Here is a 63,329-nt window from a genome sequence, read left to right on the forward strand (position 1 = left end):
AAATATGAGAGGAAGCTGGCTAACGTATAACTCATTACTGTATTGATAGAAGAAGATAGTCAAATTACAGTCATACCTTGGGTTACGAACGCTGCGGGTTGCGCGTTTTCGGGTTGCGGGCCGTGCCAAATCCGGAAGTAATGAAATGGGTTACTTCCAGGTTTTGGTCTCACACATGCGCAGAAGCACAAAATGACATCACGCGCATGCGCAGAAGCACCGAATCGCATCACACGATAGAACAAAGGTTCACAAATATGTACTTTTGGGTTGAAGGCCTTGTTCTATATTATTATACTGAGTCCTTTACATAATGTATTGAGAAAGTAATAAAAACTGGTTCCTGTAAAATTCTTCTCAGGTTGCTACCCAAATTCCCACCACCTGCTGACACAGCCTTTTGTGAAGTGGCAGAGCCATCACAACATCCTCAGCTGCTCAGTGGAATTGGGGGTGGGGGTGGGGGCAGGAAAAGCTGGCCTAATGTCACCTGATGCCTGCTGTTAGACCAGCTCATGATTCATTGCATCCCAGGCCAGCTCAGCCCCATTCCCACCCTTGGAAACCCATTTCAAGGCCCTCTGCTGAGTATCCTCTGGGATAATGTCAACGGGACTCCTGCCTGCCCAACTGGTGACTGGCAGGAGGCCAGCTCAGCTGGCAGAAGTAAAAGGAGATGCACCACACTGTGAAGGGTTTGGATGGTTCAGTCTGGCCTAAGTGGGGCTGGATTGTAGTGTAGTGTAGCATAGCGGTACTTACCCCCATAAGGTTCCGCCTTATATTCAGAGGATCTTGATTCAGTGAAGGTCTCCAGTTTATACTAAGAAACAACTTTCAAGAATTAAACATTTCACTGCCAATTAAGAAATAGTCAGCAGATTTTTAAAATTGGCTTAGGCCAAATACGCAGGGAAGCAACACCTTAAAATGTCTCTGGTTAGAGCCAATGCAAAGCAACCATCAGAAAACTACAAAACAGTACAAGTAAAATGCCTCTCTTATGCATTAATTCAAAATGGTTATGTATACTAAAAAAAAACCAGAATGTCCCCACCTACCAAGTGTTCATGCTAATATGAAAGAACAGCAGATACTAAAAAAATAAGTTGCAATGTAATGAAAATAAATCCATAAATGTGTATCAATTTTGAACAGCGCATAGAAATGTTCATGCATAGAAATGTTCATGCTAGCAAAAACATTGCCTTGAGACGGGCAAAATATCCAGCAATGAATGATACCTTTTATTTATTTCTTGTTTGTTTATTCTTTGAAAGGACCTTCCACACTCAAGGCAGCTAACCATTAAGAATATAAACATAGTAATCAAAATAAATAAATGGCAGCGGCAGTGGCTGGTGTGCTGTGGTTGGGAAGAAGCACAGAACTGCCTTCCCAACACCAGCGTCACTGCGGCTTAGCTGGATGGCACTGGGGCAAGGTGGTGGTGTGGTTGGGGCAGGTGTGTCGGACTGGCAATGCCTCTGCCTCCACCATACCAGCTGCGCCTGCATAGCTATACTATTACGTATATATACTGCTTACTCTGTAGGTATTGAATAACTGAAGGTCATTAAACACCATCTCTTTGGCTGGGTCTGTGCTGTAGCAGCACTTGCTGGAAGCGTACTGGATAAAAGCTTCTTTGGCTTCATCTTCTGAAATGGCAGGAACACTGTAGGAAAGGACCAAAAGGAGGGATAAGCAAAATTGACCGCCAACCTTCCCATGGTCCTCTTTGTCTGGGAGGGGCGGGACCTTAGGGTCAAGAACCAAATATGCACGCCATATCCCTTTTTTCGGGCCCTCACAACTCTCCCCAGGCTCGGTTAGAATATGTCTTTGAAGTCTGAAAACACCTCTTGAATTTCTGAATGGAAACTGGGGAGAGATGTGTGAGTGTCTGTGGAAATTAGCCTACTGAACAAAGGTGAAATCTGCATGCCCTGCTTGGCCCATTTTTGCCTCTGGCCCCACCCACACCACTGTCATGTGACCCTGAGAAGGAGGTCCACAACAGAATGCATAACAGTATCCACTTACTTCCACGTTCTCTGGGGCAGCTGTTGCCCATTTCCATGTCTAGGAATCAAGTTAGGTGGAGGTGGGCAATGTTTTCCTCCTGTAAAGAAATGGTGTTCGGGTAAGAACAGCAGGATAAGCAGTTGTGAATGTTCTCAGGTCTCACGAGCAACATGCTAACAGAAAGTTCTCCTTGGATTGAAACATTCATGCAGTGGGCACATGTGGGTAAACTGGTCCCAAATCATAGCTGTCAACTTTTCCCTTTTCTTACGAGGAATCCTATTCGGAATAAAGGAATTTCCCTTAAGAAAAGCGAAATGTTGACAGCTATGTCCCAAATTGTTAAGGGCTTTAGATACTAATAGCAACACATTGAACTTGGCCAGGTAACGAATCAGCAACCAGTGCAGATCTCGGGGCACAAGTGTGAGAAGCTGACAAGGCCTTACTCCTGTTAGCAATCATGCTGCAGTATTCTGGATTAAGCACAAGGGAAGCACCTTAAAAACTAGCACTTGTATTACAGCATACACTTTAGGGAACTAGAGTCCCCACCAACAAGTACACCACTTGTATTTGTACTTGCCTGCAGCGGTTGTGCCTTCATAGCCAGATATGTTGCCTGTGTTATACATAGGAGCAACATACATAGGAGCCATGCCTCTAGGAATGGCGGCACCTACAACAAAGTTAAGGAAAAGGAAGACGTTAAACGTTGTCATCTTTCAAACATATAATGAATCGTACGGAACACTGAAACTTACACATACCATTTCATCTTTATTACGCAAGTGATAGGTTCAGGGGTTTGGCGCCAGTGGGTACCTTTGGGATTTGAGAAAGTGCCATGGGCACCAGTCACCAAATGTAGGTACAACATAGTGATGCTGAGCCAATGCAAACAAGAACTTAGGAAGAAGGGCAAATTTCTCATGCATCATGGATATTTATCAAGACCTTACACAGGCACCAGAGGTGGTACCAATGGGCATGCTAGCACCGGCAGCCACGTTGGCAACCCCTGGTAAACTAGGATTTAGCGTGACATCTGAATGGAGCCAAGGTTAACAAGGATAATTAATGCCTGTGATGACTTGTTTTTCATAACGAAAGTCCACTGAGCAGATGTCTGACCAACAGTTCCATATGTCTGAGTTGGGATTCTAGCAGGAGAAAGTGAAAAAGAGTGTAATGCACGATAACAAATATAAATGAGTGGCTTAGTGTACAAAAAGCAGAAATAGATACAGTCAATTTAAAAACTAGGGACCCTTAGAGAGTGCAGTTGTGGATGTGATTCTATCATTGTCAGATGAATGTCTAAGGCAGTAGATGCCAACAAACTGATTGTTTAAAATAGAAGTATGAAGCTAATTTTCTCAAACCATTTATTTTAGCTTTGGTGGGGTTTGGGGGGGAGTTTGGGGGTTGGGTGGGGGACGATTTCAAGCCCTGCTAGCTGTGGAGAAGGCGAGCCACCTCCACCGAGGAGAGTCCAGAGGAACCGCGACCTTCCGCGGCTGCGTTGCCTTGCGCGCCTTCGCGCGCCCCTCCCGTTCGCCTGCAGCAAAAGCGCCTCTGGAAACAGCTTTTTCCTGCACAAAAAAGCCCCATTTGCAGCTTTCCCCCCTACACGTTGGCAGAAAGCAGCAACACGAGGGCAACGGGGACTCTCTTTCCTGTTTACTTCGTTGCAGAGGAAGAGATGCCGAGGACGGGGAGGACGGGCAGCTTTCAAGGGGAGCTAGAAAGAGGAGCGAAGGGGGATTTTTGCAAAAGGCTCTCACCGGATTCCCTGATGTCCGTCCATCGCTTCTAGAAGACCATCTCGAAAACGCGAGCGAGCAACTTTTGCTCCCGCTCTTCTTTCAGTTTCGGGATCCCTCTGTCGCCAGCCTTGCACAGTTTTCGGATTTATATAAGCTGCTAGAGAGGGAGTGGAAATGTGGGGGGCGGAGGGGCCAGGGCGGTGTCATCACTGAGGGGGGTTGACAAAATATTTGCGTGTGTGTGCAGGTGCAGAGACATCACCTTGCCAACAATGGTCCGTACAGTGGTACCTCGGGTTATATAAGCTTCAGGTTACATACGCTTCAGGTTACAGACTCCGCTAACCCAGAAATAGTGCTTCAGGTTAAGAACTTTGCTTCAGGATGAGAACAGAAATTGTGCTCTGGTGGCGTGGCAGCAGCAGGAGGCCCCATTAGCTAAAGTGGTGCTTCAGGTTAAGAACAGTTTCAGGTTAAGTACGGGCCTCTGGAACGAATTAAGTACTTAACCTGAGGTACCACTGTATAGTTAAAGCTATGGTTTTCCCAGTATGGAAGTGAGAGCTGGACCATAAATAAGGCTGATCACCGAAGAATTGATGCTTTTGAATTATGGTGCTGGAGGAGACTCTTGAGAGTCCCATGGACTGCAAGAAGATCAAACCTATCCATTCTGAAGGAAATCAGCCCTGAGTGCTCACTGGAAGGAGCTGAGGCTCCAATACTTTGGCCACCTCATGAGAAGAGAAGACTTCCTGGAAAAGACCCTGATGTTGGGAAAGATGGAGGGCACAAGGAGAAGGGGACGACAGAGGACGAGATGGTTGGACAGTGTTCTTGAAGCTACCAGCATGAGTTTGACCAAACTGCGGGAGGCAGTGGAAGACAGGAGTGCCTGGTGTGCTCTGGTCCATGGGGTCACGAAGAATCAGACATGAGTAACCGACTAAACAACAAGGAGCACGTGCGTGTTTGTGTGCGAAGTTGCAAAGCCCAAAGGCGTGCGCTCTCTCTCTCACCAGCTGGCTGCTCTGCTGCTCTCTCACCCTCCTTCCACCACTGAGCAAAGCTGGTGAAAGCAAAAGCCAAGGAACTGCCAGGCTGCCCTCCCTCCGCTTCTGAGGGGCGTGCGCACTTAGGCGCAAAAATGCTTTTGATTTTCTCACAGTCCCAGACTTGGAGGACTTTGTGGTGCTGGAGGGAGCGAGCCGTCCGTGCCCCCCCCCCGCGCGCTCCTTCCTGATCTCGCATTCTTCTGTTTCCCAGGGGCACCGTTGACCCCGGTTGAAATTGAGCCAAGCCAAGCCCCTCCAAAAAACAAAACAAAACAAGCAAACAAAACACCCTCACTCTCCTCAGCATCTCTTTTAATTCACTCTGGAAGGAAGTACAGTGGTACCTCGGGTTACATACACTTCAGGTTACATACGCTTCAGGTTACATACGCTTCAGGTTACAGACTGCATTAACCCAGAATTAGTACCTCGGGTTAAGAACTTTGCTTCAGGATGAGAACAGAAATTGTGCTCCAGCAGCGCGGCGTCAGCAGGAGGCCCCATTAGCTAAAGTGATGCTTCAGGTTAAGAACAGTTTCAGGTTAAGAACAGACCTCCGGAACGAATTAAGTACTTAACCCGAGGTACCACTGTAAACAGTAAAGAGTCCCTGTTGCCCTCATGTTGCTGATGATCTTCAGGGTCCCCGCTGGAGACTGAAAGACTGACCCTCAAACCTTTTGCAGCACATATTTTATTCCTTCTTTAACTTTCCTATATTGCTTAATCTGCACAGAATTCTAAAAAAGATTTTATTGAAGTAAATCAAACCAATCAATACAATGAAAATAATGAAAGTTCATAAAGCAGCACAGTATATCTGAAATAGATTTAATATTAGGTTGGCAAAGTACTTAAGACCATTAGGAAACCAAATTTCATGCTGCATTGTGGAGAGGGAGTCCGGTGTGTCTGTGTTTCCTGCTTATAAGATAAAATCCCACCAGAATTTTTCAGGATGCTCCAGGCCTTTGGCAACACATAATTTATGAGCTGCTTTTTCGGCTAATGTTTAACTCCACAGATTATTATACCAAAGCAAAAGTTGCAAATTCTGTAATGTTTTCCATCTGGGGGCAATTGATGTTCTGCCAGCATCCGTGTCAAGAATTCTTGAGAACTGAACCCTTTCAACTGATTGAGCAACAAACTGCAATAAAGCTGGAATGGAGTGTTTAAGTCAGAGCTTTCCAAAAAATACCTACCCAACTGCAGCTGGCACACTAGTGTGTTGCAACACAGAGTTTGGAAAGCTCTGGTTTAAGTATTTTGGTCACTTCTTGACAAACCATTGTCCCATCATAGATGGGAAAAGGTGCCTCATATTCCACTGCACTTTGAACAGTACTGAGAAGATTGTTAATATCATGTAGGCAATTTGCACTGGTATGTGGTGACTGTTTAGAATGCTTTATCACTTTGTGCAGCCCTTTCTCCCATGTAAGTGCTTCCTGAGTTCTGAAAGAAAGACCTGCTCCCTGCTGCAAGGCCCATTTCCACCTGGCCTAGTGGGCCAGGCCAGACTCAACCTGAACAGCTAAAAGGCTCCTGGGAGGCCGGAGGGACGTTGCTGGAACAACTCCTGTGTTGGGGCAACTAGCTAAAATGTTTTAAACGGTTCTAATTTTGGTTCCCCTGTTTTGTTTTTGTTGGGTTGGTGTTGGTTAAATGTTTAGTTGGGGGTCGGTCATCATTTTAATTTTGGTATAACTATAAATTGTTTATTATCGTTATTATTGATATTGTTATTATTATCATCATGATTGGCTTCTATCGATTTATATTTGTTGATTGTATAGGGTATTTTGTTTTTTAATGTTTGATGTTCTGTTGTGTTTTTATATATTCCACAGAGTGGCTGGGGAAAACCAGCCAGATGGGCAGGATATAAATTAAATAACAATAATAAGTTTAAGGCCTAATAATGGACCATTGGAAATATATCATATTACATATGTAGCTGACACTAGGCCTTTCCCTTTTCAACCATGATCTAATAGAAGTGATTCAGGCTTGGTTAACTGATCTGGTGGCTTCGATTTTAAGGGCTGAAACTGCCAGATATTTAAACTGAATATTTTGAAACCAGGTGAGTTGTAAATCATATACAGCAAGTTTAATTTCATCTAAAGAGAAGGGGCTACTATTTTTATAAAAGTCTCTTAACCTAAAATTATTACACCCCCCCCCCATGGCAGGATTCTTTTATGTACTGCTAGATCTGTCACCAATGAGTGTCAACTCAATTGTATCAATAGCAAGCATGGAGGCAACTCTACCATTACTTCCATACTCGTAGTACTTTGGCCACCTCATGAGAAGAGAAGACTCCCTGGAAAACACCCTGATGTTGGGAAAGATGGAGGGCACAAGGAGAAGGGCACAACAGAGGACGAGATGGTTGGACAGTGTTCTCAAAGCTACAAACATGAGTTTGACCAAACTGCGGGAGGCAGTGGAAGACAGGAGTGCCTGGCGTGCTCTGGTCCATGGGGTCATGAAGAGTCGGACACGACTAAACAACTAAACAACAACAACAACAACACCAACACATGGATGGTGTATTAAACACATAATTTCTGTCCATATAACATCTCTTGTTCTGGTAACATCCATTTTTTTGTCAACTTTGTTAATAATAAAGAAGAGCTGCCTTAACAGAATTGCTTCTTCAGATAATATCAAATGCAGATTTGAACCATCCAACACCTTATGTTGTTCAGTGCCAATATTGGTCTCTTCCCTTGAAAACAACATTAGTTATCATTCATGCACAGATTGTGTAACATATATCACAAGTAGTTCCAGTAATCTTTTGAGGAACTTCAGCGAGAACAGAAAGTGAATTTTATAACTTTATTCTTTGAAATAGTTACAGATAGGTAGCCGTGAACTAACTTAGTTGGTCTTTAAGGTGCTACTGGAAGGAAAGGTTTTTTTGGTTTATTCTTTGAGTTCATGAACTGCTGAGGGCACAAAACACTTGTTGTCTCACACTACTCTTTTCAGACTTGGGACTCACACGTTAAGTCCAAAAATATATTTTAAAACAAATATTAATATAGTTCTGCTTTTGTGACTCACCTTTATGGACACAAGTGGAAGAATAGTGGCATAGAGGATTGTCACCTGCGGTGGCATAGAGGATTGTCACATGCCAAAGGGCATGGCAACCACTAGGTAAATGGTTGCCATGCCCTTTGGCAAAAGCTTCAGTGCCTAACTGAATACCTCTGGGAAGCCCAATAGCAGGACATGAGGGCAACTGACCAGGCATTTCTTTGGGACAAAGATGAAATTCCAAGGTGAAGCAGCCTATTGGTCTTTTTTTAGGTATACAGACCACCTCCAAAATATCATGACTCTGGTCCAAAATGGTCTGAACTGAAGTAGCCTGATCTTGAAACTCTGGACCCATCTCAGAGTTTTGCAGGGCTCAGGCAACAATGTCACTTTGATTTCTTGGGTAGGCCTTTTAACCTGCAGATGGTGCATAGTGGGGATGAGCTGCCTGAGGTGAGGGGAGAGAGCATCAGTCTCCTGGATGTGGGAAAGACATCATAGCCGGGTCTGATTTTGCAGCTCCTAGTATAGGAAGAGTGCCCATTTGCAAAATGAAACTGACAATTAAAAGCACATTGCTAATTCTTATTAAAATATGTGTTGGCATGTGTTTGGCAGATGCTTGCTTTGAGAAATAATCAGCATACAGTTCCCACATTCGGCCTAGACAACAGCAACAACAAATTGATAACAGCAATGAAGTAAAATGATTCAAAATGCTGTTTTAAGAGTTGTGTATGGCAAGATTGTTGCTGAGACTGGTCAGGTCTCTCACCCCACTCCTGGAGCCTACCTGAGAGGCATTTTCTGCCTGAAAAAAGCCCTGGACACTTCTCATAGATGGGTTGCTTCTGCTCAGGGGGAGCTTGCTGAAGGGGTGGAAATTATTGTCATGCTTACTCTGCCTTTCAAAGAATAATGTTTGTCTCATCCATCTAAAGTTAGCGGTGTCTAAGTCTGCAAGTCTGTGCGAAATAAGTTCCACTTAGCCAAGAGAGACTTGCTTCTTTGTAAACATGCCAAGGAAAGAGGCACACCTTTCACAAGAAAGAACATAAATTGATTTTAAGTAGGTTGTCTACTTAAGAACATGTTAGTTGTGGCAAATGTACTCACTGAACTCAGTGAGACTTACTTTTGAGAAGACAACTGTGGATTATCTGGCAAATTCTGAGTTTTCCTGGAATGAGGCAATTCTCAGTAGCAGACACATCATCCTGGCACACCACTAAAAACTCAACATTGATCCCACACTGACAAACCTCAGCAAGCAAAGCTGGTCAAAAAAGAAGTTAATGTCAGGATTATTAGCATGCTGTCTTCTATTAACATATAATACCATATATTGAAGAGTATGCTTTTCTGCATGTATACTACCCAGAACAAACTTAATTGGTCTCTAAGGGGCTACTGGTCAGTAACCAATATTTTATTTTATTATTTATTTATTTAGTTCGACTGTGTCAGACCAACATGGCTACCTGCCTGAATCTAGATGCATGTATATTGATCACATAGCAATATCATCAAAATATACTACAGAAAGAAAATCCATTACATGTAGTATAATTTTTATGTATAGTTGTAGAATACAACCCCTATTATGAAAATGCAACTTGCATGTAAACTCCTGACAAGATCATGTTTCTTCTTCGTACAACCGTTGAATTTTCTGTTTGCAGTTTGGTGCCCTCCCAATTCAGAAATATGTAATCTGGGATTCACCTAAATCCTATTCTGCTCCTCCATGCAGCTGTCTCCTCTTCATCAACTCCACATAGCTGAGGATCCCAACGTGCACCTATGCATATTTGGCTACTCAGTTGTAGGCATCCCTTGAGGGCATCATGCTGAATGCCCAGGCACGAAGGAGTTTGGGCCAAGGAGGCACATGTTGGGGGAGGGGAAGGCCAGCGGTTCAGCCCTATTGCACCTTAAAGGTAAAGGGACCCCTGACCATTAGGTCCAGTTGCGGACGACTCTGGGTTTATGGCGCTCATCTTGCTTTATTGGCCGAGGGAGCCAGCGTACAGCTTCTGGGTCATGTGGCCAGCATGACTAAGCCGCTTCTGGCGAACCAGAGCAGCACACGGAAATGCCGTTTACCTTCCCTCCGGAGCGGTACCTATTTACCTACTTGCACTTTGACGTGCTTTCAAACTGCTAGGTTGGCAGGAGCAGGGACCGAGCAACGGGAGCTCACCCCATTGCGGGGATTCGAATCGCTGATCAGCAAGTTCTAGGCTCTGTGGTTTAACCCACAATGCCACTTGCATCTCTGCTGCACCTTACCTATGCAATAATAACACTACACATAGGCATAGCCAGGATCTATGACGGGGGGGTGAGGGGGCACCCACCTGTCACCATCAGTGCCAGATTTACATATAAGCTAAACAAGCTATAGCTTAAGGCCCCACTCTTTTGGGGGCCCCAAAAAAATTTAAAGGAAAAAAAACCTGGATGCACATTTCCAAAATATAAGATAAAAACCAAATAAAATAAAACCTACATACAGCAACAGTGTTTTGTGTTGTATAGGCGCCTATGAATTAAGTAATGGGCCTGCCTGCTTGCCTGCTCCCTTAAAATATCACTGGTTTGTTCATTTTTACATACAGTGGTACCTTGTTGATATCATCAGTGACTTTGCTTTGGCAAAGACAAGGAAAGTATTGTAATTAAGATCATGTTTGTGTACTGTTTCTATACACAGTATACAATGAATCATGATAAAATTATACAGTTTAATGGGTATTGGGTAGATGCATTAATATAATTAGTCCTGTTAAATAATTTTTTGATCTACAGCCGTGTCTAGTATTGGTATTATTTATGAATGTGACATATTACTAGAAATATTGTCTTTTACACTCACTAAGTGTAAGAGGATACAAAGGTCTGCTGTCCCAATGAACAGCGTAGAGTACTATGGTGATATTGATATTATATAAAAATGCATTGTACGGGTTATAACACTTAATTTCATATTAATAAAGCTATTTATAATTCTTAGTAGTTTGCATCATACATTTACACCTATTATTATTTCATGTTATACCAAGTTTCCAGAGACTAGATTATGAGTCTTTGTAAATTGTGTTTCTAAAGGAACTTTTGTTATTGCCAAATGCCAATGTGTTTGCATTATTAAGTTTGCTATGAATAAAAAAATCAATTTAAGTTAGAGCTTAATAATTATTTTACTATTAACATTCTTCTTGACTGGGAGCCGCCCAGAGTGGCTGAGGAAACTCAGCCAGATGGGCAGGGTATAAATAATAAATTATTATTATTATTATTATTAATTGCATTTCACTATTAATATACTTCTTCTTAATTGTATTTCAGTTCAGCAATTACTCTGATAAAATACATATTTAGTTATGTGCAAATGACTTTAGATACCTATTAGGTCCATAAATTACCATAAATCATATATTCAACAAAAAAAATAGTGATAATTTGTTGTTGACAAAGGACAGCTGGACATATAAAAGGCCCCATTACCTTCAGTAACTCAGGGTCTCATCAAACCATAATCCGGCCCTGGTCATCATCCTCTGCCCGGCTCCATACAGCACATTCTGAACGAAGTAGTTTTAAACTACTTTCTTTTGACCCCAACTGCTTGGAAAAATCTGTCAAATTATTTCTACAATTTCTGCTTTTAGTTAAGTGTTTTTTAGTTATTTCTTTGATGGGGGGGGGGGCTTCCTTGTCTCCCCTCCCCCTGGCTATGCCCTTGGCTCTACACACAAATGATATACCCTCCAACATTTCTCCAATGAAAATAAGGACATCCTAAGTCAGGCTTCCTTAACCTCAGCCCTCCAGATGTTTTGAGACTACAATTCCCACCATCCCTGACCACTGGTCCTGCTAGCTAGGGATCATGGGAGTTGTAGTCCCAAAAACATCTGGAGGGCCGAGTTTGAGGAAGCCTGTCCTAAGGGAAAGCGGGATCAAATCAGAAACCAGGACGGCTTCTCTAAATCAAGGACTTTCCTGGGGGAAAAGGGACACTTGGAGGGTCTGAAATAACATTAGAATGGGCCTAGGAATAGGGGAACTACTGTCCATTTCGGCTTCCTCTCGCTTCCTCCTTTTTCTGCTTCTCCGCCGTCCACATTTCCGCAGCTTATATGAAACAGAAAGTTGCGCAAGGCTGGCCAAAGAGGGATCCGGAAAGAGAAAGTAAAGAGAGACGGGGCAAAGGTTGCTTGCTCGCCTGCACTAGATGGTTTGCTAGAAGCGATGGCGGACGGCCGTCAGGGAATCCGGTGAGAGCCTTTTGCAAAAATCCCCCTCGTCGGGACCCGCTTCCCCCCTCTTCTCCGCTTCCCTGGAAAGCTGCCCGTCCTCCCCACCCTCTCCCTCCTCGCCATTCCTTTTAATTCATGCTGGAACGAAGTAAAGGGGAAAGAAAGTCCCCGTTGCCCACGTGTTGATTCTTTCTGCGCAGAAAGCTGCAAAGGGGGCTTTTTCTTTGCGCAGGAAAAAAGCTGCTTCCAGAGGCGCTTTTGCTGCGGGCGAACGGGAGAGGCGCGCAAAAGCGCGCAAGGCAAGGCAGCCGCGGAAGGAAGCCGCCCCTCCAGTCTCTCCTCCCTGGGCTGAGCGCGCCGCGCCCATGTCAGTGGAGGCGGCCCGCTTTCATCTCCACAGCTAGCGGGACTTGAATTCGTCCCCAAGTTAAGCACCTCCCCAAAACATCTACAAAAACCACAGAAGCAAAAACAAAATAGCTCCAGGAAATTAGCTTCTTTTCCTAGGGACATGCGAAGTTTCCTCATACGGCATGTGGCCCAGGCTTCTCCACCCCTGATGGGAAGACATAGAGAAGTATGCTGACGCCATCTAGCTCTCCACAGGGTTTCAGGATGGGCTCCTTGCCAGCCCTTCCTGGAGATGCTCAGCCACTGGAAGTGAGCTTGAGACACAGGGCAAGACTCTTTCCTAGCCTAGCCTGGGGATACCGGGGATCGAACCGGGAACCTCTGACAAGCAGAGCATGCGTATTTCTGTCGAGGCTCCCTTAACTCTGAGAGAGAGAACATGCCGACCTCCGGGTGTCAGAGATTAAAAGCCCCACTGCAAACAGGATATTGCAAGAGTTTCAGAAAAGAGGGGAGGGGATACAAAACTTAGTATCTTTTTGTATCCCCCCCCCAAAAAAAATACAAAACTTAATATCTTTTTGTTTTGTATTTTTCTCTATAAACCTTCATAACATTAAGTTTTTTAAAAAAAGGCAGTGGAGGAGGAAAAGTTTCAAAAAAGAGCAACCAAAATGATCAAAATGCAACTTTCTGCACAGACAGGAGCAATTCCCCCGTGCAGAAAGATTGCAGTGTTTGGGACTTTTTAGTTTAGAGAAAAAGTGATAAAGGTATAGATGTTTAGAAAGTTATGTACCGCATGGAGAAAAGTTTTAGTGTCCTTCTCATAACACTGCAACTTGTAGACATGAAATGTAGCTGATTGCTGGAAGATTCAGGGCAAATAAAAGAATGTACTTGGTCATTTGGCAATCACTCCCAAAGTGTGTTGAAAGAGTTCTGAAGAACTCAAAAGCTTGTTCTCTACTTTATGACGATTCACTTAGTCATAATAAAGGCATTACAATACTTATACTATGCCAATAGTATTATTATATTGTGGCTTTAGGGCTTTTAAAATCAACTAAAATGGCAGCCTACAATATTTTTTTTTTAAATAATGAGTTTGTTGCTGAAAAAATGGTCGTATGAAGCCAGCCTTGACTTTATATCTAAAGTGTTAAGCACCTACTACTTCAGACCTTCATCTGACAGTGTTAAAATCACATCCACAACTGCACTCTCTAAAGGTTTTATATTGACTGCATCTATTTCTGCTTTTTGTATGCTAAGCCGCTCATTTATATTTGTTACTGTGCATTACACTCTTTTTCACTTTCTCCTGCTAGAGTACCAACTCAGACATACGGAACTGTTGGACAGACATCTGCTCAGTGGACGTTCGGTATGAAAAGCAAGACATTGCGGGCATTAATTATCCTTGTTAACCTTGGCTCCATTCAGATGTCACCCTAAATCCTAGTTTACCAGGGGTTGCCAATGTGGCTGCAGGTACCAGCATGACCACTGGTACCACCTCTGGTGCCTGTGTAAGGTCTTGATAAATATCCATGATGCATGAGAAATTTGCCCTTCCTCCTAAGTTCTTGTTTGCATTGGCTCAGCATCACTACGTTATACCTACATTTGGTGACTGGTGCCCATGGCACTTTCTCAAATCCCAAAGGTACCCACTGGCGCCAAACCCTTGACCTATCACTTGTGTGATAAAGATGAAATCCTACATTTAGGTTTCAGTGTTCCGTACGATTCATTATATGTTTGAGGGACAACAACGTTCAACGTCTTCCTTTTCCTTAACTTTGTTGTAGGTGCCGCCATTCCTAGAGACATGGCTCAGATGCCAGGACCTTATGCTCCTACGTATAACACAGGCAACATATCTGGCTATGAAGGCACAACCGCTGCAGGCAAGCACTTGTTGGTGTGGACTCTAGTTGCATAAAGTGTATGCCAGGGGTAGGCAACCTAAGGCCCATGGCCTACAAGCAGCCCATGGGGGTCGTTTAACTGGCCCACGAGCCGCCCCCAAACCGCACGGCGAATCCCCGCCCGCTACACTAAACCAGTGCAGCACGGCGCAGGGGCTTGCTTTCGCGGTGCCGGAAATAGCATCTGCACATGCTCAGACGCCGATAATCCCATCTGCACAGATGCAGATGCTGGAAATTGTGTCTGCACAGAAATCTGGTGTCATGCACTCATGCACACGCATGCTCTTGCCCACGGAAGGATCTCCACTGGAGTGAACTGGCCCATGCAAGGTAAACCTTGCCGCCCCCTGGTGTATGCTGTAATACAAGTGCGAGTTTTTAAGATGCTTCCCTTGTGCTTAATCCAGAATACTGCAGCATGATTGCTAACAGGAGTAAGGCCTTGTCAGCATCTCACACCTGCGCTCCGAGATCTACACTGATTGCTGATTCGTTACCTGGCCAAGTTCAATGTGTTGCTATTAGTATATAAAGCCCTTAACAACTTGGGACCAGTTTACCCATGGATGCCCACTGCATGAATGTTCCTTTCTGCTATTGCCAAGGAGAACTTTCTTCTACACATTGCTCATGAGACCTGAGAACATTCACAACTGTTTTAACTGTTTCACTAATTGTTTTAATTAGTGTTTTTATGGAGCAGTCAAGTAATTTCGTTGTCCCCGAGAGGGGGCAATGACAATAAAGACATTATTATTATTATTATTATTATTATTATTATTATTATTGCTTTTCCTGCTGTTCTTACCCAAACCCCATTCCTTTATAGGAGGAAAACATTGCCTGCCTCCACCTAACTTGTTTCTTGGACATGGAGGTGGGCAAGAGCCGCCCCAGAGAACGTGGAAGTAAGTGGATACTGTTAAGCATTCTGTTGTGGACCTCCTTCTCAGGGTCACATGACAGTGGTGTGGGTGGGGCCAAGCAGGGCATGCAGATTTCACCTTTGTTCAGTAGGCTAGTTTCCACAGACACTCACACATCTCTCCCCAGTCTCCATTCAGACTTCAAAGACATATTCTAACCAGGCCTGGGGAGAGTTGTGAGGGCCAGAAAAAAGAGATATGGCATGCATATTTGGTTCTTGACCGTGAGGTCCCCCCCCCATCCCAGGCAAAAAGGACTATGGGAAGTTTTGGCAGTCAATTTTGCTTATCCCTCCTTTTGGTCCTTTCCTACAGCGTTCCTGCCATTTCAGAAGATGAAGCCAAAGAAGCTTTTATCCAGTACGCTTCCAGCAAGTGCTGCTACAGCACAGACCCAGCCAAAGAGATGGTGTTTAATGACCTTCAGTTATTCAATACCTACAGAGTAAGCAGTATATATTGGTAATAGTATAGCTATGCAGGAGCAGCTGGTATGGTGGAGGCAGAGGCATTGCCAGTCCGACACACCTGCCCCAACCACACCACCACCTTGCCCCAGTGCCATCCAGCTAAGCCGCAGTGACGCTGGTGTTGGGAAGGCAGTTCTGTGCTTCTTCCCAACCACAGCACACCAGCCACTGCCGCTGCCATTTATTTATTTTGATTACAATGTTTATATTCTTAATGGTTAGCTGCCTTGAGTGTGGAAGGTCCTTTCAAAGAATAAACAACAGTAAATAAATGGTATCATTCATTCCCCACCACAGATCTTACTGTGCCGTCTGCAATGGCATAGCTAAGTGTCTATGTGAAAATTAGGGATACTTCATACAGGGCATTTTAACTACCAATGCAAACTGATGGCAGTTCCCCTTTTCCCTAAATTATGAGGTGCCCACTTGGACTGAGGAAGTAATAGAGCGCTTGAATTTATTCTGTGGTGCTGTTATGCAGCAGAAGGTTGTGTTTGTTTAAGGCACATAAAGAAAAAATAATAAAGAGAAATAATTTTGCAAATTGAATTTTCCCTTTGGCCACTGCATCGGTCATGGCTTCAACCAGAGTTGGGGGACCTGTTGTCCTCGAGGTGTTGATGGACTCCAGCTTCCATCCATCATCTTTGACCATCAGCCGTGCTGGCTGGAGCTGAATCGGAATTCAGAAACATCTGGAAGGCTGCAAGTTCCCCATCCCTGGCCTAACCTGTCTGAAAAGACAGAACTTTTACAAAGTTCACTAGGCATGGAATCAAGTCCTTTCCCCAGAGACATATAGGAGCTGGCAGGTGATTCTGAAGGATAACACACATTTCTGGTTCTTCTTGGGATTGTTACCTTCATGAATGTTTCTGAACTTTTAAATCTAGTACCAACATTGCTGGATATCTTGCCCATCTCAAAGCAATGCTTTTGCTAGCATGAACATTTCTATGCATGAACATTTCTATGCATGAACATTTCTATGCGCTGTTCAAAATTAATACACATTTATTTTCATTAGCCTTTGCCACTTATTTTTTAAGTATCTGCTGTTCTTTTATATTAGCATGAACACTTGTAGGTGGGGACATTCTATATTTTAGTATATATATAACCATTTTGAATTAATGGATAAGAGATGCATTTTACTTGTACTGTTTTCTGGTGGTTGCTTTGTGTTGGCTCTAACCAGAGACGTTTTCAGGTGTTGCTTCCCTATGTAATTTCCCTAAGCCAATTTTTAAAATCTGCTGACTATTTCTTAAGTGAAGTGTTTAATTCTTGAAAGTTGTTTCTTAGTATAAACTGGAGACCTTCACTGAATCAAGATCCTCTGAATGGAAGACGGAACCTTATGGGGGTATGCGCTGCTTTGATACACTACAATCCAGCCTCACTTAGGCCAGACTGAACCATCCAAACCCTTCACAGTGTGGTGCCTCTTCCTTGACTTCTGTCAGCTGAGCTGGCCTCCTGTCGGTCACCAATTGGGCCAGCAGGAGTCCCGTTGACATTATCCCAGAGGATACTCAGCAGAGGGCCTTGAAATGGGTTTCCAAGAGAGGGAATGGGGCTGAGCGGGCTGGGATGCAATAGATCATGAGCTGGTCTAACAGCAGGCATCAGGTGACATTAAGCCAGCTTTTCCTGCCCCCACCCCCAATTCCACTGAGCAGCTGAGGATGTTGTGATGGCTCTGCCACTTCACAAAAGGCTGTGTCAACAGCTGGTGGGAGTTCGGGTAGCAACCTGAGAGGAATTTTACAGGAACCAGCTTTTATTGCTTTCTCAATGCATTATGTAAAGGACTCAGTATAATAATATAGAACAAGGCCCTCAACCCAGAAGGATAGATACGTTTAAAAAATTGCATATTTGTGTATCTTTGTTCTAAAAAATCTGAAAGCATCAGATGGAACTGGGCTTTAGTATAGACCACCTTATCTCTCCATTTCTGTATGTCCTGAAAACAAGGTATGGTGGTACTTCAGAAGTTGAACAGAATCCGTTCTGGAAGTCCGTTCAACTTCTAAAACATTCAGAAACTAAGGCGCAGCTTCCAATTGGCTGCAGGAAGCTCCTGCAGCCGATCGAAAGCCACGGAAGTCACGTTGTACGTTCGGGTTCCAAAGAAAATTCGCAAACCGGAACACTCACTTCTGGTTTGTGGCGTTCAGGAGCCAAAACATTCGATTCATAAGGCGTTCAGGATGCAAGGTACAACTGTATAGCTAAAGATGGGTGCCCTTCACAGTTTTGGTAGAATTGGAGAGTTCCTCAAAGACACCCATCCTGACTTTAAATGAAACATTGGTAAGATGAGACTGTACTGTATAAAGTGCAGAAGAAATTTATCTGTTTCTTCTGAGGTCATTGTCTTGGTATGGTATCAGAAGAAGCCCTGAGATTGACGAAGGTCACAAACAAAGTCTGAGAGCAATTTAAAGTATATTTCTGTACAATACGACATGAAATGAAGCAGTGATCAATTGTTGATCTTACAACTTGGATGCCTGCTTGCTCATAAGACAATATGTCCTTGGTGGCTTTGCAGCCCATAATTGATACTAGATATGTAGCACAGATTTTCTTAGTGAGATCAGGTAAACTAATGGGTCTATATTTCTAAGTAGAGACAAGAATTTAGGTCAATCTAGTTATTAAATGAAAGGTTGGGGGAACAAAAATGTGGTAAATTTATAATTGGTGTAATTTTTAAAAAGTAATTTTGTTTGTGTTCGTTAGACAAAAGAGATGGCGTTAAAATCAGGGCACTTTTGCAACACTGGCTCCTGGAAAATGGTAGTTTGAAAATAGAAAGCCACGCTATTGATTTTGAAGCATAGTTTGCACTGTAATCAATACAAGGGTAGACCATGGGGAAGAACGGATGAGGACGTCACTCTCTTGTGAAGGGAGGAAGTACACTGCTTAGAGATGACTGATTAAGCAGTAAATGCATTGTTAAAATGCTGGTGACGATCGTGGTAATGAAATCTGGCTCCCAATAGCAGACTATCATTTTGCCGTAGCTGCTAATATGCATGCTCTTACTTTGCTTGTATTGTGCATTGGAAAACATAAGCTTCTCTGAGGCCAAGCCAGATGGTAGTGTAAGTGCAGCTTTCTTATACCAGGTGGAGCAGTAGATTCCTACCTGCGTGGGACACCTCCTTTGCCTTGGGATGTGAGAGCAGATGCTCCTGGCATGTTCCGAGAGAAAACCCAGAGAATCAGAGTGCCTCATACATCAGCATTAACGGTACAGAGCTAATGTATTAATGAATATGGCGGTATACATAGGGCCATGCATTTTTTCTGGCCAGCACCCTTCCCCTCCTCTTTGGCACAGTCGTGTGCCTTTTTTCTTCAAGGTAACTCCCATTGAACTCAATGGGGTTTACTGCCAGGTAAGTGTTCATGCCGGGTTGTAGCTTGAGGCCCTGATTTTGTGCTGTGTCTGTGAGTGAGGTCAGGGACTGTTTCCCCAACTCTCTAGCTGCCAGTAGCTTATACTGTTGTCCTTACGTACAAGGCAGTTATGATCTTAGAGTTGTTCCTGTTGTGGTAGAGATTTATGAGAAGGAGCCAGTGACTGTGGGCTAGAGTCACGTAAGAGGGAAGCAGCTCTTTGGAGTTTCTCAGGCAGCAGAATTGATTTATAATGGAATTTAAGAGCAGAAAGAAGCGACAGAAGAATGTTGTTGCAAATTGTACACAGGTTTACTGGTAAGAGTTTGTGCAGAAATGTATGTATAGGCATTTAGGTGGATCATTATGTGATCCGAGTAACAAGAGGGGTGTGTAATTTTGGAGGTAAAAGAGTTTTGTATTCAAATGAGATGACTGAAGGGAAGTCAAGCAAGAAAGCATACCATACATTTAAAGCGCCACCATACTTAATTTAAACGCTCATAGATTCCCTCAAAGAATTATGGGAGCTGTGGTTTGTTAAAGGTGCTGAGCATTGTTAGGAGCTGCATGTTCCCTTCATAGAACTACAGTCGTACCTTGGAAGTCAAACGGAATCTGTTTTGGAAGTCCGTTCAACTTCCAAAATGTTCGCAAACTGGAACACTCACTTCCGGGTTTGTGGCGTTTGGGAGCCGAAATGTCCAAGTACCAAGGCATTCGGGATCCAAGGTACAACTGTATTATGTCCAGAGTTTCCCGTGAAGAGGAAATTCTTATTAATTCACTCTGGAAATGGTAGCTCTGGGAAGGGAAGACATTGTGACCCAGTCCCAAGGTTTGTGCACTGGAAGAGCCTATGTTGGGTGTTCTCCATCTTGTTGGCTGTAACAGCTAGGTTCTGCCTTAGCCCAATGTCTGCAAGCATAGAAATCATAAGGTTGTGACTGAGATTGAAATTCTGAACCTTCTGACAGTAGAAGACCTGGGTGGGAATCTTCTAGATCTTGTTGCAGTTCAGCACCCATAACAAACTCCAGTTCCTAGAATTCTGGGGGGGAGGGGAGCCATGGCTGTTTAAAGTGGCACCATAACACTTTGAATGTATGTTATGAATGTGGCCATAGTTTAATGTAAATCAAATGGAAACTCACCAGATCCTCTTAACATTGCCTGCTCTCATTATGAGCAGGATAGTATTTCCAGACAACCCAGGTCCAAATAAAAGCTGCTGGCTCCGTTTTGACGCTCTCCTTTCTTTGATTTTGAAGGCTTGCCCAACATGTGGATCGACTGGTAGATGTCACTGCAGTAAATGCAACGGCAACAGCAAGGTAAGTAGTTGTGAGTAAGGGGGTTGTTTTGCTTAGTGTGGAGTTTTTGTTTTGTAGAAAGATGAGAACACAGATAAGAAAATAAAAGGTGGTGGAGGAAAGAATATTTCTTTTGCGCAGTAGCCTGCCCTGCTATTGTCTAAACAGCTGATGGGATGTTGACTAGTAGAACCAAATTGGAACCCCGGAGATATAAACCAGAAAGCCAGTAAATATTTGATATAGCAATTGTACTGGATGTCTGGGGTATACGTTTTCTATGCTGGTTTTTCTTCCATATTTGGAAACTCAGAACAGAGACCAATTAACACGACTGACTACGTAATCATGGATGTGAGAAATATTAATTAAAGTAAACATTGCAATACCACCCAAAATTGATAAAAGTCACGACTAACAACCCTTCCATCAATTTTTAATCCGTTAATTCAGAAAAAACGTTTATTTTTATTTTTAAAAACCTACATTTTTACATGCTTTGTGAAAATAGAAAGGGATGAAGTATGGTGGAATCAAATAGAGTATCAGTTCACAGATTGATGGAACTGGGCAGCTTCTCTTGTTAAGAGGCAAGAAATCTCCAGCTGCATCTAGGCAGTGTTAAGAAAGCAGAAGGAGAAGGTCAACACCTCTCACTTGGATGGAATCAGCCAGGTTGGGTCAAGGAGACAGGGAAGTCCTCTGTCACAGAGGGAAGACCTTTGGATTTTTGACCAAGACAAAGTGGTCTTCAGGATTGATCATTCCCCTCATACTTCAGCACCACTTTTCATGAGGTGCAGGAAACAGATCTTCTAATAATTTTTTTGTCTGAGATGGCAGCAGTTTGAGGTTCATAGGGCATTTTAAAAATACACTTCGTGGAGAGTGGAATCTGATTCCCGGGGTGGGGGTGGGGAGATAGCCCCCCTTGTTTCCCACAAGCAAGTCACCCAAGACTCTCTTGTCTTGAGAACCACCAGAAGCAGGTGGAATTGAGAAGGCTTGGATATAGCCAACCTTTCTGACAGGTCTGCAGTTACAGCTGATTCCGTGGTTCATTTGCCCATAGGGACACCTCTTCACAACAATGTCCTCATATGTACAAGGGGATATGTACAAAGGTGGTGCCTTGGGCCTCTCCATCTACATTCCCAGGGTGTTACAAGATGGACATCTTTGCTTCGGCAGATAGCACCTTAATGACTGATAGAGAAAGTAGTGAAGTGATTCCTTGTTAAAGATGATCATGGAGATCTGTTTTTGCCCAACGAGTGTTTTGTTTGGAGTTACCCTGCTTATTTCTGGCTCTTTTGTCTAAAATTAAATCCCAACAGCAACAGTGTGGGAGATGTCATGGAAGAGGAGTTCGGTTTGTGGACGACACATGTGACCAATGTTTGGGAAGTGGACTTGAAAAGTGCGTGAGTCAATATGCAAATATATGAGGAAGATGCTCATTTTTATTTTCACTGTGGGGTTTGAGTGTTGCACTATGTGTGACAATTGCACTCCTTCCTGGTCCCCTGATACGTGAGATACCATGGGCAATCTTATGGTGGAGCTTCAAGCTATAGGTTCAACAGATAGATAGATAGATAGATAGATAGATAGATAGATAGATGATAGATAGATAGATAGATAGATTGATAGATGATAGATAGATAGATAGATAGATAGATAGATAGATAGATGATAGATTTATTGTCATTGTCCGTATATACACAGTACACACAACAACGAAAATCAAACACCCAAGACCGGATTCACATACACATTCACACGTATCTCCAACACTCTCATCCTATTCAGACATAATCTATTAGAACATAACATAATCCAGAATATAACATAACCTATTAGAAGCATAGCATAACCTAAAACCTATCTCATTCCTTACTACTCACTGCTTGCTATTTCTTACAACTGGCCCTGAGATCATTATTTAGTGCAATCAGAGCTCTTGGATAGAAACTATTCAGAAGGTGTGTGGTTCGTGTTTTCATTGTCCTGTATCTTCTGCCCGAAGGCAACAGTTCAAAGAGGTTGTGAGCAGGATGGGTGGGATCTCTCAGGATATTGTGTGACTTCTTCAAGCTGCGAGACGTGAAGATCTCATCCAGGGTTGGTAGTTGGAGCCCAATAACATTCTGGGCAATTTTAATTATTCTCTGTAAAGCTTTTTTATCCATTTCAGAGCTGCTCCCATACCACGATAATATACTATAGGTTAAGACACTCTCAATGGTACTGTGATAATAGGACAGAAGTAGGTGCTGAGATAGATTCAATCCCCTGAGCATTCTCAGGAAATACAACCTCCCCTGCACCTTCCTCACAACCATATTAATATTTGCAGTCCATGAGAGGTCCTCAGAGATGTAAATGCCCAGGTATTTAAAACTACCAACCCTCTCCACCTCCTCGCCATTTATGTGCAATGGTAAAAATACACTTTTCTTTCTCCTAAAATCAATTATGAGTTCTTTGGTTTTTTTGGTGTTAAGCATAAGATTATTTTCTTTACACCATTGAATTAACCCCTGTACTTCTTTCCTATAAGCAGCCTCATCATTCTCACTAATGAGCCCCACCACTGTTGTATCATCCGCAAATTTGATGATTGTGTTGGACTTATACAGTGGGGTGCAATCAAATGTGTACAGGGAATAGAGAAAGGGGCTTAACACACACCCCTGAGGGGCTCCTGTGCTTAATACTAGAGTAGAAGAATAGTAAGGTCCCATTCTCACTGTCTGCGGCCTATCGGTCAGGAAATTCCTTACCCACAAACAGATCTTCTGATGTATACCCAAATTGGTCATTTTAAGGAATAACCTGTCTGGTAGAATTGTATTAAAGGCTTCAGAACTGTAGTCCACAAACAACAGCCTTGCGTAGGTTCCCTGTCGTTCTAGATGACTCAGTACAGTATGGACAGCGATGGAAATAGCATCATCAGTAGATCTATTTCTTCTGTATGCAAACTGGAACGGGTCTAGAGTGGATGGAAGACCAGCCTTAATATAATCTAGCACCAATCTCTCAAAGCATTTCATAACGACAGATGTTAGGGCTATTGGTCTGTAGTTATTGAGAGATACCACCACTGACTGTTTAGGGACTGGCACTATAATCGATGTCTTCAGGCAGGTAGGGACAGAACCCTGCAACAGGGATAGATTAAAAATGTCCATAAATACACCAGCTAATTCTGCAGCACAGTCCCTAATAACTCGTCCCATAATTCCATCCGGTCCAGCTGCCTTCCTAATATTAATGCTCCGAAAAGCACGTTGTACGTCGGAGGTCTGTAATAAAAATGGTTGTTTATCAGTAATAGTTTCTGATGATGTGCTGGTAGCCAATGCTGTAGTGACGGTGGTTCCAGTTCCCACCTCAAAACGACTGAAGAATTGATTCAGCTGATCAGCCAGGTGCGCACTGCTGCTAGCCAGTTCGTTTTTAATATTTTGCCCTGTAATTTGTCGCAGGCCTTGCCATACTCGACGAGGGTCGGAGCTCTCAAAATGCTTTTCGATCCTCCGGCAGTACATAGCTTTGGCATCCCTAATGCCCTTTTTCAGTTTGGCTCTAGCTTCTCTATACTGTTGCGCATCGCCAGAGTGAAAAGCAGCATTTCTTGCCTTTAACAGAAGATACACATCCCTGTTTAGCCAGGGCTTGTTGTTAGGAAACACCCGTATTTGTTTGGTGGTAGTAACGACATCAATGCAGCTTTTGACATAGAACAGTACTATTGAAGCGTATGTGTCCACATTATTCTCCACAAAAAGTGACCATTCAGTGTTCCGAAAGCAATCTTGAAGTTGCTCGGATGCACCTGCTGGCCACACTTGTATCTCTCTAGTTGATGGTCTAACCTATCTAACAGATGATAGGTTCACACGTCTACTGTCCCAATGCATGCATGTGTAAATATCTACTTTTCTCTAGTTACTATACTATAGCACAGCTGCTCAGAGACCAGGAAGTCTTTGCTTCAAATCTTGCCTTTGCTGTGAACTGAGGCTGTATACACACTATATACCTTTAAAGCACATTCAAAGCACATTCTTTCCCTCAACGAATTTTGGGCACTGTGGTTTTTTCCTCTCAGAATTAAAATTCCCAACAAACTACAGCACCCCATAATTCTTTGAGGAAAATAATATGTTTTGAATGTGTTTTATAGGTATCATGGGTGCTCAGCCTTCTCATTGGCCTTGGGAAAGCTGCAGGATGAAAGACACATCTGCAGTATGGGAATAATAATAATACCTTCAGAGGTGTGCAAATGTTTTGAAATACTGCATGTGAGGGACTTTAAATACCCTATGTTAATTTTTTAAAATTAAAAATATAGGAAGTATTGTCCTAGATCTTTCTGTAACTGAATTGATTCAGTTTCTGTAACTGAAGTGATTCAAATGTATTTTGCACTTGCGAAGTGCACTTGTGCCCAAATGTAAAATAAAGCAAAAGGCGTTGCCTAAAAGCAGCACCCTGGAATGAGGGCTATAGTGAAACGGCCCAAAAAACTAGAAATATAAATGGAAGTCTCTTCTGTTTATGATTTTTTGCATTCAGAGACGTGTGCTGTTGTTTTCCAAAATTTGAATTAGCGTGAAAAGTTAGACAGCCCTCAGGTGAATGGAGAAAAGATCCCGCAGGCCTTACTTTTCACCTCCCCATTGGTCCCAGGCACATGCAGACTGTTAAGAAGAAGATGATCTGTCATTTTAATCTTTATGAAATTTTCTGTGTATATATAATTGCTATGATGATGCAGCAGCCTCCCTGAAGCTAAAGCTGGTCTGTGCCTAGTTGGGGACATATGGAAGCCTGTAGGAGTTTCATGGTGGAAAAATACATAGGAGAGAAAGGCTTAGGGGTATGTTTGAAACAGAAGGATCCTAAGAAAGCAAATGAAGCAGATTTCCAGCCCTTCACCCAAACTATGGGGCATGCAGCACTTCATGTCTCTGTGTGCCTGTGTTGGCTAAGTATATTCAAGAGAGCAGAAATAGGGTTGCCATCCCCTGACTAGTATTGGCCATAATGGAAAATGTTGCTAACTGAAAAAGAAGCTCAGCTTGTTATGCGTCCTGAGGTCCAGGAGATGGCACCATTTCCCAACAGAAAAACGAAACAAGAAGACAGCTCTAGAACTGAGAAACCTCTATTCCATTGGTTTTGCCGGATTATCCTTTCCTCTTGTGTGTTTGTGTGTTTCAGCCAGGCTCACAAAGTACCAAGCTTTATGCCGAGTAGTTACATTACATTTTATCGCACCTTGTGTTTTATTACATTTTATTTACAGTTGCCAGCAGTGTTCTGGTATGGGAAAAAGAGTCTGCAACGATTGTGAAGGAAAAGGACAACTGCTGTCGTTCATTGAGCTGCAAGTTGAATGGCAAGTCTTGTCAAAATAGACTGTGGTGGAAAGAGGAGGCCGCTTCTAACGGTGTGGAAAATTGGCTCTGCTTACCAGATCCGCCTGAGTTTTATGTTCAGCATCATGAGTGAAAGGATCCAGTATAGTTGCTAGAAATGGTTACTCAATTGATTTGGAAAATCTGGGCTTGAGACCTCTTGTCATTTAGGTTAGCATATGGGCACTGCTCTGGCTCAATCCGCGCCAATGGCTACCTTTGAGCATTGTGCCAGTTTTGTGACTTCATAAATTTATGGTCCGCACCTGATGTGGTTCAGTTCCCCCATGGGACTGCACTGTGTTTGATATATGCTGGAGATTGGGCCGGCTCTTTGACCCCACGTAAAAAGCTTACATAGCAGGGGGACCCATTTTGGGAGTGTTTGGTTTGAGAAGGGTGTTGTGCTGTGAAAACAAAGAAAGGCTGCATGTTGTCATTACAGCTCTCCTGCCTTTTGCCTTCATAGGAAGAACAACGTTTATGAATATGTGGCAGATGAAAGATCTGGATTTCCTATCGAACTCTTCAAAACGGTTACTGGAGAGACGTTGTTTGTTGATGACAGCCCCGTGGTAATGAAATGCTTTCAGCAAAAGCAGTAATGTAAAGAGAGGCAGGCCTTGAAAAGGAACCAAGTGTTGGCAAATTATTAATTGGTGGACCATATTTCACCATATAATGTCCCCCTGACACATAAATCTTCCCTCACCCCACTCCAACTTCTGCTACCTCTCCCTCACCCTGGGCCACAACACACACACAATCATAAAAGTTATTGTAGCCATAGAAAAATACACAGATACGAATGTGACATGCCTGTGCTCCTCCTTCCTGTCATGGAACTGGAGAAATTTTGGTGTTGGGTGACAGTGGCGCTTGGCCCACTTCAGTAGTGTATTTGTCAAGTGGCAACACATTTTTCTGTGGAGGCCCAGGCTGGGGCTTGTTTTGGCACTGGGCTGCCAGAGCGTTAGAAGTGCCAAAGTGGGAACCCAACCTCTCTCTGGCTCCCATTTCCATTAGACGTTTAAAACAGCATCATACCACATTCAACAGTCATGGCTTTCCCCCAAGGAATCCTGGGAACTGTCTTTGGTTAAGGATGCTCAGAGTTGTCAGGGCTTCAGTTCCCAGAGTGGTTTACTGATCCCTCTTCCCAGGGAACTCTCATGATAATTTTGTGTAAAAGAGAGAGTCTGGACAGAGACATACTGGGTTGCCCAGGAACAGCCTGGCTTCATCATCTCGTATTGGCAACAGTAGTTTGCTCTGCAATTTACTTACCTGTCCGCAGTGCAGGCAAGAGGTATGCAATTGCGTTTTTGAGATCAACTATGGTTCATGTCTACAAATAGACTGAAAAATAGTTTCTATCCAAGAGCTGTGGCCTTCTTAAATGCAGTAACTCGATAGTGTGACCTGGGAGTTTGATGGGTGTGGGTGTGGGTGTGGCTGGAATGTGGTTTGTTTGGTTGTTGTTGTTGTGTTGCTTTTGTTGTTTTTAAGGGATGGCATCCAATTTCGTTGCACTTGTGCAATGTTGCACTTGTGTAATGACAATAAAGAATCTATCTATCTATCTATCTATCTATCTATCTATCTATCTATCTATCTATCTATCTACATAATGTGATAAAACAAAGACTAGCCTGCTCTTGCTCCTCGGTCAGGACTTCAGTTTTCTATTTGTATGTCTTTGAAATTTGTGTTTCCATAGGTATATCCAGTGATTAGTTTCCCTGATTTTGGCGTCAGTCAAGCCTCCAGCTATGCCGTTGAACAACACCAAGCTCAGTTTGCATCTACAAGGCGGATACTGAGGCAGGCAAGTGCTTTGAATATTAACTGAATCACCACTGAGGCAATGTTCCTCAGTGCTGTGGTCCAAGAGAATTGCCTGGGGCGCTTGCTTCCCCCATGCAGGGTCATGGTGAAATTCATACACCTGCTGGCCTCCATCGGCCTGTGCCCTTGCAAACATTCAAAGCTTTGTAGGCTTTTTTCATATTGTTTGGCCGAGTTCCTACATTGGCAGCACCCTAGGCGAAGGGATAGGTGGGTCAGAGAATAGGGATGGGGAACTTCTGGCTTTTCAGGTGTTGTTGCACTCCAGCTTAGGTAAGCCCAGAGGGCATGCCCAATGGTTTGGGACAAGAACGTCAGGAGGGTCACAGATTCCCCATACCTGCCAGATAGGGCTGCAGCATCTCCGTATTCAGAATGTGCCTAACTCTTTCAATTCTTCTGTGCATAAAAGAAAGCCATTCAGGTTTGAACTTTTCTGTACACTGATGTTTAGACCCTAAAAAGTATCTTCTTTGTGTTTTTACAGAGGCAAACAATTGAGCTGATACTTCTCACCAGGGTACAATATTTGTGGCATGGCAAACCTTACTCCTTCTATGTTTATGGCAAGGAACGCAAGGTGTATGCGGAGGATTATCCACAGAAGTGTTGCTGTACCATCCTGTGATTATTATGGGGTATTTCAACTGGTGTAAAAGAAGCACTGTTGATTAAAACTTGTGGAATATTTGCAGTCAGTCCCTCCTCATCCCATTTTTTTTAAAAAATGAAGTTTATTGTCTCACTTTATAAGAATTGTGGAAGACATAAAGGACTAAACTCCAGGATTACATATTAGAAGGAGAAAGAAGAGCAATCTGTGCAAGGATGTCTCATGCACAACAGAACATTCCTGCCCCCCCAGCGTGTCTCCCGAATATGTTCTTTTTAAATGCTTTATTAATATTAAAAGATATAACAAAGAAATATATATATATATATATATATATAATCAAAATAGAAATACAAAAAGAAAATCACATTATTTGTTCACTGTACATTCTTCAGTTCCCTACCACTTCCTGCCATCCCATCATGCATTTACTTCTCATTTTATTTAGTGCACTATTAATCTCTTATTTTCTTTTTAATTGTCAATAATATTTCCACTTATAAATATCCATCATAACACAGAAATCATTCCAATCCTGCCACTTTTATACTAATACAATAATCTCTAAGATTTCTTTTATACATGTCCCAATTCCAAATAAATGTTTGTTCAGTATTACCTCTCAATTTGTCTGTCATTTTTGCCAGTTCGGTGAACTCCATCAATTTACTTTGCCACTCCAACTTTGTTGGGATTTTCTCTCTTTTCCAGTTCATTGCAATTAGTATTCTTGCTTCTACAGTAGCATACAAGAATATTTCTCATGCAATTTTTGGTATGTCTAGGCCAAGTATCCCTAATTTTCTTGACCCTTCCGCTTACCAAATATTTCAACATTTGCTTGAAATATTTTTATACATTTTAGATAATTTTAGTGGTGTCAGGTACCATCGGAACTGCATCTTCATATTAGGGTGTAACATGCAGTGAATTTCATATTGGCCTTCCATAAATTTTCCCAGACGGTCATTGGGATGTTGTAGCCAAAGTCTTGGGCCCATTTCACCATAACAGATTTTACCTCTTCCTCCTGGACCTCCCTGGAAAGTATTTTTGGAAAGTATTTTTGCTTTTGAGTTTACCAATTCTTTTTCCAGTCTGGATGGTCCCACCCTGTCTAGAGGAGGAAAGGGGCTGGGCTTTGTTGGTGCCAGCAGCAGTAGCACTCGAGCGGCTGCCATTTTAAGCAGCCCCTCTCCGGAGCCCTTTCGCGCGCCGCTCATTGTCCCTCCACAGCCACCACTGCCAGCCCCTGCCACTCGCAAGAAACAGGTAAGCAGCCACCGGGGCTCGCGATGCTCTTGCATCATTCCCCTCCCCACTAGGTCTGAGGGACAATGGACCGCCCCCCTGCTTAAAAAGTTTGCTCACTCCTGATCTAGTGCAACTGTTTCATTGAATACTGATGCTTTGATTTCTCTGTTGCTATCTGTGGGGAGCGATCTCTTTGTCATCCTGAGAGCATTTTGAAATCATTTTTCAATGTGAACCAGAAAAATACCAAATAAACAATTCATTCTACTCTTTATATAGATCTCTGTAGTCTCTCTCACTCTCTCCTTCCCTCCCTCCCTTCTGCTTCCCCCCTTTCATCCCTAAACATTCTGTGTCATTGAGTTCTTATGGGGTGTTTTGGTTTCCCCCCCTCCTTGATAGGATTTATTCCTACAAGGGTTTTTCTGCAAACCTAGTGTTACCTTAGGAATACCCCAAGTTTGCCTATGCCTTTACTGTGGGTGGTGCAGTTTTGACTCCAGATACATGAGCACAATAATACACATTGGAGACAGAGGGCACGATGGAGGTGCTGCACTCCTTCTCAAGGGGTAGGTCAAGAGCTGGAGGTTACACCTGGATTCATATTTGTCATTAGTGACCCCTGTGACTAGCTTTGTCTGTTGGCCAGGTATGGCCATATCTGGGTCAGAATAACTTGACCACTACCAAAGAGCATACTATTCATGTATGCGATGACAGCAGCGCGGATACTACCGGCCCAGAGTCCCGACCGGAGACGAATGGTTGAAAAAGACAATGAGCTACGCCAAAATGGCCAAAATGAGCAGAAAATTAGGAACCAAGAAAATAGAAACTTTAATAAGGAATGGGGAAAATTTATAAGTTACCTAAGAGAACACTGTAAATGACTAAAAACTTGGGCAGGATTATAACAACACTTGTAACAAAAACTGAGGTAAAAATGAATTTTTCAGAAAAATTGAGAAATTATATGATGCAGTAGAAAAAGGTTGACAATGGAACCCATGGAGGGAAGTCGAAGGATTCAGGGAATCCTATATGTTTATGATTATGATTATTGTTCAAATTCATATATATATTGTAAAACTGCATAATAATAAAAACAAATAGCTTGACCACTAGTCAGTGCCTTGTTAACCTCAAGAGTTGATTGCTGCCACTCAGTCACCCATCCCAGGACTTGGTTTTCCACTAGGTCACCTGCTCAGGTGGCTGTTCAGTCATCTGCTCCACTTCTGACTTGGTCAGTCAATAGGTCAGCTAGATTGCTGCTCAGTGAGTCTGCCATTAATATTATTTTTACTATTAAATGTGTAGCCCTTCAGCTGAAGATCACAGGGTGGTTAACAACATAAAAAGGGGGGGGGGAGAAAATGCATATACAGTGGTACCTCGGGTTACAGACGCTCCAGGTTACAGTCGCTTCAGGTTACAGACTCCGCTAACCCAGAAATATTACCTCAGGTTAAGAACTTTGTTCAGGATGAGAACAGAAATTGTGCAGCAGCAGCGCAGAGGCAGCAGGAGGCCCCATTAGCTAAAGTGGTACCTCAGGTTAAGAACAGTTTCAGGTTAAGAACAAACCTCCAGAACAAATTACAGTGGTACCTCAGGTACCACTGTAAGTTCTTAACCCGAGGTACCGAACCACTGTACTAGACTGGTACAGGCTGTTGGCGTTCTGCATGAGATGCCAGCAGTACTGGCAGGAGAGACTACAGTCTTATACACACTTCTCTGGGAGTGAGCTTCACTGAACTGAGCAGGACTTTTATCTAACTGGACATATATAGGATTGCACCCTTAGCATCCTCCACACTAAAACCCTGGTATCCCGGGAAAGGTGGGAAGGTGTCACTGATTCAGCTGTTGGCCATCTGATATTGAAAGCTATGAGGGACCATACTGCACTTAAACATTTTGTAATGCTTAAAAGGCTGCCAGATGATCTTAAATATCCGAAAACTGGGCAGATAAGAGTTGAGCTCCCATTCATTGCCATCCTTGTTCTTGTACGGCTTTTGTCTTACTGCTTTTCAGTTCTACAGTGCCACCCTGTGGTCAAAATATAAAAATGTTTCTCTTTCTTTAACAGCAATAGTAACTTGCCCACTGTTCTAAAAGAACCCAAAGCTGTCCTTTTGAATTCTAGGGTGAAAGGGGGTGGTTTGTTTGTGTTTCTGAAGTTTGGTTGAACTGGGTAAAAGCTGTTGGCAATGGGGGCTGCCATACCACGAGCTAGACACAAAATCTCCCACATCCTCGCTGTCGTATATGAACACATTTGCATAAGCATAAATATGCACATAGGTAGATGGTTATAGGGCACTGAGCAGCCCATGGCTCCTGGCAGATAGACCCAGTGACTTCCTATCTGAAACACAAAAGCTCTGCTTCCATTGCAAGCAAGGAGAGCACCCTGCGGAAGGGGTCAAGACGCTGCACGGCTTTTGCAGGTAGTCTTGGATCTCCCACTCTTCCCCACCCTCACATTTTATTTTATTTTTTGCCTGCATGGCAGCTGGGCACACCACAAATCACAGTGCCATGAGAACCTAACTACAGTATCTTCCTTCCTTATTTGCAGAGGACCCAATCCACATACAGTGGATGGGTCTAGGAAAGCCATTTTTCAGAGAAATCCCTGATAGTGAGAGCCCGGATTTTGTTCCTCCCACCTAAGTCAGCCTAAATCTGCATCCAAACACATAAATCAGCAGACGCAATTTTTAGGCAGTTGTGTGTCATGGGCTTGTAACGCAAGTCTTTTATGTGCCCAGAGATATCCCTGTTTGCAAGTCTGGCAAACTAAACTCTTTGTTGTTGGTTTTTCCTGCTATGTCTCTATTAGAGAACAGGATTGTTGATTTTGAATAGTTAATTTGTAACACTGCAGCTTTATGAAATGCATTTAGTTGGTCAACCATAAAGCTTCCCTTGGATTCTGAACCATTAGATTTTGAACCATTAAACTCTTTCCTTTGATGGCACCACCAAGTTACAGATAGGTAGCCGTGTTCGTCTGCCATAGTCAAAACAAAAAAAATTCCTTCCAGTAGCACCTTAAAGACCAACTAAGTCAGTTCTTGGTATGAGCACACGAAAGCTCATACCAAGAACTGACTTAGTTGGTCTTTAAGGTGCTACTGGAAGGAATTTTTTTGTTTTGGTACCACCAAGGTCACAGCATCACTCTGCCTGGGTCAGCTGACTCCCAGAATCATTCCCTGTCTTCTAGGCCCAGTAAAGCTTCACCTAACTTGTTGCTCAGTCTGACCAGTTCCTGGTGTAGAAACACTGCCCAAATCCCTGCTTGCTTCTGTGAACCTTGACCCCTGTCTGTGCTTGCTTCTGGTCTTGCACTCGCTTCTGGTCCTCTGATATTTCTTCACTATAGGTTCTGGCTCATGTGGACTGCCAGCCCGTTACCGCCAGCCTCAAAACCTGGCTAACTAGGGCCTGACAACAGCTCTTGTGTGACAACAGCTCTTGTGTCTCTGAGGTTTTGAACAGTCACAAAATTAATCTGTGTGCACTGGAATGTACACAGGAATGTGGACACCACCTGTCCGTGCATTTTGCTTTCAGTGGGGTGGATCCAGAGGGGCGTCCCTCTTACTGTTTTAGCTACTCACCTGCATCTGGACCCTCTGATCCTATTTTGCTGCTCTGGAATTCAACACCTGTGTGTTTGGGACCACAACACTTACTTCTGGGCTGGCAGCCATCTCCCATGGCTGGAGGAAGCTCCTCAGGATCCAACTCAAAGGATGTACTTTCAGAAGTACATATGAAATGACAACCCAACCCATATTCTAGCACAGCTTTGAATAAAATACTTCATGAAGCATGACTGATGCTTGGCTGACATTTAACATTTTAAACAACTAGGATTTTAAGAAATAAATATGCACTGCGAAACTAAAAGAGCCCCTTTTGCTCTCAAGATTCAGTATGTGTGTTCTTCCTAAAATTATTCGGTCAATAATGATGTCACTGGATTTCTATGTGTACAATTGGTTTTTTTTCAGAGCCAGCAACAACATGGAATTAACTGCAAGGCCAGTTAACTTGATCCTGAATCTTCCAAGGTTTTCTATGCCAGCGAAAAAGAGGAACAGCCATTACACAATCAACATCCTGCTTAAAGAAAGTACAATCCACCCCCCCCCCCGCCGCTTCTTCAGCGTTATGTAGCAACTGAGCAGCGAGCTGCAATTTGACAGGGGTTGTGCACATGTGTCCTTGTAAACTTCCGACAAACATACCAACTTCTGCAGAAAGAGAGGCCTTCTGGGAGGCAGGAACTTTTTCTCTCTCTCCCCGCTACCCGGCAAAACAACAACAGCTGCCTTTCAGTAGCGATGGAGAAAGACCTGCTTATGGGGTGAGTTGTTATTTAACAAAAACAATTTTGTTCTACTAAATAAAGCCATATGTGATACATTTCTTTAAAAAAATAAATGTTGAAGACAAATCCGACAGTAACGGCAACAGATGAGGAGGTAAAGAGGACTCATCATTTCCAGTACATTAGTTGGCACTGATAAAATACAATTCACCGTGTATTTCTTAATAGAGTTGTAAGAGGAACCCTATGCCAGATTTTTCTTTTTCTTTTTTTTACCCATATGCTGGAAATGCTTTTGCTTCCTGGTATAACAGCCTGTTCTGTTCTATTTTCTGTCGATTTGTTTTGTTTTTTCATCATCTGTTACATAGGACAGAGCAAATCCGTGGGAACTGAAACAAAATGCTACAGTCTGGAGTCCTCCTGTTCCAGAATCCAAACACTCCAGACACCCCTTTCCTTTTTTCCTGTCCCTTCCTACCCCCTTCCCCGAGTCAGCGTTCTGTGGCCACTGAGCATGCTCAGTGCTTACTGGACTGGGAGGGTGTTTCCTCACTGAAGATTTTTTTGTACGTTCAGCCAGCTGATACCTCTCCCTCATATGTGTAGATGGTGTGATTTTGGCTACATAAGAACCACATTTGGGGGATCACTGGTGGTATATATGATAGTATTCAAGCTAAGAAGATGGCTTTCGGTTTCTGTTTCTATTAAGCGAATTTTTTTGTTAATTCAGCAGTGGTTCAGATAAGCAGCAGGTGAATTGGGCAATATGCTGCCATACTTAGACAGCAGGTAGGGGAATGTTGTGGCTGAATGACCCTCCATAGAAAAAAAAACAGACCACCTGCATGTAGAGAACTAGATATCAGACAGAAGGGTTATAGCCAGCCTTCTCTCTTAGGCCCCAATGGCACTATATATTGAAAACAGTATCACAGTACTTTAAGCAGCCATGGGTCCCCTCAAAGAATCCTGGGAACTGTAGTTTGCTACAGGTTGTTGGGAGTTGAGAGTTGTTAGGAAACCCCCCTATTCCACTCACCGTGCTACGATTCCCTGAGTTCCCTGAAAAGTGGGGTCAGCTGTTAAACTGCTCTGGGAATTGTAGTTCTGCCTGGTAGCCCCTAGCCTCTGCTCTTGATTGTAACATCAGCGTGGGAAACGGTTTGTGTATTCATATACAGTGGTACCTCAGGTTAAGAACTTAATTCGTTCTGGAGGTCTGTTCTTAACCTGAAACTGTTCTTAACCTGAAGCACCACTTTAGCTAATGGGTCCTCCTGCTGCCGCACCGCCACACGATTTCTGTTCTCATCCTGAAGCAAAGTTCTTAACCCGAGGTACTATTTCTGGGTTAGCGGAGTCTGTAATCTGAAGCGTCTGTAACTCGGGGTACCACTGTACAGTCAAACCTCGGTTGTTGAACACAATCCGTTCCAGAAGCCCGTTAGGCTTCCAAATTATTTGACAGCCAAGGCACGGCTTCCAATTGGCTGCAAGAGCTTCTTGCACTCAAGTGGCAGCTGCGCTGGACGTTCAGCTTCCAAAAAACGCTAGGAAACTGGAACACTTACTTCTGGGTTTTCGGTGCCCGGGAGCCGAAACGTACGATCACAGAGGTGTCCGGGAAGCAAGGTTTGACTGTACCTGAATGTATGTTGGCTCCTGCAGGATCCAGATCACACCTTCAGAGGGTACTTTAGGATGCAGGTGCACAGGCTTCTGGGTAGAAGTTGTGTTCTCTGTGAGAAGGTTGTGCTGGGTGTAGGGATAGGGCTACAGATGAAACTCTGTCTCCCCCCCCCCAGCTCCCCCCCCCCAGCTCTCAACCCAGGTTGACCATCTGCACAGGCTCAGGAAGTTGGTAATGATTTGTGGTACAATAAGCAATTGTTTTTCTTCACGATGGAAAAATCCATGCCTCCTTATCTGTACATTCAAGGCGTACAGCGTCGTCAGTCACAGGACAGGAATATCCCAAAGGTGCCCTGTCAGTCTGGCATGCTTAACTGCCCTACCTTATAGCCTTGGGGAACAGCTGACTGTCACGTTGAGTCAGAAAGATCCGACTCTTTCAAAAGAAGTTAAGCGACGTTCTTTTGTTTGCCTTCTTTCAAACAGAGACGGAAATTGTGCAAGTTATGGAAGTGACGGTGTCCTCTCCCCAAAGATTGCACAAGGTAAGGCAAACCTAGAGTTAGCCAGCCCTAGGCTGAGATAAGATCTGAAAACAGTTTCCAAGCAAAATCTACAAGGTGGGCAGGGTATTTACAGTCTCCGGGTTGCTTGTTGTGCAAAACAGATGAGAGAAGAGGCTGGTGGCAGTGTAGCTGACATACACGTATACCTACATTGTATAGGAAAATCACTGAACTTTGTTTGACTTGGGGTATAAGTGGCTGTGAATGGCTGCTGGTGCTTGTTTAATTTCCCCAGGATTTCAGACAGGGGAAATTCCTTTCCTTCACTGGAGATGCCCGGGGCAGAAGAACCTTCATGCAAAATCTACCACAGAGCTATAGCCCAAATATATAAATAATATTTTTTTTTAATACTATTATTAATTTCATTTATATCTCAGTAGCTATGTTTTATATTTTTAACATGATTGTTCTATAATGTTAAAGGTTAAGGTAAAGGTACCCCTGACAATTAAGTCCTGTCGCAGATGACTCTGGGGTTGCAGCACTCATCTCGCTTTACTGGCCAAGGGAGCCGGCGTTTGTCCGCAGGCAGTTTTTCCGGGTCATGTGGCCAGCATTTGTTGTTTAGTCGTTTTGTCGTGTCCGACTCTTCGTGACCCCATGGACCAGAGAACGCCAGGCACCTCTGTCCTCCACTGCCTCCCGCAGTTTGTTCAAACTCATGCTGGTAACCTCGAAAACACTATCCAACCATCACCTGCTTCAGTTTGTTGTTGTTGTTGTTGTTTAGTCATTTAGTCATGTCCGACTCTTCGTGACCCCATGGACCAGAGCACGCCAGGCACTCCTGTCTTCCACTGCCTCTCACAGTTTGGTCAAACTCATGCTGGTAGCTTCGAGAACACTGTCCAACCACCTCGTCCTCTGTCGCCCCCTTCTCCTTGTGCCCTCCATCTTTCCCAACATCAGGGTCTTCTCCAGGGAGTCTTCTCTTCTCATGAGGTGGCCAAAGTATTGGAGCCTCAGCTTCACAATCTGTCCTTCCAGTGAGCACGCAGGGCTGATTTCCTTCAGAATGGAGAGGTTTGATCTTCTTGCAGTCCATGGGACTCTCAAGAGTCTCCTCCAGCACCATAATTCAAAAGCATCAATTCTTCGGCGATCAGCCTTCTTTATGGTCCAGCTTTCACTTCCATACATCACTACTGGGAAAACCAGAGCTTTAACTATACGAACCTTTGTTGGCAAGGTGATGTCTCTACTTCTCAAGATGCTGTCTAGGCCTGTCAGCCCTTCTCCCAAGAAGCAGGCGTCTTTTAATTTCGTGGCTGCTGTCACCATCTGCAGTGATCATGGAGCCCAAGAAAGTAAAATCTCTCACTACCTCCATTTCTTCCCCTTCTATTTGCCAGGAGGTGATGGGACCAGTGGCCATGATCTTCGTTTTTTTGATGTTGAGCTTCAGACCATATTTTGCGCTCTCCTCTTTCACCCCCATTAAAAGGTTCTTTAATTCCTCCTCACTTTCTGCCATCAAGGTTGTGTCATCTGCATATCTGAGGTTGTTGATATTTCTTCCGGCAATCTTAATTCCGGCTTCAGATTCATCCAGCCCAGCCTTTCGCATGATGAATTCTGCATATAAGTTGAATAAGCAGGGAGACAATATACAGCCTTGTCGTACTCCTTTCCCAATTTTGAACCAGTGGCCAGCATTACTAAGCCACTTCTGGTGAAACCAGAACAGTGCACAGAAACACCGTTTACCTTCCCGCCAGAGCGGTACCTATTGATCTACTTGCACTTTGACATGCTTTTGAACTGCTAGGTTGGCAGGAGCAGGAACTGAGTAACGGGAGCTCACCCCGTCGCGGGGATTCGAACTGCTGACCTTCTGATCGGCAAATCCTAAACTTCCTCCTTCCAGCATTCCCCCCCACCCCCAACTTCTATGCCTCTCTCCTAGATTTTGTTTTCCTCATTCACAAACCGAGACAAAATATCAGTGATAGAAATGGCATCCCAACAAACAGAAAAGCTCCAATATTGCTTAATTAGATTTGGCTATTTTTTACTATTGCTGCCAAATTATTTTCTAAGAATACAAAAACATTGAATCCATATACTACTCCTTGGTAGTATTGCGCTGAGCATGTTAGTGCAACTAGGTTTGTTTGTTGGACTAACTACAGCTAGAATATGCTACACTTTCTGAGTTTGGATATAATGTCTGCATATAGACCATACATTTAAAATACATGACCTCAAGGATCCTAGAAAATGTAGTTTGCCCCCCATGGAGCTAAAACTCTTAGCACTGTTAACAAACTACAGTTCCCAATATTTTTGGGGGGGGTGTGCGCGATTTAAATCTGCTTTAAATGTATAGTGTGTGTGCTGCCAATGAGAAACAGCAGTATAGTGGTACCTCTGGTTGCGAACGGGATCCGTTCTGGAGCCCTGTTCGCAAAATGAAAAGAGCACAACCCGCAGTGGTGCTTCTGCGTATGCACATGATGTCATTTTACACGTCTGCGCATGCATGAGCGGCAAAACCCGGAAGTAACCCTTTCCGGTACTTCCAGGTCGCCACAGGACATAACCTGAAAGAACGTAACATGAAGCAAACGTAACATGAGGCATGACTGTATATTCAGAACGGAAAGTAGACATTTTCAGTCTTGCTCCCTAATGCACCATGAGAGGGGAGGTTCACTACAACACATTCTTGTAGCAGAAAATCATATGTGAATTGGGACACACTTTTCCTGTGAAAATCTGACAATTTAAGCACATTCCCCCTGAGAATTGAAATACATTCATACCTTCAAAATGAGATTCTCACCATTTTGTCTGTCTGCTCTCAGAACAAAATACTTGGATGCATGTGCTATTGCAGAAATGCCCCGTTTGCTGTGGATGATGAACAGAAAGCTCCACCTATATTTTCTCAAGCACTTCCTCTAATGCTCTAACCACGTGTGTTGTGAAATGCCACATACTTAATCGGTTCTCCTTCAGAAAGTTCCACTGACACATTCCTCCTCAAGCGTTGCACCTTACAAAGCTGTTAAAAGGAGTTGCTGCTCAAATATTTACTCATCCTCTGACGCTGTGAAAAATACTTTGGCCATAGCAGCAATCGGCCTACTCACACTCTCTGGGCTAATGCCTTAGGCTTCTTTGGAAACAAGAGTTTTATTCGAGGAATCTTCCATGCGCAGAACAGAGCATTTGAGAGGCAGCTGGGACAGAAAAGGCATGCCTGGTATGTGAGACAGAGGAGCTTAAATCCAAACATCTTCTTTTCTTTAGGAATTGTTTAGAGCAAAATTCAGCAGTGGTATCTAGCGTGCTGGAGCTAGACTTCAGAGTTGTTCTGGAGTGCCGCTGGTAAACGGTTCCACACAAATAGGGTGGGAGACTCAGAGCTGATTAAGACTGAACCTTCCATTTGAAATCAAAGTAAGGAAACGAAAACAAAACCGAGAGAGCTGGGGATATTCACCCAGTGCTCCTTTTAGCAACAGCAGCTTGTGCAAAACAGAAAAAGGGATATCCTAACTGGTGTGAACTAGACAGGCACTGAAATAAAGGAAAGAATCATCAACTCCATAACACATCCAGAAGCTTATGTAAGTAAGAATAACATTCTATAGCATGTTTCCTTTTCTTCTGTATGTTTTGAGCTTCACAATTAAGTTCCCCCCTACAGAGGCCTTGAAAAAGTAAGTCAAACCAGGTGTTTCTGTATGTAAACTGGGTGTGAGAGAGAGGGGAGGGAGAGATTTTATTTACTAACAACACAATCCTTTACTGTATGTCTACTCAGGAATAAGTCTCATTCAGTTCAGTGGGGCTTGATGCCAGATAAATATGTATACGATTGCAGCCAAACAAATTAGGGTTTGGCATAAGCTGTCTGACTAAAATGGACAAAACACACAAAAAATAAAAAAATAAAAAATAAATAAATTTGACTATGGCAGACCAACACGGCTACCTATCTGTAACTGACTAAAATGGAATCATGCTCATTTCAAGGAGATGACTTTGATTCAGGGAGCTGACAGTATGTTCCAGTTGATTAAAATAGAAAATCTTCACATCACACCAATATCTGTATATCATTTTCCAAAAATGAGTGGTGTTCGGACTTATGCATCAATTGAAACAACTGCCTTTGACTTCATTTTAACCTCTCCCATTCTGCTCCAGTATGTTCTATGGACTATCTAATCCATATCTATCTTCCGATCAATCTCTTGATTGTTCAGCACAGGAATTTAATAACTGTATTCACAGTCAGGATCAATCCAGTATACTGTTACCCAGGGCTTTTTTCAGGGGGAACTCACAGGAACTCAGTTCTGGCACCTCTCAGGTGGGTGCCATTGCCATTCTAAGAGAACGAGGGAGGTGTTCATGGTGAATTCCAGGACCTCTTTTTCTAGAAAATAGCACTGTTGTTACCTGTGGTTGGTGTTCAAAGGGATTGCAGGCGTTCCCAAGACTGCATGATTTAAGAAAGTGTATGTATGGTGTTGGTCCATGGGGTCACGAAGAGTCGGACACGACTAAACGACTAAACAACAACAACAATGGTGTTGAACAAAGTTTAGTAATTGACTTGGCAGGCTCTATTTTTTCATTGTTCCATTTCAATAGCACTGTCCATTTAAAATAATTCTATAGAGGTTTTTTCCCTGAACCTTTTCATCCTCACAAATTAGGCGATTCTTCTTCTCCATTTTACAAACTGAGAATTTTCAGATAAAAAGGGATTTTCTTGTAGCTGGTTGAGTTGACAGTCTGTTTTCGAGATCCAAGTCCAACACATCACCTGTTGGAAAACACTGGACTTACAATGCCAGCAGTAAAAATCTTTGCACTGTGTCTAGCACATGCACTTAAGAAGGGAGATGAGTTCTTGAAATGTTGGGCCCTACACATGATATTTTACAGGTGCATTCAGGATGATTTGTGCTCATGATGCTTTTGGGGCTGGTCACACACACTCCTGTATTCGAGCTGATTTTTGCCTTCAGAATTTTCAGGACAGTCTCATGGTATGAATAGCAATCCACGCATCGTCAGTAGCTTCCAGCAGAGATCCCAAAACTTTTAACACCAGAAATATTTCATGGCAATGTGCCAAGCTGAAGTTGCTTCTTCATGATGCAGCCATTCCCACATACATCCTGTTGATGCTTTTTGTGTGTGTATGTGTGGAACTGAACGCAGCTTAAGCGCGGCCATCAGAGCCTGAGCATTAAAAATACAAGAGCAATAGTGTGGTGTTGGCATGGCGCCATAGTGCAAATAGCCCACTCTCTTTTGCTGCTTGGCTTGCGTCAGGAGCGTAAAGAAGAAGCTTTGTGGCTGGCTGAGCCTGTTAGGGTTTTGTTTTGCAGCAAGGGGAGGTAGGTATGTGTGTGTGTGTGTGTGTGTATCAGTGCGGGTACAGAAGCAACTGAGGAGTGGGGAACAGGTAGATCTTTCCCTCCATCTCTCCCTCCGCTGTACCCTCCAGCATCTTTGTCCAGCTGCTGGGTGCAGCGAGGGAGGCATCAAAAATTGGATTTCCTGCTGCAGGCAAAGAAGAAGGGCAGCAGCACATCTGCCACCAATGGAGGACTGTGCAAAAGAGCAGGGTGGCAAGGCATCACAGCACAACTAACCTCTATTGTTGAAAATAAGAGGAAGGAGGGCAATAACAATTTGAAAGGAACCAAAGGAAGCTAGTGCACACTCCACGATGTAGAAGTACTGAAGAACAATTATTTAATGGGAGGAGCAGCAGATGTCCAGTACCAAACCATCACCAACCCAGACTTTGGAACTCCTTCCCTAGAGAAGCTAGACTGGCTCCCTCATTGCTGAAGATGCCTTTGTGCTAATGGGCTTTTGGGAACTGACTGCTTTTAATGAAAGGGCTGGTGCTGCGCTGTTTTTACTGTAATCATTTGTGTGTGTATACACACACACACACCAATACAAATGATTACAGTACATATATATATGTGTGTGTGTGTGTGTGTGTGTTTAATTGTTTTAATAATGTGTTTTTCCTATGTTTTTAGCAGTTCTTATTTTTATCTCTAAGGTGCCTCGAGTCCCGTCATAAAAAAAGCCAGGGTATAAATAAATAAGTTAATAATAATAATAGTAACTTGTTGATACATACACTTGCAAAAAGAAACCCATCTGGAGGAACCTTCTGTGAATTACCCTGTTCTGTATTATCTTTCTGTGTTTTAGGTGCATCTTGTAATTCATCTCTCTGGGAAGGAGCCTCTGCCCCTCCTTGTGAGATGATGGACAACAGCCCTGTGGATGAAAAGGAAACTGTTGCAGATGCTGGTGAGTTGACATTTACATGAGTCCAAGCTACTAGAGGCTTCCTTCAAAAAATGGAAGTCTTGTCCAAATGGAGAGAACAAAAAGGAACACAAACTTTGGCAAAAGAAAAGTGCAAGCAGACAGTAAGAGATACAGTAGTACCTCGGGTTACATATGCTTCAGGTTACAGACTCTGCTAACCCAGAAATATTACCTCGGGTTAAGAACTTTGCTTCAGGATGAGAACAGAAATCGTGCTCTGGTGGCGCAGCGGCAGCAGGAGGTCCCATTTTCTAAAGTGGTGCTTCAGGTTAAGAACAGTTTCAGGTTAAGAATGGACCTCCAGAACGAATTAAGTACATAACCCGAGGTACCACTATACTAAAAAAGAATTTGAGGACTATATTGCTAAAAAATATTAAGGCTGACAAAAAAGTAATTATTTAAATATATTAGCAAGAGACCATCTAGGAAGATGGTTAGACCCTTGGATGACAAGGGAATCAAAGGAATGCCAAAGGAGAATAAGGAGTTTGCGGAGAAGCTGAATTAAGTATTTGCACCTGTCTTCACAATGGAAGATATAGGGCAAATCCCAGGGCCTGAACTAACTTTTGCAGGAGAGGAGTCTGAGGAACTGAGGCTGATAATGGTGATGAGAGAGGAAGTTCTAGGCCTAATAAACAAAATAAGAACTGACAAATCACCAGGTCTGCACTCACAATCAATATATTTAGGAGCAAAACAACCAAAAGCTAGTTTTACAAAGATTGTTTACAATTGCTGACAGAAGACAAAGGGGATGATGACATCCTCTCGGGGCACTCTCTGCTCCAGTGTTGTGTGGTCCATCTTGAATCATTATCTCCTTCACACCACTCTACTCCTGAAGTTGCTTTATTGGAAGCCACTACAGAAAAAGCACTCCCACCAACTGTGCCTTGGAAAGCAATAGCGCATGTCGGGCTGGGGGGTGGGCACTGATCTTACTGGACAGGGAAATTTTCATTAAAAAATACAGTCTTTCAAGTAGTTTGGCCCAAGCTGCTTCCAACTTTTAAGGTAATAACCAGCACCTCAAATTGCACCTAGGAAACAAATTAATTGGAAAGGACATACATTACAAATATATCTTTTTTGTTCCATTGCAGAGAACCAGTCCATTTCTGATATACCTGCTCACATGTCCTGTGAAGAATATGAGGGACTCCCTCCATATCTAAGAGAGGGAAAGTAAGACATTTCTTTAATCATTGTTTCTGGGTGTTGTTACGAGTGATTGTTAAAATTATTGGGTGGAATCTTGACTGGAAAAGACCTGGAGAGCTTCAGCCAACCAGTGTAGACCAGGGCCAAAAAGCCAATGCAATTCTGGGCTGCATCAATAGGAGTATAGCATCTAGATCAAGGGAAGTAATAGTGCCACTGTATTCTGCTCTGGTCAGACCTCACCTGGAGTACTGTGTCCAGTTCTGAGCACCATAGTTCAAGAAGGACACTGACAAACTGGAACGTGTCCAGAGGAGGGCAACCAAAATGGTCAAAGGCCTGGAAACGATGCCTTATGAGGAACGGCTAAGGGAGCTGGGCATGTTTAGCCTGGAGAAGAGGAGGTTAAGGGGTGATATGATAGCCATGTTCAAATATATAAAAGGATGTCACATAGAGGAGGGAGAAAGGTTGTTTTCTGCTGCTCCAGAGAAGCGGACACGGAGCAATGGATCCAAACTACAAGAAAGAAGATTCCACCTAAACATTAGGAAGAACTTCCTGACAGTAAGAGCTGTTCGACAGTGGAATTTGCTGCCAAGGAGTGTGGTGGAGTCTCCTTCTTTGGAGGTCTTTAAGCAGAGGCTTGACAACCATATGTCAGGAGTGCTCTGATGGTGTTTCCTGCTTGGCAGGGGGTTGGACTCGATGGCCCTTGTGGTCTCTTCCAACTCTATGATTCTATGATTCTAGGGATAATCAATGTGGTGCTTCTAGATTTTGTTGGACTACAAGTCTGACCATTAGCCCATACTGATTGGTGCTGATGGGAGTTGCAGTTTAACAACACCTGAAAGGCACCTCTGGTGTAAAGGTAAAGGTAAAGGACCCCTGGACGGTTAAGTCCAGTCAAAGGCAACTATGGGGTTGTGGCGCTTATCTCGCTTTCAGACTGAGGGAGTCAGTGTTTGTCCACAGACAGCCTTCTGGGTTATGTGGCCAGCATGACTAAACTGCTTCTGGCACAACAGGACACTGTGACGTTTACCTTCCCGCCACAGCGATACCTATTTATCTACTTGCACTAGCATGCTTTTGAACTACTAAGTTGGCAGGAGCTGGGACAGAGCAACGGGAGCTCACCCCGTCACAGGGATTCAAACTGCTGACCTTCTGATTGGCAAGCTCAAGAGGGACAATACTGAGCTAGATAGACCAATGCCCTCACAGCAATCACTATTGAAAAGGGTTGACTGTGTGTTACCACCTTCATGTTGCTATTATTTTTACCTGCCCTTCAACCTAAGGTCCGAAGGTGGGTTCACAACATTAAAACACAATATTATAAACAGTTTAAAACAGCTTACAATCGCAGAAATAACGTGGGCCCCAAAATACACATCCTAAGTGTCCAAAGCAGCCCTTGAAATTGTTCCAATTTTGTTAACGTTCAGGCGTTTTTAAGGCTATAAATTCCAAGTATAAAGTTATCTAGCAAGTACTACAAACTGAAACATGTCTTGATTTCCTTTCCCAGTGTCCTCTTTGCTTCTGAGCAAGATGTTAAAGAAGCCTTCCTACAGTACGCAGCCAGTAAGCGTTGCTATAGCACAGCCCCTGCAAAGCAAATGAAAGTCCAGAATCTCACTCCTCTCAACTTATACAGAGTATGTACCATAGTAGTATAAAGTGAAGTGACCGTTCCTGAAAATCAGGCTTTGTGAGCTTCAAGCCAGAGGTTTAGCTCAGCTGCTCTCAGGCTTTTCCCTAGGAGCCACTCAGGTCAAGATAATTGAACGTTCAGGTTCCCCAACATCACACCACTTTGCATTTCCTTGTGTTTTTGGTATGTCCCATGACTGTCAGGTATAGGAAATGTTCTTGGAAAAACACAGGTATCTTTTTAGTTGGGGACCAATAGTTAATTCTTAAAGAGGGATTAGCTGCCATGAGAAATCTATGCAATGGCTGTGTTCTAGCTACCTGTTGGAGGCAGTCTCTGAATGCCAGTTCCTGGGAACAAGTGGGGAGAAGACAGCTGTAGCACTCAGGTCCTGTTTTTGGGCTTTCCATAGGTATCTGGCTGACCATGGTGACAACAAGATGCTGGACTAGGTGGGGCATTAGCTTAATCTGGCAGGTCTCTTCTTATGTTCTCATGCGTTCTTAAAAACCTTTACTCCTCATTGTTAAAATGCCAGAGTACGCATATAACAGTCAGTGGTGCTGCAAGAGTTATTTCCAAAAGATGTGGTTATTACCTTAAAAAAAAAAAAGAGCCACACTTTTTGACTTAGTTGTTATGTTGAAATTATACCTAATTCTGAGAACGAAGATGTAAGTAGTATCTAAATCTAGAAAGGTGTCAGAGTGGCAACTCAGGAGAGCCAAGGCACGTGTCTTGAAATCCCTTCTCCTTAATTCTGTGGGTACAACCTACAGTTGCACAGTACGTTAATGGTTTGCTTTCTGGTGTAGGGACCCAAGTTTGGCATGTCAACTTGCGGTGGGACTTGGCATGGATGAATTCTGCCAGTTTTTATTTCTGTCCGCCTCTCATTTTTCCAAACTTAAATTCAGTTTGCCACAGTCCCATATTAGTTTGCAGTTTATTTATTTATTTTAAAAAGAATTTCCTTGTGGAAATTTTCCAGCATTTCACCTAATTATACCTATTTCTGTAAGCCATTTTGCATAAAACAATGCTTTTTAAAATGTATGTTATTCCACCTATATATACATTTTAAAATGCACACTTTCTTGTATCGTATGCATTTTTGGTACACATTTTTGTGTTGGAGAACTGCATTGCAAAATTTGGAGAATTTCAAAGAATAGTTCCATTTTTGTTTCTGCGAGTACAGGTTAGGTAGGTTGTGTTAAAATGAGAACGGAAGAAGATCACATTTCTTTTCATCTCTAGGGAGGGACTGGAGAGGGACAACAGCTTAGCAGCAAAAGGTCCCAAGATTAATCCCTGGCATCTCCAGTAAAAAAAAAAAGATCAAGTAGCAGGTAGAATTCAATATTTGCAAATCCCCATAGAAAATGATCTGATCGCACCTTTCGTGTGGAATGGAATTTTCCTTATCTATTCTTCAAATGTTGTAGCACAGTTCATGCCATATGCATGAATACAGAATTAACTCCCACTGACTTCTGCAGGACTTACTTGCAAGTCACCATGTATAAAATTGCAGCCTAAATGTATCAAAATATATTATTTAAATGCATAGGGTTTTTTTGAGGAGATAAATATTTTTAAATGTAGTATGCATTTAAATATATCTATGTATACTGAGGAAAAATGCATATTTGGGGGGGAAATTCTTTTTTAATTCCCCCCTCCAAAAATAATAATAATGCAGAAGTGGAATAGAAGAGGATTATGAATAAAAACATGCAAAAGCAATAGAGACCAGAAGTAGATAGCTTAATCCATTCCTAGCAAGTAGACAGCTTGGGTTAGGACTAGGTGGACAATACATAGGCCTCTTTCGTTCTGTGCATGCTTAGAGGCGTTATTTCACAAAGTCTGGGGCTTAGGCTCAGGGCTGAAAATAGATTCTGGCTGTGAGCACTTGTGCAATTTAAGTACAGGGCAAGCACCATCTATAGACCTTTCCCCCTTTTGCCAGAATATAAAATTGTCACAAGTTTGGCTGTGTGAACTGCTGTGTGTGTAGGCTTTCAACCAGATAACTGAATGGGTGGTGAGAGAATTTAACAAAAGAACATTAATGTTCATGCATGGTTGGAAATCTCTCCATGCTGCCTTGAGAAGGCGACACCCTTCAGTTCATGAAGAGAAACACTTGTTGCTGTTTGAATCCAAAGAGAAGAGCTGGACGTTTGAAGCTGAAGTGTGCTGGACTGGAGAAAGCCCAGGACCTTGATGGTCTCCATACAATTGTTTTCTGGGAATCTGATCGAGTATTTTTATAGGACCCTTTCTGCTTCTATAAACACTTTCTTTTCTTTTTCAAATTACTTCTCATACAAAATGGTTGTGGTTAAAGGATGAGCTGTGGGTTGACAAGCCAAAGCTCAATAATTTACACTGCTGCTCTTAATTCCAGATGTGTGAGGGGTGGTTGTAGTTATTTAATGGTGAAGGAAAGTATTTGTACAAACTCAGAAGTTGGTCTAATCTCTTCACGGTTGAATCTTTAAATATATGAAGAACAGAGCTGCACCCTGTTGAGCTCTGGCTAAGATCAATTGAGAAGCCAGCTCTCCATGCGACACTTCTCATTTGCAGGTTTTGTTTCTCAAAAAGAACCATTTCAAATCCACTTGCACATACCCTTATGTTATAATTTTGATAGGTGTTTTTTTCCTCCTCCTGTCCTCAGTATCGTCTGGAAACTTTCACTGAAATGAGAGACACCCACGTGGCCAGTGAGCTTTATGATGGTGAGTCGCACATGAAAGAGAAGATATACCATTCTGGTATCTGTATAGATCAGCCTTTCCTTTTTTGTTGCCCTCCAGATGTTTTGGATTCCAACTCCCATCATCCCTTACCATTGGCTGTGCTAGCTGGGGTTGATAGGAACTGGAGTCCAACAAGATCTGGAAGGTACAAGGTTGGGAGAAGCTAGTATACATGAAAAATGGGTTTGAAGGTGTTGTTCAGCTATGACATCCATCGGCCCCAGCAAGCTTTGACAGTGGTCAAGGATGATTTGCGTTGTAGTTCATCAACAACTGGAGGGCACCATATTGGTTTCTCCTGCTCTAGGGCCTCTCAAGGGAGAAAACCATAATATTTACTTGTCCTATTGTATTGTTCTGCTGAAAAACATTTAACCAGCACGGATGATTCAGGAAAAGCTGCTCTTCTGGTTGAAAAATCCCAGAATATTTACCCACTTTGAGACAAACATTAGTAATGGCAGGTCATTTGTCAACCTGTCATTTTGCCATTGAAGGTGGGGTACATCATTCTTACTAATTTTATGGTGGCTTCTGTTCTTCCAGGTGGATTTGTAGACTCCTTTGCTGTTGGAATACCACCTCTCCCATGGGATATAACAGTGGATGAACCTCCTTTGTTTACGGACTGTGAAATGCATATTCCAGTGCCCCATTCGTACTCAGTAGAGGTAAGAAATCAACAAGCCATTGGCTGCTCTACACAGGAGTTCAGTGGGGTTTACAATGCAACCCTGTGCATGTTTCCTCCGAAGTAAGACCCACCATGTTCAATTGGGCTTTTTTCTGTGAGTCACCCTAAAAGGCAGGCAGCAAATAGAACAAGATGGAGAAGAATGCGTGGTATTACGGCCTTGTTGACATTTTCCACCAAGGGAGACCTGAGGCTTTTCTGCGCTGTAGGTGAAATGTCCTGCTGCCGCCTCTGTGATGTGAAGGTGCAAATTCTGTAAGGCCTTCTCCCTGAGTGCGTGTAGAGTCTCCCCTGCTGGGCAGGGGGCATCCTTTTCAGATCCTGACTCCCACCCAAGCAGTGGTGCTTCCCATCAGCTCCTCCCTTCAGGAGACAGGAGGGGAGGTGTTCCACAGAGCATTCCCACTGATCACTCTCTGCCCCTAGAGGCTGGGGAAACCTGCGGTGAAGCTGAGCAATGGAGCAGTCCCCCTTGTGGGGTGACGCCTGAGGTGGCTGCCTGACCCTGCCTCATGGGCAGGCCGGCTCTGCTTTCTGCCTTACTGGTTCTTCAAGACTAAAGCCATGTATGCAATCAGTGGTTGAACTGAACTCAGGTTTCCTGATCTATTCACCTTGAACTGATGGGTCAGGGCCCACTACTGGGTCAGAACTTACTGAAATTACAGCAGCACCGTAGAAAATACATCATAAAAAGTAAAATAAAATAGAATTGAGAAATTCAAAGTGCTTTTGGCTTAACTTAGCACAAGTTGCACCCCTTCTGAAACCAGTTACTTTAAATACTCTGAAACAAACAGCGTCCCCCAGCCTGGTATTAATTGCTTCTTCCCGCAGTTTATGATCTTGGCAGAGAGCATTGTTTTTACTGCGAGATAATATATTAGTGGAGAAAGGTTTTTGGTTTTTTTAACGTATGGGGATTTGGCAGGGAGTATTTCCCCCCCTTTGGTTTATATAGTCTGGTGAGTGTATTTCATTTCAAATGGGCAAGTTGCCATGAAAAACTGATTTGTATCCACCCAGAAGAACAAAGCATGGATATTTTTTTACACAGGGTGTGTGGTTTCTTTTAAAGCGGGCACAAAAACAAAAACCAAAACTATTTAGGTGGTCTCTCCATGCTAAAATCCAATATTCTAGGTACATCCTCTATGTGGGCTGTAAGTCCAACTGAAATCAATGTATCTTAAGTTGGTGCTGAAGTGCAAATCTACCATTTAAGTTCAATGGAAAGTAAGTGAGTGCTTAATAACATTACAGTGGTGCCCTGCAAAACGAATGCCTCGCAAGACGAAAAACCCGCTAGACGAAAGGGTTTTCCGTTTTGGAGGTGCTTCGCAAGACGAATTTCCCTATGGGCTTGCTTTGCAAGACGAAAATGTCTTGCGAGTTTTTCCGACTTTTCCCCCCTTCCCCCCCTTTTCTAAGCCGCTTATCCGCTAAGCCGCTAAAAGCCGCTAAAAGCCGCTAATAGCGCTAATCCGCTAAGCCGCTAATGGGCTTGCTTCGCAAGACAAAAAAACCGCTAGACGAAGAGACTCGTGGAACGGATTCTTTTCATCTTGCGAGGCACCACTGTATGTGAATGACACCTTATGCCTCACTCCAATAGGTTTCTCCATGCTGAGGAAACTGGAAATCTTTGAGCACTTGATTCAATCTGAATCATGTCCTGCCACTCTCATTGCTCCTAACAATTGCTTTTATTATAGCATTGCTGGTCCATGTCATTTCTTTTAATGTGGAAAGTGGAAACCAAAGGTTGATATCAAGAAACAGAAGTGCCAGATTTAAGTGAGAACAGACTACTGCAACCTGCTTTGGGGGTTCTCCCCCTTTTATTACACCTTTAAATAAAGCCACCTATATGATGTCTTGCTAAAATGAGATCATAACATTGAATAAGTTGACTGTAGTTTAGGGATTTCTCTCATAAGAAGAGAAAAGATTTTGGGTTGATTCAAGCATACTTTTTCATAGATAGTAGAATATATTATAGAGGGAGGCTACTCCTCCCTGTCTGCTTTTCCCAAACTTCTGCATTGCAGATGTTTTGTTTTGCCGTTTTTTACTTATGTGCTTGTTTTTTATCCTGTGTTTTATTCTGTGAACCGCGCTGAGATCATATGATGAAGGGCAGCTTAAATGAATGAATGAATAAGTTTCCCAAATCATTTTCAGTTATACTTCATTCCTTGCTTTGATTTCAGGACTGTCCAAACTGCAAAAGACGTGGTGAAACTATGTGTCAGCCTTGTAAAGGAACTGGCAAGGTATTGTATGATGGAAACATTGCCAAATTCCTTTCTGAAATTTATGGGGGTTTTTTGCAATTGATATTTACTTTCAATTCAAAACATAAAAGAACGTTTTTTTATTTAAATTATATGAATAATGTGTTTGCTGGAAACCACAGGAAATGAGAGTTTTCTCATGCTCAGGCCTGCTTTGGGCTTCCCAAAGGCATCTGGTTTTCCACTCTGAGAACAGGATGCTGAGCTAGAATGGACCACTGGTCTGATACAGTAGGCTCTTCTTATGCAACATGCCCAGCTTGGAGAGAGTGGAACCCTGAACAGGAGCACTCACTGGAGGATACACTGCAACATTTGGTTGCAGGCACACTTGCTGCATTCTGTTTGTAGGTAAAATCACAACCTACTTAACGTGGCAAATGTGCACTCAACTCTCCAAATGGAAAGAGCGAGTTTCAAAGATGCCTGATTATTTCGTTTTGTCTTTTAATGTAGAAAAAGTGTTCGGCTTGTGGTGGGACTGGTTCACAGGAGGACAGCAATATCTGCTCGTGGTGCGCAGGTTCAGGAAAGAATCGGTAAGTGAATAAGTGGTAAGTTACACCACTTGTCTCAGGGACGTGGGTGGCGCTGTGGGTTAAACCTAGGACTTGCCAATCAGAAGGTTGGCGGTGCAAATCCCCGTGATGGGGTGAGCTCCCGTTGCTCAGTCCCTCCTCCTGCCAACCTAGCAGTTCGAAAGCACGTCAAAGTGCAAGTAGATAAATAGGTACCACTCCGGCAGAAAGGTAAAAGGTGTTTTCGTGCGCTGCTCTGGTTCACCAGAAGCGGCTTAGTCATGCTGGCCACATGACCCGGAAGCTGTACGCCAGCTCCCTCGGCCAATAAAGAGAGATGAGCACCGCAACCCCAGAGTTGGTCACAACTGGACCTAATGGTCAGGGGTCCCTTTACCTTTACACTACTTGTAGTAAGTTGCATGGCAGGAGATTATTGAGTTGGCTCATCCCCCCACCCCGTTATTTCAGCAAGGGGAATTTGTGATCAATTGTGATTTGGCGGGGGGACATGCAGTGTTCTCAGCACTCTCTTTCTCATTCACCTCCCCTGTGATCATCTGTATCAACGTGCCCATTTTACAGCAGCGGCACTGAAACCAGAAAACCATACTGAAAATCTTAGCGTTGGTCCATAGTAACGATGAAATTGTTAAAAACTATTCAACTTAGAAAAATCTAGCCATATTCAGAGTAAAGAATTATATTGCTTCTAAATGTTATGTATGTGCACATTTCCTATTTCCCACTTTTTGTGTGTGTCTGTTTTCCCACCTTCCTCTTCCACAGTTGCTTCAATTGCCGTGGCAATGGCTGGCTGAAGTGTTACCGTTGCAATGGGAGCGGTGTCTTGCTATTTCATACCGAACTTACGATAACTTGGTAAGTTGAAAAGCCAAAGGAAGAAGAGTTCCATGAAGGTGTGCTCTTGCTACAACCCTTGAACATTTTCGAGTGATCCCTTGCCATGGTATTAGCAGAGATCATCACCGAGTAATAGGAATCTTTACAGCGGCTTTATATGGAATCTGGCCATTACTCTATCTAGTTCAGTATTGTCTGCTTTGACTGTCAGTGGCTCTCCAGGGTTTCAAACACAGGTCTCTCCTTGAGATGCCAGGGATTGACCCTGATGCCTTCTGCATGCAAGGCAGCTGCACTGCCACAGAGCCGTGGCCCATCCCCACTTTTTGCACCTTTTGCTATATTAAGCATTATGCTAGGAATGCCCAGTGTACATCAACAGAGAACATCAATTGACACTTCTTTCCTTTTTTCACCATGCAGACTGCTGGACTTGAAATCCAAGAAAGTTACTAGGCTGTTTTGTTGTTATTTTGTTATTAGCCTCTTACTAGGCTTTTTAAAATTGCCAAGTGGGCTTGCCTAGAAGGGACAGGTCTCTCCATCGCTTGCCCACCAGCCCACTTGGTTTCCCCACTGGTCTTCCTCTACAGCCAGCAGGGAAGGAAAGTGGGCTGGTAGATGAGGAACAGGGAGCTCCATCCGTTTCCTGCCAGACCCACAATATTTCCTTGATGGCCATGGAGCAAGATGCTTCACTTTATCCTAAGCCAGGGTTAAAACCAAGTGGGCTGGAGAGTCAGGATGATCCGTCCCTACTTCATCTCCCTCACCTGCAGGCCCTGTCAGAATTCCAGAGAGGCCCAGGTCACTTTCAGGACCCCAAACCATAATAAAAACACTAGTTTTTATTGTGGTTTCCCCCCCAAATAATCAGCTGAGCTGAGAGAACATGTTTATCCATGGTCTAATCTTGTTCTGTGAGAACCTCTCTCTCTCTCTCTCTCTCTCTCTCTCTCTCTCTCTCTCTCTCTCTCACGTTATGTAATGTGTGTGTGTGTGTGTGTGTGTGTGTGTGTGTGTGTGTATATATATATGTATATATATATATATATATGGAAATAATAATTTTATAATTGATTTTATTAAACTCTAAAAATGACAAAATCTACATCAGTAAACAATTTTGTGTCTTTTTCCAAATCACAATTCATATTTGTAGCTCTGAGCTGAGTGTGCCACATTATGGTATGAGGCTCATAAAAAAAACACCTGTGCATCAAATGCCAAAAAATTGCATTGCCAGAATTGTTGAGCCCCCCACCCCACCCCCCACTCAGATGTCCGGGAATTTCTGGACGTATGGCAACCCTACCAAAAGATTAACTACTGTATAAATCTGAGGCTTTCTTTGTTTTTAAGGCCCAGGGGAAATGGCCCTCATGCTACCATCTTCTGATTGGCCCTGCTCACTTGCATCTAATTTCTTGGCTAGAGACCAGACAAATAGTTAAATACAAGGCTATTCTAGTGGTCCATAAATTTTTCCCATAGCAATGCTAGTAGAGTGAACAAAAAAACCTCCAAATGACTGAGCAACCAAGTCACACACAGACCAGTCTCTCGCTCTCCCCCCCCCCCCCACTTTCATCTCACCTCATCATAAATCACTGGAGCCAAAATTCCTTGCTAAGCAAAACACATTTTCCGAGTCATCCAAAAGCAGTGTGGGAAATTGTGGTATCAGGATACAAGCGAAGCCTTCATTCAGATTGCAGTTATACACAATTACCTAGAACTAAGTTTCACTGAAATCAGTCAGGCTTACTTTGGGAAGACATGCAGGTTTGCCGTATTAATTTATCTTTTCAGTGCTGTCTAGGAGCTGGATGTTGTGAGGTCAGCACTGTTACGCTTTGCCCAGCCTACTTTGTCCTCAAATGTGTGCCTGAAAAAGAAAGCAAATGTGTCTTCTTCATTTCCGTTTTCTCAACAGGAAGAACAATGTTTTAGAACATGTAGCAGACAAGAATTCTGGCTTCCCAGTTCACCATTTGCAAGAAGTGACTGGGAAAGAAATTGTTAGTGATGAAGGTTCCTTGGTAAGCCACATTCAACCAAATAGCCTGGGGACATGGGTGCTGTTTTTCTTTTGTGGGGTGTGGATATACTCGGGATGGGGGACAAATTCAATTCAGTTCACATTTAAACTTACCTAATTCACACTTTCTGAAATAATCCGTGAATCAAAACACAGCCCTCCTTCAAAACCTTCACTTTTCCAAATGTTGCAGTGCAGTTCTATAGCCACACAATGGATGTGCTATAGTGCATATACTAAACATAGGGATGTGGGTGGTGCTGTGGTCTAAACTACAGAGCTTCTTGGGCTTCTTGTTGATCGGAAGCTTGGCAGTTGGAATCCCTGAGACGTTCGAAAGCATGCCAGTGCAAGTAGATAAATAGGTACCGCTGTGGCGGGAAGGTAAACGGCGTTTCTGTGGGCTCAGGCACTCGTCCTCTGTGCGCCAGTAGCGGTTTAGTCATGCTGGCCACATGACCTGGAAAACTGTCTGTGGACAAACGCCGGCTCCCTCAGCCTGAAAGCAAGATGAGTGCCACAACTCCATAGTCACCTTTGACTGGACTTAACCGTCCTTTACCTTTACCTTTTTACCATACTAAACATAATGCATATACTAAACATTTTTTGAAAGTTAGGTCATTCAGGTTATGGAAACACTTTAAATAGGAGCTTAAATACAAGCTCCAGGTAAGCAGTTAAATGTGTGTTTATCAAAACTATAAGGTGAGAAGGATTTGTTTTTTTAATAGGAAATATTGATGGGAATTTCCTATGTCGATATTTTTTTTTTTGTTATCCCATGCAAAGGAAGAGTATTTGGGCTGGTTTTGGTGTTTATATGCCCTATACTCAGGGATTTTTTCCCCCAGCCAGAACTTGCAAGAACTGGGTTCCAGCACCTCTTGGGTGGATTCTGGCACCTCTCATGTGAGTGTCATTGCCATTCTAAAAGAACAAATGAAGTGTTCATGGCTATCTCAGTTCTACTATATGCAGATGATGTGGTACTCCTATTCCAAACAAAAGTGGGCCTGAAAAGATTGATGAGGGCAATCACAGGATACTGCCAGAAAGAACAACTGACTGTGAATTTGAGTGCTATATTGAAAGGGAATTTTCAATGTGCGTTTTCCTCGGCTCACAATGGCAGGAGAAGCAGCACCTGTTAAATTTCCCACTTATACAGAAGTATTTGGTGCAGCAAAACCCTGTCTTCTGTCAGTGGCAGATTTGGGTACGATGGTGCCTTGTGCAACACCAAAATTTGTCCCCCTTCATCCTCGCGCTGCCTTCCCAAAGGCAGGGAAGCAAGTCACTGGGCTTTGAGAAGGAAGGATGAGGGGTTGGCAGGGTCCTAGAGCCCTCCTACCTCCTTTCCAAAGCTGGGAAAGCACTAACTAGGCTTTGGGAAAGAGACAAGAAGATTCTAGGACTCTATCAGAGCCCAACACCACCTTCCCAAAGCCAAGCAACTCGGGCTTTCAGACGGTGTCCCCTCAGCTCAGCACCCAGTGTGTGTGTGCTGCTAGCACAGCCCTAAATCCGCCCTGCTTCTATACTGTATTCCATGCAGACAAGCGAGGAACATTAAAGAGCCCAAGGACATCCTTGGGCCAATCATAAAAATTCAAGGAAGGTGCAAAGCAGCGTCTGTGAGGGGTGTGGCACTGGGAAGAACCCCATGGGTCAGACAGAGAGGCCCTGAGGGCTGACTTTTGACCCCTGGACCCGAGGTTCCTCATCTCTGTCCCAAAACAACAACGCCACCACTTTTGGGTTTTTCTTGGGATTTTAACAATATTTTACAAATGTGAATATAGCAGTGTATTTTATTCGTTCTCTAGGTATTTCCCATAGTTGATTTCCCAGAGCCATTAGTTGAGGACTATTCCCGAGCATTCATTGCGCAACACAATATGCAGTTTACCTCAGAAGGATTGCACAGAGTCCTGAGGCAGGTAGGTGGAAAATGGAATCAATGGATACCTGTAATAAGGGATTAGGGTTTGTTTCTTGTCCGTAACTTGGCATAACTTCTTCTTATTCTTTTTCTTCTACTATGTCATTATTATTTTTTAAATATCTTACCCAACCTTCACCAGCAGGTCCCAGGGAGGGGATACAAAAATTTAAAATCAGAATAAGAAATAGTTAAAACGAATTACAGTCGCAGGAATAGAGTGGGTCTTGAAAACACATGTGTCATGTGTCAAAGGCCAGGGTGAAGAGGTGAATCTTCAGCATGCATCAGAAGCTATGCAAAGAAGGTGCCAGATACACCTCTTTGAGGAGGGAATTCCACAACCTAGGAGATGCCGCACAGAATGCCCTCTCCCAGGTCAGTCACCCTCACTGAACTTCTGAGGGAGAGATGTAACTTTAACTTAGAGAGGCAGACTCTCAACAATATTTTTGCTGGCTATACCAGGGCCCAATACTTTTTAGGAACGTTAAAAGGGAAGTTGTATGCTGGTGAACTGTATGGTGACTGCAAATAGGGAATGGTTTTTTATTCTCTGCCTTTGTAAAACAAAAAGGGGGAAATGTTGCAGCATTCGAGGAACTTCAGTAATAGTTGTAAGGTAGATATACGAAATTAGATATATTAAGAATAAGTTTAATTATGATAAAAGTGTGTATTGGCAATAAGTATTATGAAATCGAAATATGGAATAGACGGGAGGTTGGGTCTTTAGTGTTAAGACCAATATATGTTCTATTGTTTGCTAAGAAAATTATGTGTCTGTAGTTATTCCTGTGTGTAATTTGGAATTTGTGTTTTTTTCTTTTTTCTTGTTGTATCAATAAAAAAAATATTTTTTTTAAAAAAGGGGGGGGGGAGGAAAGGAAGGCACCTGTGAGAACCAATAGGCAGATGTTCCAAAACAAAAGGAAATAGTTTTTCACATAATGCTTTCCTGAAATTCCTTCCTTGTGATGTATGTATCAATAAGGTCAAAATTGTCACGGCCATGAACAGTTGCACAATAGGCTTGTCAGTGAATGTAATTTCATGTGAAGTCATATGAGTTTCAACTCATCACCACAAGCTGAGGGATGAACAATGGAGTCATTCAATAACTATTCCACAGCATACTAGAACTATGGGTATTACAGTGTTACACAAATGATGACCCTCCAAACTGAATCCAACCCATGAGCTGAATATCAGATAGTTCGCCATGAGTTTTGCTGCCTGTGTGGAATGCTCAACTCTTGGCTATTTTGAGATACAGGGTGCTAAAGTGAACCAGATGAGTAATCTCTTACCTGGCACAGGAGATATTAAATATTTTCTTCCTTTAGCTAACAAAGGGGAACTATTTGTGGGTCAACACATTGGTGTCTTGTGGGAGCTCTTCTTTAAAGACAGAAAGGCAGGGCATAAAAGTTCTTCTAAAGAAGCAGAGTTGAGCTCAGGTCTGGCAAAGACATTTTGCTGCCTGAAGCAAAAGGCAAGATGGAACATCTTCCCTATTCGATGTGTAGAAGCCAATTGTACTGACAGCTGAATCTTACTACAAAACCAGAAATGGGATGGCATCCTCCATAGCTAATTTAGGTTGCTGAGAACAGGCCATGTGGCATACAAACTGTGGCTTCCAACACAGGGGAATGTCTGGTGTTCAGGGGTGCTTAGAAGGAGCAGCCAAGGGACTGCTACCACTGCTGCTCAGCATCTGCCACCTGAGGGAGTTTAATGGTAGGACTGGCCCTGTTTGCTCTTTGGAGCAGGTTTTTCAGTAAATTATATATCTCTTTTTTTCCAGAAACAAACAGTTGAGTTGGTGCCACTCACAAAGGTTGACTATGAATGGAAAGAGAAAGTCTATTCCTTCTACATCTTTGGCAATGAGAATAAAGTATATACCAAAGACTATCCAGCAAAGTGCTGCTGCTCCATCATGTGACACAAGGACAGTTTTGGTGGCATTCAGCAACACAGCTGCTCCCTGTTATTTGTTCTTCATGGCAACTTGCAGATTTTTATTTTATTTTATTTGCTGAAGGACATTTTCTGTATGATATTAGGGATTCAGCCATAGTTCAGCACGGTCAAAGTTGATAGTGGGTGCTATACACCGGACATTTGTCTCTAATACATGACTGCATTGGCTGTGCTTTTCAATTAGGGAGATGAAGGAAACTATTTGTTCTAATGTACGAAAGAGGATTCAATGCATTTGCTTTCTTGTGGTTGTGCATTAGGATGCCTCAAGCTAAGCATCCTGTAAACTTCTTGTGGAAGTATAAGCAGTTCAGAATGCAATATATTCCAGCACTGGGCATCATATTGCACGAATCTCTGCAGTGATTTGCGTTCCTTCTCTTAACTAAGAAGGTCAGGTAAGTGAGGGATTGATGGACAGATTTTTCATTTGTCTTCTATACTAGAACAGATCCCCTCTCGCTGCCATTTCAGTATCTGATTGTACAAGTGCCACATTTAGCAAAGTCTATAGCAAGGTCAGAGAAGCTGTGGCCCACCAGGCATTGCTGGATTACAACTCCCACCATCCGCTACCATTGGCCATGCTTGCTTGGAAGTGGTCCAGGAGCTCCTCAAAAATCACAGATTCTCCATGCCTGATCTGAAGGATCATAGCTGTAGCCGCCATATAGCATGCTCTGATGTTATTGTAAACATAGAATTCAATGAGAAAATATTTTGAAAACTGAGTCTTAGCTGTGATCAAATGCCCCAGTACCTGGTGCTCAACAACCTCTGTGTTTAAGTACCAGTATTAAGGCAACTAGCATCTACAGTGGTACTTTGGGTTACATTATGTAATTCTACCTGAAGAAATATCAGGATCACCCCAGAGAAGAATTAGTGTGAGTCTGCAGGATGAAACTTTTTTAAATTTAAGAACATGTCTCAAGTGGTGTAATACATTTAAGCAACCCTTTGGGTTTTGTTTCTGTTTTTAAATTAACTTACATCATTGCGTAGAAAATGACTAAGTACAAAACTGATCAGATTTGCTGGAATGCTATGCTGTAGGGGAATAATGAGCAAGTCTCCTAATGGTGATTCCTCCCCTGTCCTAATACTTGCACAAAACCATGTGGTATAGCAGTCAGAATGCTGGACTTAGTCCAAGGAAACCCACATTGAAATTTCCACTGAACCATGATGCTCATTAGTTCACAATGGGTTAATTACTAAGAAAAACAACAACACTATTATAGCTATGTCTGCCAATTTTCCTGCTCTTATACATTTAAGGAACATATGACATACAGACGTTAGTCAAGTGAAGCTACTCCCAGCATGATGTGAAACTAAGTGATGCAGGAAAGCCTTTGTCCACCTGGGACCAGAATATCCCAGAGTATCCATCTCCTCCTTATCTTTCTGCTGCTCTGTGAACCAGCCAGAAAAGTCATTCCATTGTCAGAGGCCTTCCTCCATGTCCTCTTGCCACCTGGGCAGGGGAGTTGAATAGAGAAAGCACCTTCTACGCTGTGGCCCCCAGACCGTGGAAGAGCCTCCCTAGGGAGACACACCTAGAGCCATCCAGATTGTCTGTGAGTTAAATAACATGGCATCTGATCTCATAGAAAGCCCATTCAGGCCAGCCATTGATGCTTTTAGCTCCATATTGTCTCTTCCCTGCCAGCCAGGATGTCAGACAAGAGTCTTTCGTAGCCCTACCTGGAGACGCCAGGAACTGAACCTGGGACTTTTTGCATGCAAAGTGTGCACTCTACCACCTCTCTTACCATGTTTTTAACTGCTGCTATTTTAATAATTTCACTGTTTTGTCTTATTTGCAATTTTCATTTTATCTTTTGAGTTGCCTTTGAATAGTTTCTGTCAGAGGCCTATATATATATATATATATATATATATATATATATATATATATATGTAATAAATAACATAAATCAAAGTTCTGCCTGCTTAATTTCTTTGGGGATGATGTTAATGGCAAAGAAGCCAGACCAAAATAAAAATGTGTTTATTTAATTGTAGCTCACTGGGATTTGATAATAAATAAATGCTTTGGAGTCCTGTCCTTGCCCTTTGACCACTTAAGATTGTCTTAAACAAATAAAGGTCACTAGTCAGTTCTACAGCATTGTTGTGTCCTGTCACAGTGGTACTACTGTGAATAAGCATGCCGGACTTCAGGGACAGGAATGGAGCTGGATTACAAATAACCTGTGTAAACCACATAGGACTCCACAGCTGCTTTTCCAGAAGAGGTTGACAAGGAGAAATGGATGCAGAAGTGGGAAGTTGCATTAGGAGGGACAGAATGATATTGTAGCTGTGGTGATGCAAATAATTGGCTGTACTATGACCCTACTATGAGTAAATAAGCTCAGGCTGGTATACTGGTATACACGCGCGCGCACAGACACACACCCATAGTCATAAGAGGTAAACATGCTGAAGTTGAAATCAAGATCCTATGCCAGATGCCAAGTTCCATGAGGAATTTTGCTTGAGCAAAATTACAGAAAACGAACAGCTCCTTGGGGCATTGTACTGACGTCACTGAGCAGACCAAGCCTTTCATATGAGAGTTTAGAACAATAAGAAGTCTCTTAACAAGATTTTGGGTCGCTAGAACTTCTCCCACATAAGATAAGTAGTTAAAGTAGTAGACAGGTATAATGGATGACTGCCAATATTAAAGGTCAGTAGATCACAAACAGTGATATTCTCTCAATACATTGTAGTTGGAATTGGATTGTGTAACAGGCAGGACACAGTTCTGAATGGAAGTAATGGACATAAACAACTTCATCTACCAACTGGAATGAATATTATTATTATTATTATTATTATTATTATTATTATTATTACTACTACTACTACTACTACTACTATTACTGTTATTATTCCTTGTTAAACTTGCTTGTGCCAAAGATCACAACATAAAAATACAAAATGAGAACACAAAAGACAATAAAAACATTTGGGGCATCATTTTACCTGAACCTCATGACTCGAAAACTTTAGACATGTAGTCCATATATCAAAGCAACGTGAACGAACAACAGTCATGTATACCAGACCATTTACTGGTACCAAGCCTGGTATTTGCCACTGTTATCTCAGTTCACTCCAGAAGGAAATATTGCAACACTGTCTTGATAAAGCTCTTAATCCAATGTTTCCAAGACGCAGGGCTCTTTCCCTAGCTATTTTTATTTTTTGCTGTATTATTTTATTGTGCAACTGTAGTGTTTCCCTTTGCAAGTATTAAATATTGTAATATGTTCTTCCCCCTCGGGATCTGATAAATTGATAACAATGTTATCAGAGTATTACAGGCTGTTTTTTTCTGTGTATGTGGCATTATTAGCACGCATTTAAGGATGTGAGCATAACTGGGTAGTCAGGATTTGAAAGGACGGTGTAACTGAGATGGTACGCATTACTAATAGAAAGCTGTATGAAGAAGATAACAATTTGGAATACGAATCTAGGGATAACCTGCAGGATGAGACCCAGGGTCCATCTAATCTGGCACCCTGTTCTCACAGTGGCTAACCAGATGTTTGGGGAAAGCCTGCATGCAGGACATGAGCACAACAGACTCCCCTCCTGGAGTTTGCAACAACTGGTACAGTGGAACCTCAGTTGTCGAACATAATCCGTTCTGGAAGACCGTTCAACTTCCGAAACGTTCAGCAACTGAGGTGCTATGAGTGGTGGGCAATGTCAATGGAGAAAATTGAGAAACACGCCTCGGAAGCTGTTCAACTTCCGAGGTGCGTTCAGAAACAGAAGCAATTGTGGGTTTTCGGCGTTCAAAAACCGAAACGTTCGGTTTCTGAGATGCTTGAAAACCGAAGTTCAACTGTACTCAGAAGCACACTGCCTTCAGCAGTGGAAGCAGAACCTAGCCATCATGGTTAGTAGCCCTTCGAGGCCTTATCCTCCATGAATTTGTCTAAACCTCTTTTAAGGTCACTCAACATGGTGGCCATCATTACCTCTTGCAGAAGCAAATTCCGTGGATGAACTATGTGCTGTGTGCAAAACTGCTTTCTTTTTGTCAGGTTCCATGATGTCCAACAGACAGACTCAAATTGCCCACACCTGAGCCCTTACAACATTTCTGCACAACCTGCTCAAAGCAGCACACCCAGGTGGTGACTTTTCGTTGCAACGGCAAGCAAGTGTAGGATATATAACCAGAGTGCCAAATCTTTTTAATGCATAGCTCCAAAGTGTGCTAATTTTATACAATTTTCTACAACAGATGTTAATCACAGTTCTGTAGGGGGAAATTTGGGGGGGGGGGGAGATTTTCATGACTCGTATCTGATAAACACCAAGATGAATTGTAGTGTCAAATCACTCCCCTGTGAGCACTATATTAGTCATGCATATTAAGAGTGATGAATAGTTTAGGCTACGCTGCTGCAAAGTGCTACTGCAACGAGCACCAGATGCTGTTATTTACTGAAATGCTCTGCGTGCGCTGGAGGCTGTTGCGATTTTTCTGGTGCAATTTCAGCATGAGAAATTGCACCTCTTTTTGCCAGTTTAAATTTACTGCCATTAGCAAGCCGATTTAGATTTATAATTTCCCCTCTTTTTTATATATTCTTGGGTGGTGGTCATGTTTAATTTATTGACTCTTGCACTGAATTTTTTGGTTTCTCATATTTTATCAGAATAAGCCTGCCTTAATGAAGAGAAGAAGATCCCAAACTGAAACCAAA

General features: G+C 42.9%; 3 protein-coding genes across 7 annotated transcripts in view; 2 read left to right on the top strand and 1 right to left on the bottom strand.

The window, feature by feature from the left end:
* Positions 1–3,913, bottom strand: part of LOC310837848 (protein SSUH2 homolog) — a 10,850-nt gene extending 6,937 nt beyond the window's left edge. Inside the window, exons 1-5 of one of the 2 annotated variants that reach the window (XM_083725029.1) lie at positions 3,816–3,913; positions 2,615–2,707; positions 2,047–2,125; positions 1,549–1,678; positions 763–823 (exon numbers count right to left, since the gene is read on the bottom strand). In XM_083725029.1, the coding sequence (XP_083581155.1) occupies positions 763–823; positions 1,549–1,678; positions 2,047–2,125; positions 2,615–2,687 (343 nt within the window). In that variant the 5' untranslated portion in view covers positions 2,688–2,707; positions 3,816–3,913. The remainder of the gene's footprint in view (positions 1–762; positions 824–1,548; positions 1,679–2,046; positions 2,126–2,614; positions 2,708–3,815) is intronic. The other variant, XM_083725030.1, reaches the window with a different exon arrangement.
* Positions 3,914–11,850: 7,937 nt separating this feature from the next.
* On the top strand, positions 11,851–29,111 carry LOC310837806 (protein SSUH2 homolog). Of its 2 annotated transcripts, XM_083724953.1 has the most exons (13): positions 11,851–12,198; positions 13,863–13,918; positions 14,346–14,444; positions 15,298–15,376; positions 15,710–15,839; positions 17,173–17,233; positions 19,011–19,135; positions 20,556–20,618; positions 21,935–22,017; positions 25,921–26,017; positions 26,506–26,607; positions 27,753–27,860; positions 28,368–29,111. In XM_083724953.1, the coding sequence occupies exons 1-13, from the start codon at positions 12,173–12,175 to the stop codon at positions 28,506–28,508; spliced, it is 1,170 nt and encodes a 389-aa protein (XP_083581079.1). In that variant the 5' UTR covers positions 11,851–12,172; the 3' UTR covers positions 28,509–29,111. The 2 variants fall into 2 exon arrangements, with proteins under 2 accessions (XP_083581079.1, XP_083581080.1); XM_083724954.1 differs by lacking the exon at positions 13,863–13,918 and having other exon boundaries at positions 12,160–12,198.
* Positions 29,112–33,797: 4,686 nt separating this feature from the next.
* Positions 33,798–60,535, top strand: LOC310837803 (protein SSUH2 homolog). Of its 3 annotated transcripts, none has more exons than XM_083724949.1 (14): positions 34,035–34,140; positions 36,229–36,287; positions 39,567–39,886; positions 42,513–42,614; positions 43,745–43,826; positions 45,340–45,469; positions 48,158–48,218; positions 48,786–48,910; positions 51,147–51,209; positions 51,687–51,769; positions 52,538–52,630; positions 54,549–54,654; positions 56,483–56,596; positions 58,409–60,535. In XM_083724949.1, the coding sequence occupies exons 4-14, from the start codon at positions 42,566–42,568 to the stop codon at positions 58,547–58,549; spliced, it is 1,047 nt and encodes a 348-aa protein (XP_083581075.1). In that variant the 5' UTR covers positions 34,035–34,140; positions 36,229–36,287; positions 39,567–39,886; positions 42,513–42,565; the 3' UTR covers positions 58,550–60,535. The 3 variants fall into 3 exon arrangements, with proteins under 3 accessions (XP_083581073.1, XP_083581075.1, XP_083581074.1); XM_083724948.1 differs by having other exon boundaries at positions 34,078–34,140; positions 39,119–39,886; XM_083724947.1 differs by lacking the exon at positions 39,567–39,886 and having other exon boundaries at positions 33,798–34,140.
* Positions 60,536–63,329: the final 2,794 nt, after the last annotated feature.

Source organism: Podarcis gaigeae, assembly GCF_964106915.1.
Source record: "Podarcis gaigeae genome assembly, chromosome: 2".
Lineage (NCBI taxonomy): Eukaryota > Metazoa > Chordata > Lepidosauria > Squamata > Lacertidae > Podarcis > Podarcis gaigeae.

Bases quoted from the DNA above. Each gene is read 5' to 3' on its own strand.
- LOC310837806 (XM_083724953.1), top strand. From the start codon at position 12,173: ATGGCGGACGGCCGTCAGGGAATCCG. The intron at 15,840-17,172 runs GTAAGCAGTATA...GTTGTTTCTTAG, and splicing joins AGTTATTCAATACCTACAGA to TATAAACTGGAGACCTTCAC. The intron at 26,608-27,752 runs GTAATGAAATGC...GTGTTTCCATAG, and splicing joins TTGTTGATGACAGCCCCGTG to GTATATCCAGTGATTAGTTT.
- LOC310837803 (XM_083724947.1), top strand. From the start codon at position 34,118: ATGGAGAAAGACCTGCTTATGGG. The intron at 36,288-42,512 runs GTAAGGCAAACC...TCTGTGTTTTAG, and splicing joins CTCCCCAAAGATTGCACAAG to GTGCATCTTGTAATTCATCT. The intron at 42,615-43,744 runs GTGAGTTGACAT...GTTCCATTGCAG, and splicing joins GGAAACTGTTGCAGATGCTG to AGAACCAGTCCATTTCTGAT.